The 71,423-nt window shown below is 31.5% G+C and overlaps 6 protein-coding genes across 6 annotated transcripts; 1 reads left to right on the forward strand and 5 right to left on the reverse strand.

Moving 5' to 3' along the window:
- Positions 1 to 3,375: 3,375 nt before the first annotated feature.
- On the reverse strand, positions 3,376 to 7,422 carry LOC139511769 (uncharacterized). The gene is made up of 3 exons (XM_071298821.1): positions 7,128 to 7,422; positions 6,129 to 6,243; positions 3,376 to 5,490 (listed from the first exon to the last, which is right to left on the reverse strand). The coding sequence occupies exons 1-3, from the start codon at positions 7,335 to 7,337 to the stop codon at positions 5,180 to 5,182; spliced, it is 636 nt and encodes a 211-aa protein (XP_071154922.1). The 5' UTR covers positions 7,338 to 7,422; the 3' UTR covers positions 3,376 to 5,179.
- Positions 7,423 to 15,368: 7,946 nt separating this feature from the next.
- On the reverse strand, positions 15,369 to 28,871 carry LOC139510521 (uncharacterized). Its single transcript, XM_071297092.1, has 3 exons — positions 28,572 to 28,871; positions 22,847 to 22,910; positions 15,369 to 16,817 (listed from the first exon to the last, which is right to left on the reverse strand). The coding sequence occupies exons 1-3, from the start codon at positions 28,869 to 28,871 to the stop codon at positions 16,558 to 16,560; spliced, it is 624 nt and encodes a 207-aa protein (XP_071153193.1). The 3' UTR covers positions 15,369 to 16,557.
- A 2,647-nt stretch (positions 28,872 to 31,518) lies between these two features.
- LOC139511770 (dentin sialophosphoprotein-like) lies at positions 31,519 to 36,978 on the reverse strand. Its single transcript, XM_071298822.1, has 3 exons — positions 36,178 to 36,978; positions 35,704 to 35,767; positions 31,519 to 34,453 (listed from the first exon to the last, which is right to left on the reverse strand). The coding sequence occupies exons 1-3, from the start codon at positions 36,838 to 36,840 to the stop codon at positions 34,161 to 34,163; spliced, it is 1,020 nt and encodes a 339-aa protein (XP_071154923.1). The 5' UTR covers positions 36,841 to 36,978; the 3' UTR covers positions 31,519 to 34,160.
- Positions 36,979 to 40,296: 3,318 nt separating this feature from the next.
- On the reverse strand, positions 40,297 to 44,579 carry LOC139511771 (uncharacterized). The gene is made up of 3 exons (XM_071298823.1): positions 43,987 to 44,579; positions 43,610 to 43,682; positions 40,297 to 41,365 (listed from the first exon to the last, which is right to left on the reverse strand). The coding sequence occupies exons 1-3, from the start codon at positions 44,245 to 44,247 to the stop codon at positions 41,037 to 41,039; spliced, it is 663 nt and encodes a 220-aa protein (XP_071154924.1). The 5' UTR covers positions 44,248 to 44,579; the 3' UTR covers positions 40,297 to 41,036.
- A 6,184-nt stretch (positions 44,580 to 50,763) lies between these two features.
- LOC139511782 (deoxynucleotidyltransferase terminal-interacting protein 2-like) lies at positions 50,764 to 58,202 on the reverse strand. The gene is made up of 6 exons (XM_071298840.1): positions 57,762 to 58,202; positions 55,394 to 55,511; positions 54,039 to 54,134; positions 51,979 to 52,143; positions 51,555 to 51,664; positions 50,764 to 50,870 (listed from the first exon to the last, which is right to left on the reverse strand). The coding sequence occupies exons 1-6, from the start codon at positions 58,127 to 58,129 to the stop codon at positions 50,774 to 50,776; spliced, it is 954 nt and encodes a 317-aa protein (XP_071154941.1). The 5' UTR covers positions 58,130 to 58,202; the 3' UTR covers positions 50,764 to 50,773.
- A 205-nt stretch (positions 58,203 to 58,407) lies between these two features.
- Positions 58,408 to 59,204, forward strand: LOC139511783 (TM2 domain-containing protein 1-like). The gene has a single exon (XM_071298841.1). It carries the CDS (start codon positions 58,515 to 58,517, stop codon positions 59,121 to 59,123), a length of 609 nt encoding a protein of 202 aa, XP_071154942.1. The 5' UTR covers positions 58,408 to 58,514; the 3' UTR covers positions 59,124 to 59,204.
- The last annotated feature ends 12,219 nt before the right edge of the window (positions 59,205 to 71,423 follow it).

Consider the following 71,423-nt stretch of genomic DNA (forward strand, 5'->3'; position numbering starts at 1 on the left):
AAGGAATTCAATTTTTCATTCTGGTGAAAAGATAGACAAAAAAGAGTTGTGATAACAAAACGACTTATATCTTTGAAATCATATTTTATATTGTTACCATATTATGTTTTTAAAAATGTTTATTAGAATATAATTAAAAAAAAATTTAAACAGCCATGATTTTGTTTTGCTATTATAATAACTATTATTATTTGTATTATTTGTATTATTATCATTATCATTTTTATTATTATTATTCTTTATTATTATTATTATTATTATTATTATTATTATTATTATTATTATTATTATTATTATTATTATTATTATTATTATTATTATTATTATTACAAGAATGACAAATATTTATTGTTCAGGTAAAGGCAACAGTAGTATACCGATGTTCAAAAGTCATAAATCGATTGAGAGAAAACAAATCCGGGTTACCAACTAAAACCGATGGAAACAACGAAACAACAGAAACACGCAAAATGCAACAAAAAACAAACAACATTGCAACACACACAGAAACGAACTATAAGATAACAACTGACTTGGTATAGAACATTTTAAGAAAAAATGATGGGTTGAACCTGGTTTTGCGGCTAGCCAAACCTCGCTCGAAGATTAAAGATCGTACGTTTGTTACTATGGAATTCTACAAATGTCTTGATATTTTGTTAAGATCGAGTTGCCGTTCCATTGACGTATACCCCTCTTCTCCCTCGTTTGACATTATTCGAACACATACACCAACTGCAACATTGGAATAAAGGTTAGATAAGTACCAATATTAAATATCTTAACAGTTGGAAAGCAGGTCACGGTTTGATCCCAAATCTATCAGCAACAATAGAGTCACGTGACCGTGAAAATTCAGTAAAACTACGGATGAGACAAACCTAATTTTTACTCACTAAATACCGCTGTCGTTATAAAAAAAACCTTATTGATCCAAATAATCTTCATAGTTTTAACTCGTCAAAACTTAGACATCAAATCAAAGTCCTTCATTCTTTATTTTGTCTTCAAACTTGAAGTTTGTGTGAAAATTGTCAGTCTTCTGATCGATAAATCTTAATATTTTTAAGGAAACTAAAAATGATGGGCTGAATTTAAATTTAATAAAGCATCTCATTAAGACAAACACTTGATATCAATATTTAGCCAATTGAATTTTGGATACGCAAACGTCAAGTTATTTTCGACACGAAGCGGTGGTTTTTTTTGCCGATTTGTGCAGGAAGTTACCTCACCTTGATACACAAGTCAAAAATAAAAACCCAGCAAAATGAATAAAAAGGAGTTTACTTTACCCCAAAAAAACGTGAAAAATAAATGAAATTCGATTTACAACATTGTTATTATAATATTAAGAAGAAATACTTCCCTGCTTTTCAGAGAAGGATTAAATGTAAAAATTAAAAGACAAAATATGAGTAAAAATTAAGAAATTTAAACATATTCATATTTTTTTTTTGTAGCTTTATATATATTAGTTCTGGCTTATGAAATTTACTATGCTATTTTTATAAAGGTTTATATATGGGATCACTTCTCGTAGAATTTCTTTTAAAACACTTCAAATAATGTTTAATGCAATAAAACATATTTTATACTATTTAAATAATTTTTCTGAAAATGAAAATAATAAATAATACTGATCATTAATATTTTATATTCTATAAAGTGGTACCAAGAGTCAAACAATAAGTTTCTTCAAAGTAAGAAAGCCTTAAAACTCAAGCATTTGTTTCTTAGTTAAACATTACAGTACTGCCTAGAAAATATCCTAATATTACAGAAAAAGGATAAGTCTATCAAAAATAATACTTTATGTGAAAGTGACATAATTTTGAATTTCAAAATCATTATTATTATAAAATTTAATTATTATGATAGCTAACACAGGTAGTAGCACTTGCCTCATTTCTCAGTGTATTTCATTTATGTTGAAAGTTAACTTTTTGAGAGAAAAATGGGGCTTCAGCTGCTTTACATATTTATAAACAAAGTGGTGTATATTTTAACTGAATAATTTGATATTAATCTCAGAAATGAAATGAAAGTTGTTGGGACAAATCTTGTGCATTTTACTTAATGATCAATGATAATTAAATTTGACAAGAATTTGCCATTTGAATAAATTCAATTTTGTTAGAACACATCTCTATGAAATTTAACACTGTAAGCTAGTTTTTGCTCTGGTTAATGTAGCATGCTTAGTAAAGAGATAATTTTAAAATAAGCAAGGTGTTTAACTTATAAAAATATAAATATAATTAACTGACCTTCATTTTCTTTTCTCATGTTTTTTCCTTAAGGAATTTTCTTTGCAATGCATTTCCTATTGCTATTTTTTGTGCTTTTGTTCATCCAAAGGCTATCATTAATTTATCATATTTGTTTTCAGTTAAATGAAATTTTCTAAGACGTAGTTAAAGTTTCAAACGTAATAAAGAATAACTCTGTTTGTGTTTCACTTTTACAATACTATGCACATGACCCTTACACATATTTTTTAGCGTTATATGACGTTATGTAAAAATAGAAAACAATGTCACCGTCAATTTGTGTATGGAATCAATTAGGGTTTTAATAACTTTAAAATGGAAGTATCGTATGGAATTGTGAAAAACAACAATTTTTAATCACAATTTCAAACATATCTATAATAAAATCAGTATTTAAGAGCACTTTGGAAACAGGTACAATGGAAAAAAGTTTTAATTTACTGTTTGAAGTAGAAACGCAGCCAAAACCAGTTACAAATTGACATGACTGGTGGTCACTAAAATTGATGTATAACAGTAAAAAATTATGGATTCAAAATTGTGTAGAACTATGTAATTGGAAACCCGAGATTATTACCGTTCTTTTCCGTATTTGGATACGCAAACGTCAAGTTATGGAAAATCGAAGTATTTGGCGAACAAAAAAGATGGCTGATTTTGTTTTGAACGGAAAGGATAAAGAAATAGCAATAACAGTGTATTTTTGATAATGTTTGTATGTAGTATTGAAACTATATTGGTCGAAAAACCTACAAATTTTAAAATTCAATTATAATAAAAGCATGACAAGTTGAAAAAATACTTTAAATAATAATCTTCTAACCGATTGATTTGGCGGACTTTGCAATCTTTGTAAATGAACAAAGACCATTAAGTATGCATTTACCATCGATATCAGTAAACATGCAATATGAAGAGAATGATAATAAAATACTACGTATCAGAGAAAACTGCAATTACAACTTATAATTCGTCTAAGAAAAACAATACGTTTAACATGATAGTATGAGAATATATAATGAATGTTTTTTTGAATTTAAGTACCGGTAATTCTTTTGGTTTCCATCGTCCCTCTTTTATTCTTTTTTTGTGGTTGTCATTCTTTTTCTCTCTTTTCTATAATATTGTGTTGACTTTGAAAATCTATTTCATAAGTGAAAATTTCCGTGAAAATTTCCTATTACATATCAGAGCTGAAATTTCCAAATATTCAATTATTGAGAGTTATTGTTCTTTGTTCATGCAGTACACCGTATCATCTCTGTAAAAATTTATATATGACAAATATTGAAAAAAATGTTGGACGATGATTTATGATACCAACAAAACAAACCCCCGTTTACAGGCATAAAGTCGTAAACAAAATAAGAAAGGTATACGATACACTAAACGTAGCTACATATATCACGGAAAAGCATATACAAAGGGGTGGAATGACTCTTACAAAAGACAACAAATTATTTTGTCTTCTCGTTTATCTTACTTATATATCAACTTTGAGCATAAGATTTTATTTTTATACGTTTTAAGTTAACTTCTATTTTAATGAAAATTTTTAAAACCTGATTCTTGTTGTGTGTTACTAATGTGAGTATTGCATATTAAGGTTATCATTTTATGAAGATTCAAACGACAAATTTCTATGGAAAGGGTTATAAAACTAATTTGTCTCTATTATATTTTTTTCATCAAATCATATGAAATCAATCTTATAGTCATTAAACAATTACAGTATGTTTGTGGCAATACAATTTAAAAAAACAACAATAAACATCAAAATAAAAACAAAACAGTTTGCAAAAAACGTAACTGATTAATTTCGGTTCAGTTCTGATGACCTTTTTTTTAACAAAAGCAAATAATTCTAACATGTCCAAAAGCATGAAAAGGAATCATGGTCAAATAAATATGATAACGTTTTTTCATCAGGGAAATGAATGAATGGTTCATATTATTTTTTTTATCAATAGATTTTGTCTGAAATTTTCGTTAATATTGCAATTCAGAAAAAAATGTAATTCATCTTCGATGACTTTGCAGGTATTACACAGTCTTTCATTCTCGGAATTTTATTGTAACACACATTTTTTTTATTTTGTGACCAAGGTCATGTATATGAAATTTAGTAAACATAGATAGAAAAATCATTTAGTTTTTTACAATGTTGAACTTTTACATGCAGTTTGCAAGTTTCCTCTCTTTTAATATAACTATACATGATATAAAACATTCGTCATTTTTGTAATCGGATGAGTCAACGCTTTCCAAGTCTTAAAATAACTAACTCCTCGTTTGGATAGATTTGTTGCAATATTGAACAATTAGATGGCAATCGAAAATTTGGGAACTCGCATCAACCTCTAAAGTCAAATTACCATCTCCTTTTATAATAATGATTTGAACTCAAAAATAATAAGGAGTTAATATCATCCAGGTGAAAAGTTATTCCAGGGTTTGTGTTTCCTTTCATGATTTCTTTATATTTCAAAGCATTAGTTACACCGGCAAGAATGCATCTTACAACGATATCAATAAGCAATAACAATAAAATAAAAAAGTGCGATTACAAACATTAAAAAAAAACCACTACATAAAAAAAACATTGCAAAATAATTTAAGTACAAGATAGTATATTACTAAAATATTTTTGGATTTGAAATATGCTTTCGGTAGACCTCTTCTTTTTCAAGATCAAATGCTATAAAATTCAAAATTCAAAAATGACATAAAATCAGTACATTCATTTTTTTCCTATCGCTTCACTGTATATCAGCACAATAAAAAGCAATTGATTATTCTTGATTTGTCAAATGATATGAAAACCATAATATTTCAAGATATTAAGATACTTAATGTTTAAATCAATCTATTGCAACTTAAATTTTGGGTTTTGTTGGCTTGTACTCTTACATTTGTGTTTGAATCCATTCAAGCACAGCTCTTCGATCAATGCATTTTGTAGGTATTTCATACATCAGCACTCGATAACCTGCTTCCTGAATAGTAGTTATAGTAGTATTGTCTTCACTTCTATGAATAACAGTGCAGTTATCGTTAAATGGTTTGTCACATGAAATATAGAAGTGATTTCTGTCCTTTTTACACAACGCAATTATTTCTTTTTCATCGTATGATGTTTGACGTAAAACAAAATTATTTTGAAGTCGCAATAATATTTTTAGCACATCTTCCCATAATTCGAGCTTTAAAATCATTCCTTAAACAAATAAAAACTTATTTTAGATGCAAGACTTATCCAATGTCACCATACATACATGTGAATAACTAAATTGCTGATATATCTCTGAGTAAAAATATCATTTTTTCAACAGAAATATTAAAATTACATACTCTACAATTCGTTTTTGGGTTTTATTACAGAAAGTAGAAAATAGTAGTTATTATATTTTTGTGTTTATCTAATTTATTTTTGATAGCAAAATTCCGTTAGATTTAACCTCGTTATATGAACATAAATATACGTAGAAGAGTATGGGAATTTTTCTATTTTCACTTTCGATTTAATATCTTTTTTTTATTAATTTATTTTGTATAATAAATGATATATGTTAAATAAAACAAGGAAAACAAATGTCTACTATGTTTCGTTTGCCTAGTTTTGTCATTTGGGTTTTTTGTTCATTGACGTTATACACAAATTTTAACGTTTAAGTCATAATGTAGGACATCTTTACTTTGTGTCATCTATACTAGGCCCTTTGGTGATTTTATACATCTTACATACGTTTGGTATAACGTGTCATGCGACTTTGATATTATCAATTTTACCAAACGTCTCTATCTTTGTGTATAATAAGTTCTGTTAGTGTGTCATGCTATTGATTCCTTACTCACCGATGTTTCTACTACAATTGTTTGTTTTTCTTGAGCAGTTGCTGTCATCCTGTACTTTGTGCATAGATAGGTTATTTATATGTTGACAGCTTTCATCATAAATGCAACTTTGTTTCTGTAAAAGTGTTCAAGATATACTGCAGTTTCAATTTTTCTATCAAATATTTTTTTCTAGGATTTAAAATTCGGTAAAAGTAGATTAAATTAAACAAGTGAAACTGCGAGCTACTGCTCACTGATGATACCCCCGCCGCAAGTGGATAATATTAATTGTGTAAAAATATGCAAGTGTTCGGTAAACAGGAAGTTGTCGAGTGATGAATCTGGAAACGCATCACATGGTATAGCTGACTTTCATTAACCCTTAAACCAAATTTCAGAAATCCTTGTATTGTAGTTCTTGAGAAAAATGTGACGAAAAATTTTCAACTTGGCTATCATGTGTAAAATCAAACAAGTGTTCGGTAAACAGGAAGTTGTTGAGTGATGAATCTGAAAACGCATCACACGGTATAGCTGACTTATATCAAGCCTGAAACCAAATTTAAGAAATCCAGGTAGTGTAGTTCCTGAGAAAAATGTGACGAAAAATATTCATGGGACGGACGGACTGACGGACTGATGGACTGACGGACTGACGGAAGGACAGACAGAGGTAAAACAGTATACCCCCCTTTTTTCAAAGCGGGGGTATAAATATCTTGTCATCTTAAATATCATTCATTGATTGGAAATTCATTTTTGTATGGATATTGTTCTGCAAAAATGTCCAACTTCTTTACTTAAGGTATGAATGTTTCTACTTTTATGAAAATGACTTATCCCCAATCACAGTCGTTTGAATTGAAACGATATATATCTAGCGACTTTTTTCTATATTTTTTGTTTATTTATCACTAAAATTCAAACGACTATTAAATATATATCTAGCGACTTTTTTCTATTTTTTTTGTTTATTTATCACTAAAATTCAAACGACTGTGCCCCAATAGGTCTTACCTCTTTGTAGCTGATGGCAATTGTTACGCAGACAGATATTATTAGCAATACAGATAAAGATACAACAGCACACAAGCAGCCAGGGCTTTCATTTTTGAATCGTTTCAAATCATCAAATCGTTTTTGAATTGAACCTATAAAAGTTTGTTCCCTGTTTTCCATTTGATCTGATTGACTTAGTTGTGCAAATTCTGTATCACTTCCTGTCATTTTTAGAATATTGTGTTCACTTGAAGACTAAAAGATTTATTAATGTTTTCCAAGTTTTGATTTATCTTATAGTTACAGACAGTGTGATTACCCTCAACTATTTTTAACCAATTTAAAAGTTTAAATGGAAATTCCCCTTCCAATTATAGATTTCTAAGTTATTTAAAACCAGTATGTATGACCAAATAAAATAACCAAAAACCAAACACTAAAACTAAAAGTAATTTCTATCATTATGTCATTTATTTACAGACAAATTATGTAACACATTGATGTATACTTTTTTGTTAAATTCTATTATTTTTATTTCGGTCTATAGAAAAACAATATTTCTCCTTTGGATAAATCCTGTTTTTTAGATATAAGCGTTCCCTTGAAGAAGAAAAAAATAGAATTGTTTTGTACACTTGTAGTAAAGAACTTTGCCAATAAAATTGCCTCTAGATAAGAATTAGGAAGATTTTCCATTTTCTGTTGCATTGCTACCCTGTCCTTTTGTGTGAAGGTCGATGTGTGGTTTAAAACCCATCTAACTTTCTTATATATATATATAAGCAAATTTACAGATCTGACATTGTTGGGTTGATGTTTAGACGAATTGTATATACCTAATGTACACAGCCATGTATCACCATCACTGCTAGTGATCCGATGGATAAATCTGTTGTAGAGTTGTCACTGGCTCAGACGTACTTATAAATATAATTATTTTCTGTGACTATATCTTACATTAATTTGTAGGATCCTTTACTATAGATAATTTAGCTGATCTGTAAAAATAACATCTCTATGCCTTATATATCATGTACTGTAGTACGACGCTAGATTAAAACTGACGTGGAAAGGTAACACTCGGCCACCGAAAGCTTCATTTTTATGAAGCCCAGGTGGTCGTGTGGTCTAGCGGGAGGGCTACAGTGGAGGCGTTTTGGTGTCACGATATCTCAGTAGCATAGGTTCGAATCCCGGCGAATAGAGGCAAAACGGATTTCTTTTGATACATTTTGCCATCTCCCTATTTCAATCTACCATTTTTTATAAGTTGTTCGAATCAAAATCGACAGAGAACAAGAACATCTTTAAAATATTAAATATAAAATGGTACTAAAATTCATAGTTTTTCTTTAAAATTTTGAAGGTAATAACTTTAACATGTTAAATTGAATTTTGGATTCGCAAATTCCAATTCTACTGGTCTAACAATTTTTGCTTAATAATAGTTGGTAACCAATCTATATTAAGGAAATTTTGTTTTTACTATATTTTATCATTAACAAGCGACACCTATTTAGATTACATGTTGTGGTGAGCGTTCTTATGGCGATAAAGTTGATATAATAGAAAGGGAAACTTTGCATGTTTGCGGGATAACCTCATTGGTTGATATCTTTGGCGGAAGTACATATGATACATCCTCATTCTTTCAATATCCAAGCTGTTGGAAGGTCGTGCTCCACGTGTTGTCGGCAAAGTCACTATATTTTTTAACTTTTACTTACATTTGCCTTGGAGGTAATATAGCCTTGGTGGCTTTAATTCCTTGGTGGTCATTCATATATGCCTTGGTGGCAATAGACCTAGGTAGTCATGAGGCTTAGCTGGCGTTAGGCACTTTAGGCACATGCCTACACATAATTTTTTCACAAATATGTTTTTTCATTAAAAAAAACCAAAAAAAAAACGTTATCTGTAGATGAACGCCAGTGAAGTTGTAAAAACTTTTTAATTATCGAATGTCATGTGTACTAATCTCTCGTCCTCAGTGAATAGAATATTGGATAGAATTGAATGTTTTATATGATTTTTACCTTATATAGAAACTATAAACTAGAACTTTGGTTCAGACCATTTCACTTCTATCAACAAAAACTTGAATGAACCTCAACTTAGACACATGCTTTTTTTTAATAAGTTGTTGTTAGTTTTCAACTAGCTTTCAACTTTGTCTTCACCCGACCTACAATAAAAACCCTTGCCAATGTTGGTCTTCCGTTTGGCTGTGCAGGATGTACAAATGCGCAGTCACGTCTGGTCAGAATGGAGACATTAAATCCGATGCCTAGTTGTAGAGAGAATGCCATTCTTTGAAGAGTTCGTAGTTGTTCTACTGAAAGGCAAAATTTCTGTTCCTATCCAATAATTCCTCATTTTCCAATGAATACCATTTTCAAATTTCAATACCTTTGTCCTGTACCACACCTTTTACAGGACCTAGCTCCCTGTTGTATTTATAGTAATTTGTTTTTTGTCCTGAACTTGCATAAATATTTGACACTGGATGTTTAACAATCAATCAACTAGCTTCCAGTAATTTTGAGTACTCTCAGATCTGCGTGTAATTACCACAATTATTCAAATTCCTAAGCTGGTATGGATTTTACAGTTGAGGATATATGAACAGAACAGAACTTTTGTATTAGGCATCGACTATGTGTGTATGTGTTTGTGTGGCTTTGGTGAAGTTTTAAGAATCAACAGATTGATGGTTGATGTTTAGCCAAAAGGATAGACTAGTTTTATTATATAGTAACATCAGTGTTTACGTGCCTATTTTTTTTAATGAAGGATCGTCAATATTTACTATTCATTAAGTCAAACGTATATATCATTCAGAACGGAATAGATATGAAAATACTAAACAGGGTGTACTGCTTAATTAAAGGAGTACGCCAATCTACGCTGGGCAATGCATATTGTAAATTGGTTTTTTTTCTATTATCGATTGTACTGCGTTATTTAATTCACCCCCCCCCCCTTTTCAATCCCCTACCAGGGCTCTGCCCAAGACCCCCTGCCGATTGGTGCCTACAGTTGACTGAGTACCTAGCTTCGCCCCTGTATTAAGTCATTTATATATGCATTGCTGGCATTTTTATATTTTTTTTACATTTGCCTTAAGAATACTACCCTTGGGGCGTTTAGACCTTGGTGGTCATTTACATTCGCCTTGTTGGCTTCTTGATAGAGCTAGATGGTAATGTTTGACCTTGGTGGGTAGTTATTATCAACCCAGGTGGTCAGATACTTGTTATGCCGTGCGACTGTTAAACACAGGGCAAAGTGCTATCGCTATATAATGTTTTAGGTGGAAGTGGGGGCTCTGGTCATTTTTGAGACCTTTGAAAGGAGAATTATAAATTGTATATAGGGTAAATAGTTTCTTTTGTTACTTGTGAGTGTTGTGGACTTATCATTGATTATTAAATCGTACATACTGATAGAAAATGCTCTTTAAAGACTTTGTGAGAACGTGGAATAATTTAGTGTGACATGTCACTTGATATAAATGTTGTTTACCGGAGTGATGTGTATTGAATTATCTTCGTCGAGGTCCGCGTTCAGCGGTCTGTTTGATTTCACATAGAATTGAATAGAATGTTTTTGTTTTCAGATGGTGTTACCTATAGCTTTGACAGACTGATAAATGAAGGAGAAGCAATATGACATTGCACGATGATTCATGTCAATAAGTTCGAACAACCTTAAAGGAAAGGATTTTTCTGATCAGAAAATGGTGAAAACAAATTGCAGTTTAAATAATGTTTTGATTTCAGAAAATAGGTAAATAATTATTAAAAAAAAAGGAATGGTAAAAATAGGGATATAATACTAAATTATGTTTGTCTGTGTTGAGAAATAAAGGCAACAGTAGTATACCGCTGTTCAAAACTCATAAATCCATGGACAAAAAACAAAATCGGGGTAACAAACTGAAATCGAGGGAAACGCATTAAATATAAGAGAACAACGACACAACACTAAAATGTAACACACACAGAAATGGACCAAGCATCAGACAATATCCCACGAGAATAACAAATATAACATTAAAACCAAATACATGAATTTGGGATAGACAAGTACCGTGACACGTGAGAAAGACAGAAGATGCCAATATGGCACGGTACTAAAAAAAACTGTGATGGAAGCAGCTTTATGTTCAAATGAACCTATTTAAAAGTAATTCTAATAATTTGTCCGTAACTTTATAATGTTTTTTATTGGATGTGTATACAATTTCCTTGCTGTGTTGAAATATGTCACAAATATGTTGAAGTATGGTTAATATTTTTAATTTAAATTTCTTTGTCTACAGTTCGAGGGACACTGATTCCTTAGTGGTTTTCCACGTGAATTGTAGGAAAAGTGATTTTTCCTGTTCAAAGTGTGAATAATGCTGTCTTAAGTACTAATAAACAAGTTGTTATTGGCTAATATATTTTCAGCATAGTTGTGAAGATTCAAGTGGAAATACAATTGTTAATGTTCCTGATAAGGAAGTATAGCGTGTGTCTGATTCAACAACAGTAAAGAAAGAGACAAGCCAACAGTTTACATTTGAAGGTGAAGTCCCTTTGCTTACAACGAGCTTTCCACATGCTGAAGATATTTTTCAAATAATGACAATGTTCATTTTGATATGATTCATTGTCTTAAAGCAACGTTTGAAAGTTTGTATGTTGTCAAATTACGATGATTTATTGAATTATGAAAGTATTTATAAAAAACTGTGTAAAAGTATCTTGAAATATTTAGTAGTGTTGTAAAGTAATTAAGGAATAATATCTAATAAAAATGTTGAAGATATTTTTTGATTGGAGTATTGGAGTATTTCTTAAGGAAATTAAGTTGAGAATGGAAATTGGGAATGTGCCAAAGAGACAACAACCCGACCATTGAAAAAAAAAAACAACAGCAGAAGGTCACCAACAGGTCTTCAATGTAGCGAGAAATTCCCGCACCCGGAGGCGTCCTTCAGCTGGCAAGCCTTGCTAGTGGTGTAATTTGAGATTGACCTGCAAATATCCTGTATGGACTATAGAGTTTTCTATGCCCATAATTTAACATGAACTGGATGCAAGATTATATCAATCACTGAGATTATGTGTTTAAGCTCATTGGTTGATATCTTTGGCTGAAGTGCATGTGATACACCTTCATTCTTTCAATATTCAAGTGGTGGTAGGTTTAAGGGTTATGTTTGGTCAGGCAATACATAGTGCCTGTTTGGGTTGATGATGTTCTTGATAAGTTCCCCCTCTCCCATCCATAAGTACCAAAATGTGGATATGTTTTTATATTTATATTTTAGTATTGATATTACATGTTTACATTTTGGGTTGATGAGCACGAAACAACATTAGAAAACACAAGAATTATCATGGGATCATGTTGACAAAACAAACCTTCGCTTTATCGATTTTCAAGGGAAAGGTCAATTAGAGCAAGTGGATTCGTATCTTTGTGCAGATGACAATAATGTTGATTAAAATGCTTCATTTTATGAGCTCCAGAGTAGTTATACAAGAAAAAACTGTGCACTATATCCAGTGTATACCATTGTGCATAGAAGTCCACATTTTGTTTTCTGAAACGTATAGATATTATCGTGTATTCGGTTCTTTCCTCAAGAGTTTCATTTTCCAATAACTTAACATGAACTGGATGCAAGATTATATCAAGCACTGAGGATATGTGTATATCAAATTTGCCCAACTAATGCTGCTCACACTTATATGTATGTCGATCGGATATCGAATAAAGGCAACAGTAGTATACCGCTGTTCAAAACTCATAAATCCAGGGACAAAAAACAAAATCGGGGTAACAAACTAAAACCGAGGGAAACGCATTAAATATGAGAGGAGAACAACGACATAACACCGAAACGTAACACACACATAAACGGACGAAGCATCAGACAAAACACCACGAGAATAACAAATATAACATGAAAACCAAATACATGAATTAGGGATAGACAAGTACCGTGCCACGTCTGATCTCAATATCTCAAAAATAAGAGAAAACACAAACGACTCAACGTTAAAATGCAACACACACAGAAACGAAATCGACCTAGTTCCCAGTAAACAATGTAATTTTTTATGAATCTTTTCAAATATATCTTATAACCAAAACTCCATACTTTGCACCCATACAACATAATTTGTTTGATAAAAAGAGAATAAACCGACCTTTATAAGAAAGAAGAAACATCCTTTCTTTTTTCTTGAATTCATACATGGTTTTTATTGCTTTATCGGATAAATATTTTTGTCATGATAAGATTTCTTTTAAACAATTCTCAAATATTTACACTGCTTTACTCTCTCAATGTTAATATGGTTTTGAGGAATTCTAAGATTTTTTGGCAATCTTTTATATTGTCGAAGTTTACTTCCCATTTCCAAGTTTGACACTAATCAGGGAAGACATCGAGATATGTCTTCAGATCATGTGCTGTCGGCAAACAACATCGTGTCATCTGCGTAAAATAAACTTAAAAACTTACGACATTTTTCTATTTCTCTTTCCAGATGTTCTGTTATATTTTTACTGACTTAGAATATAATTAGTTGTTTAAAAAAAAGGAAAGATGATAAGTTTCTCTTTATAGTCCAACATTCTCACAAGCAAAGTTTTCTGCATAACAATTATCATATAATATGCGTGATTTAATATCTGCACATATTAAACATAACCATTTCAGCCTTACCATTTATATTATTCAATATCATTTATTAAAACAAACCATATCGCCATATAGTTGAATGTCTTCTCCAAAACTATAGCATGTATAAAGGTATATTTTTTTTATATACTTGCATTATTCAAAATTAGAAATATTTTTGGGATAAGTTAAAGTCACCAATTATTCTTTTTATTTAACATTGCCATAAAAGCGCCAGGTTTGGCTACCTGCAAAACCAGGTTCAACCCACCATTTCTGTCATAAACTGTCCTGTACCAAGTCCACCATTGTTACATTATAGTTCGTTTCTGTGTTTGTTACATTTTAGTGTTGTGTTTCTGTTGTATCGTAGTTCTCCTATTATATTTGATGTGTTTTCCTTAGTTCGAGTTTGTAACCCAGATTTGTTTATTTTTTTCAATAGAATTATGAATTTCGAACAGCGGTATACTACTGTTGCCTTTATGTTTTTAGTACAAATAAGCCAACATTGTAGCATTCAATTAATTAAATAGTACTAGTTATATAGTGTAACATAGTGTGCTAGATAGAGACTTAATACGATAATCGAGACAAAAGCGCGACAATTCATCTTTAGGGATGAGTTTTATCAAAAAATAATGTTTAGTTCAAATTAATATGAGAAACAAAGATTGTTTCACGAGGGAAGTCAAGAAAAGATTTGTTACATTAGAATTCAACACTTAGCTTTCAAAAACATGTAAAGTTTTCTATATGGCATCCTAACAGAATAAACAGTAAAGTGCCATTTTATTCATTTATTTGATGAATCATATATTGAACTATTACCAAACTCTTTTTCTTTTTCCTGTATTTTATTGAATAATCGTTTGATCAAAGTCACATTTGAGTGTGTTTGATATAAATACAGTATACAATTATTCCAACATATCACAATGAAAACAATATTTGAATGGTCCCTGAATTAACCCTGATTCACAAAAAAGTGAGAAGAAATGTATTGTCAGAGAAAGCTGTCCTTGCTATGTATACATAATCTATCATCATTTTCAAATATATTGTAATATAACTTATTATCTCCCTAGCTCGTTAATATAGTTAATCCTAACTAGATTCCGTTCTGAAATGCCAAAGAATCGGCTGCAGAAAAATCATTTAAAGCTCTGAAGTTTATACCGCATAATTACCAACTTAAAAAAATCCTGTAATGGATGGGACAAAGGCAAGATCAGGGAACAAATCAGAACTCAAAACAGAATTGGTTTTCCATTCAGACAATAATTTTGGCAATATTAACAAGCAGTCGTTGCCTGCGATGGCGACACATCCATCGATAAGGGAAAATCCAGGGTTGTGCATACCGCATGAGTTGAACATAAGAAATGATATAATTAATTCAAATTTCGAACTGCTTACTTTTCTTTGACATACATCAGTTTCACAAAAATTGCATATTTGAAAATTGGAATTATAAAGAATAATCTAATGTTTTTAAAGTCGCTCGATATTTAAACATGTTAAAGAGAAAGTAATATTCATGAAGGTTATCTGGGTGTGTCGGTGACGAATAGTATACCAAACTACTGCTGTGCCCTTAATATCTTGTAACGAACGTCGCATTTGTCAATCGCGTCTTAAATTTTCTAAATTTACTGATCGATAAAATCGTGCATGCAATAATATATACAATGGGTATTACCCTATTATATTTATATATATAGAAAACTGTTAAATGTAAAACATAAGATCGTACTAGTAAAGAAATGTAGTAAATATGTTAAAGACAGTTACATAACACTGCGTGTAACTATATATCATAAAATCGGACGAACAATAATTGATTATAGTTTTGATTTTCTTTTGTGTAACAAATAATTATTTGGATTAAGATGTGGTTTTTCTATTTTTTTTAGCAATTTTCAATTTTGTACATGTACAATTTTAAAGACTGCTTCATAAAAAACATATTTCATTGCCTTGTACGGTTATGTGTATGTAATGAACAAGCTTTCGAATCTATGTAACGAATAATTTAAAACTTCTAGGCATTTATCAAAAACAGAAACCTGAACTTTGAAATTAGATATTTATAGAATGTTCGACCAACAATGTATAAAGAAATAGATTTATTTATCTTAATAGTATCTTATGTTTGTCGTCAAATATGCTAAAATTTACGATATTTTGTATTTCTAGAAGTTCTGTATAGCTAATAAGGAATTATACATAGCAAATAACCTGTGCGCGTCTGATTTTTTAAACAATTTTGCTTGTCTGAAATACCGAATAATTTTAGGAGAAATTAATATTCTTTTATAAGTTTGTGTTCGATATCATTTCTAAGAATCTATAGTGCTAAAAAAATTCATAATGAGTTTGAAAATCGCGGTATCCGGAGACAAAAGACAAACCTTAACAGGGGAAAATATACACATAGGTTCATGTCAATTATAAAATAACAAACAAAAAACTAACAAGTTGATTGATTTCCAGTATTTAACTCATTGGCAATAATGTTCTTGCCTATTATGCGACATTACTGACCAATTAATATTTACAATGCAATCATTCGTTAAATACTTCGATGAGTGTGCAATATCATGTATTATGTTATTATGTATTGGACTTCACAACCATTACATTGTTATTCAAATATAGAACGCTACGCGTGAGCAGACATTTCTTGTGAATTGATCATTGTAGAATTCCAAATTTCAATTCTTCCGTTTAAAGAGAGACAACTATAATCCAGGTCAATTCAGATCATGTGCATTTTCGAAAGACTAATTCTGAACTTGTTACATTCTCCACTACACTTAGAAGTATAACAACCTGTTTTGTGATCACTATTACAATATAACTTATAATGATGTGGTTTTTTCCTGTTGGACATATCTTTGTAACATTGCTACCTTTGTTTTCTCCCTCAAAAATGGTTTCAATGGTATAATCTCCTTTAAATGGTAGAAAACACTTTATATACAGAGGAGATCCCTTTTTAGGGAAAACTGTACCGAAAAATGCTGAAAAGAGATAAAAAAATAATTGCTAAAGATAGAAATATGATCGAAAGCGCATTAAAGCAGATCATGCTATTCCTCCATTACATTCACCTGTCACAGAAGAGGAGATATGATAAGAGCGATAATGAATTTCCAACAATATAGTAAAGATACGATTTTATGAATGCTTGGTTAATGAAATCTTCAGTTCATATAAAGATAATTTATTTTGTCATTAAAAAAATTGAAATAACATACGATTAACATGATTAAGCGCACCAAAAATATGTTAACTTATAGCAAATAAGCTTATTTATGTAAACAGCCTCTAAATTCTAAGCAAATGACTACCTGTTAATTTCCTATTCAGTACTAATTCCAATAAACGAAATGGATTTTCGAAACGTTGCGATTTTAAATTTTGAATAGCTTTTATATTCTCCGACTCAGTACCCGAAAGGAGAATAGGATTTACAGTATTTTTTTGGTTTTCACCTTTGTTTTTATTTGAAATAAAATAATGAATCCGTTACAAAATTAAAGTTAACTGTAAAATGCTAAAGTCAAGCTGAAATATTGTAACCAGATAGTCATGAAGGCATAGTTTTGCCTTAAATATTTCGAGATTGCATATCGAAGTTTTACTTTACTTCGTGTCAAAATTGTTCTGATGAAAGTCTGCTATTTAGTATTAGATTCTTATATATTGAAGCCTTTAAAAAATATATGTTACACAATTGATTTTACGAAGACTTCCGTTTACATGCAAAGCAAAGAACCAATAGCGTGAAGGTGTAAGAAATATAACCAGTTCCATTCACTGCTGCATTCGCATCACTACATTGTTTCAGTATCCATGAACAGTAGAAGATGCTACATGGGAAATAATTTTTCAAGGGCATACATAACTACTTTAAAACTAACTATCGGTGCTACATTTTGCTGACATTTGTCTTTAACACTAATCCACTTTACTCTTATAAGGATGTTCGCTCGTTAATGTATCTTTTTAATTATTTACATGGCTCAAAATATTATATACGGATTGAGTCGGCACTGTTTGTAAATTGTCGGATTCATTGTTAACGTCAATCTTTGGCATACATTTTATTCTAAAATGGTTCGTTTCTTCGCGGCTGTCATTCGGTATATTGAGAAAAAAAAAGAATTTATAAAGGTGAACAAGCATTGCGATTGGATTCTGAAAGATCTGGTAACGAATTGTGAAAGCAATTAAACACAATTCTACTGTAAAATATGTGAACATATTAGTTGTATTTTCAACAGCTGAACGAATAACAAGAAAAAGAAACATGTCTGTCAAAATGGTTCAATTTCCTAAATAATACAGTGCACTATTAGGTAGAGAAAAAATGCAGTACTTTTTAGTAAAATTGAGAATGAAAATGGGGAAAACAAAAAAGGCGACACATTACCTTGTGCGAATTATTAAAGAAACATCACTCTTTGAATCTACAATGGTCACATTACAATGAATCATGAAACATATTTGAAACTAGATCATGTGCTTGTCAGAATGTACATTAAAGTATTAGGTATTTCTTAAGTTTCATGTTAGGAGCATAATGCCCAAGAAAAGTTTTGGCGACGTCTATGGATGGGGTTATGTGGTACCGGTGCTATAAAAATTTGGGCATTTAAGAATATAATTAGGAATTGTGTTCCAATCCTACGTTTATCACATATATTTATATGTTTAGGTTGTCACATTACTTTCATAAAATTTGTAACATATGGATCTGTATGGGGTAGTAAATTTCCTATGGGGTTCATTTCTACTGGTAATGGTGACGTCATCTATTTATGATTTTTAATAACTATTTTTCTATAAAACGCGGCAGTAAATAAAGGCAACAGTAGTATACCGATGTTCAAACTCATAAATCCATGGACAAAGTCTCGCATGCTATAAATTTGTTTTACGGTTTACTACTGCCTCACCCCAAAAGATTTTACTACCCCCCCCCCCTTTTGGATCAGAACTAATATGTTAACGTCTATTTCATAACAATTTTGAGATTTATTTGAAACAATAATATAGAGCAGCATATTTCAGATAATAGAAATTGAGTCATTCATACAATGAAAAAAATCATAGATGTCTATAATTTATAGTCAAAGAAATGTTGAACAGAGATCTGCTTTTTGTAGTATTGTAAAAACGGTGTTATTCTAAACTCTAATTTCCTATGATACGGATCATAATGTTGAACCGTTTTGACGGATAGTTATATTCTTTTTCATAATTTAATGAATTATATTATCTATTTGATCTTTCGTGTGTCTTTTCGACAGGTTTTCCTTCGTGGAACCATTATGACAACAGTTCTGGTCGATTTTTGCATGAACCCCCTGAGGGGTTCATGCTTATATATTGGTGAGTTTTGGATGTGTCTATGGGCCACTCGATATCTCTCGGCCGGAAGTCGGAATTAAATTCTCGGAACGTCTCGAATGTTGTCGATTATTTATACAGGTATTAATCAATGCTTTGGCTACGCTAATCTGACTTAGATTGAATATATAAACTTATTTGCCTTTTCACAAAACATATAATAATAAGCGGTGTGAAAGTTTCTATAAAACAACAACGCTATTATATTGTTTTGAAGCGATCTCTGAATATTCTGTGTGTATCTAGGTCAATTATAACACGGCATTGTTCAGTGGCAGGATAACATACGTGAAGAATTAACCACGTAATATAGTGTATTAATAATTTTATCAATGACTTTGAAGATAACATTTTGGTTTAAATATTTTTAATTATTTAAATTGGAAAACAGAAAGATAATATGATTTTAAAAATTAAATTAGTTACAAAGCTGTTAAAGATATATATTGAAACTATAAACTGTATTTATGTTTTTATAGAAACTAACAATAATTGAAGTCAGAATATTTGCAATTATGAGAGGGGCGTAACGAGGGTATCTGCACGGAAGAACGCTAAATAAAATTGTTATTCACGATGAACGAATAAATAAAAATGTCTTGCACATTAATTGATCTCTTTTTCGATTTTACGAAAATGATGAATAACGGACCTTTTTCACGGTTGCATGTGAAATAAAAATGGCAAAACACGTTACGCGTAAATAACCCTTTAATTACCACACTCTTAAGAATTTGAAAGTATTTTCAATATTCATTTGTAATTGAAATAAATATTTAATACCTATAAGACTTATAAATTCTTGCATTTAAAAAAAATGTTGATCAACAATAATTATTTTTCTACGTTATATTTAATTCATACAGTTTTAGTAAGGTTTTAAAAGTAATTGTTATGTAATATATCCATAAAAAAGAAAGAAAGACTTGACGACAATTTAGATGAAATGATAGAGGAATTATTAAAAACTTGAATTTTGTTTTTGTTTATTGATGGTAGTTATTAGAAATTTCGAAAAAGAATTTTGAATATGAATTTATTTTTATTTAATTTCAATTATTTTTTATTTTTATTTTTAAATAACAGTTAAAGTCTAATCTTTAAATATTTGCATCTTTGAAATATGTTGCAATTATAAGAATAGTTTGCATTGTTTTTCTTCATAACAAACCGTTTAAGTGTAAAGTAAAAATCCATATGGAATCGAACTTTATTTAATTGAAAGAAAGATCGTAGAGAGCCGACCGGTCTTTTTTGAGTGCAAGTGTGAATATGAAAGCAAGATGTGTCAATATTGTATATTAATAAATAACCCTTTGAAGACATCGTCTTTGTTTATTGTATTGAAATAAAATTAGTGGATAATTATGGACGTGTACATCCCAGATACTTTGGTCACTTCTATAACATAAAATAAGGTTCCAAAAGGGAAATATTTATCGATGTGTTAATTCATCATTTTTTTTATTAAAACATTTTTATATCATAAACTCATATTTAAATTTCGTATTTGTGATGTTCTTTTGTCAGTTTTATATATTATATATATATATATATATATATTTGTATCATAATACGTTTATAAAACACGTGTAAATTATTATACCGATCTTTGCCAATAACTTTACTATATCTAATATCTGTTATATTTCGGAATACAATTTATCTTAACTAATTGGAGATAATGCAAATGAAAAAGAATATTTGTATTTCAAAATTTATATCATAAATTATCAAACATATCCCTGTCACATTCAGTAAGTATCTGCCTGTAATTCAATGGTTGTTGCTGTGTTGCATGATTGATTTTTCGTTTCTTTTTGGGTACATTAATCAGGTCGTTCCTTTTTTCGTTTGTATTGTGTACATTTCTTATTTCAAGGCCTATTGTAGCTGACTGTGGTAGGGGCTATGGTTTTTTTTATGAAGGCTGTTTGAAAATTTATAGCTGTTAATTTTTGTGTTATAAGGTCTCTTGTGAAAGAATCTCATTGAAAATCACACCAAACGTCTTTTCTATATTTATTTGGTTTACTTTTTTCTTGAGGGTATATCACAGAACAATTCTTATATAGTAGATATTATAAGTCATATATCAAGGTATTTTGACCAATAACCTAAACCATATTAAAATCTGAGGTCCAGAACTTTAACATTTATTTATCTTATATTTCCTCATTGATTACATTACAAATAAAGTGTGTATGATTGTCACAGACAGCCTCAAATAATTATGCAGGATAATTAAAAACTTCCAGGAAACAAATTAAATCGATATCAATTTTTAAAAGTCAAAATAATTTAACCACAAAAAAAGCAACCTGAGGATTAGACGTATGTTGCAGAGTCAATAAAATTTCCCTTAGTCACTTAGAGTTTGCAGAAATTGGGAATTGCAATAGATCAGCAATGTGTACATGAAACATAAAGTAAAAATTAAGTAAATTCATTCACATGTGCAATAATCTACCCACTATTACATATTTTCAATAATGATGTGACAACAAAACTCATTAATATTGATCAATATCTCATTCACAGTAAATTTGTTCAAATCAAAAGCAAATAAAATCAACTAATGTTGTTGACCGCAGTCTGCAGTTGTGGGTTCATGTATTGCTTTTCTTTTTTTAAAGAAAGCAACTTGTTTTCTGTTTCATTTCCAAGGCACACAATTCTAATAAGATAATTGATCGAAGCTGATTTTCAAACTTACCTGGGATACTAAGGATAACCATGATTGTATGTTAATAAATACGTTACAATCATAAATTCTTAGCACATCCATCAGCACAAGTCTGAAGGCGGATAACCCCAATAGAAACTTACCATCATGAATTGAAGGTCCCTCCCAACCTCCCCTTCATCCCCTGATTTTTTTCTTAGGGCTTTTTGTGTACTTTAGGAAATTAATTGGATGATATAAAGACTCGGACTTCTCTTGAACTGAATTTTAATGTGCGTATTGTTATTCTTTTACTTTTCTACATTGGCTAGAGGTATAGGGGGAGGGTTGAGATCTCATAAACATGTTTAACCCCGCCGCAATTTTGCGCCTGTCCCAAGTCAGGAGCCTCTGGCCTTTGTTAGTCTTGTATGATTTTAAATTTTAGTTTCTTGTGTATAATTCGGAGTTTAGTATGACGTCCATTATCACTGTACTATTATGCATATTTTAGGAGCCAGCTGAAGGACACCTACGGGTGCGGGAATTCTCGCTACATTGAAGACCCATTGGTTGCCTTCGGCTGTTGTTTGCTCTATGGTCGGGTGGTTGTCGCTTTGACATATTCACCATTTCCTTTCTCAATTTTATTATACGGGCACAGGTCATCCCTCTTCTCATTGGATGATATTTTTATTTGGGGTTTTTCGCCTGTCAGACTTGCGTAAATTGATGTCCTCAGAATTTTAAGATGGTAAGTATTTCTTTAATAAAATCTCATTTTATTTTCAAAATGTACAATTTTATCAAAATAAAAGCGATATCAGAATCAACAAATAATTTTAAAAAAAATGTAGAAACCATTTTCCAAACTACAATCAGAGAAAAATCCAAACTATTTATTATCTTGATTTTTTTCATATAAACTTTCTCAGAAATAATGTATCATTAATGTATGCTAGTACTTACGATCATTCTCATGACCACTGAAAAGTTCTCCATGGTTTAATTCGTTTAGCTTGCAATTATCATTCTGCAAAACAAAATATTAATAGAATGCAAAAAAGTGACAAAGACTTAGCGTTCATTGTTTGAAATGCTCATATTCGAGATTTAATTTAAGTTTGTATATATTTTTACAATATTGATATATTGAAAATAAAGTTGTAATTAAAAAGGAAATATTGTAGTTGTCAATGTAAAATGCATTAATTTTTTTACAATAAAGGATTACGATTTCATTTCATAGTTGATACTTTTCACTTCTAAATTTAAATAAATCAACTTGTTATCTATCGGTTTCAAGTTTAAGCTTGAAAAGTCAGAAATGTAACTTTTGAAATACAAAGTCAAGTTGAAACTGAGAAATCCCAGTGGCAATATAGAGTTCTTATAGTCTACTACATAAAAGAAAGTTACCATTCACTGATTTAAAGAAAGATCGCGGCAAATTCTTTATAATTTCATTAGACTATAATTATGTTTCCATCAAAATAGTTTATTATAAGTCATTTTCTTTTCTTTTTTCAAAGGCAAACGTCATTTCTTATTAATTTGTCATAACGACCAATTAATTTCACTGGCGACATCAATTAATAGATTTAAAGTCTTGTTATTAGGTTCAGCTATCATGGTGGGCTGTACCATATGTTTTTTTTTTTTAATATAAAGTTTTTTTGTTTTATATTTTATTCCAATTGTTTTCAACCTCCTCCTTGGATCCATATTAAAAAAAGGCTCGTTATGTAAGAATTCAAGGTTCAGTAACCACTAATTCATGAGATTATGGTATACTTAAACTTCCTAAAAACTAAACAAAAAAAATATACAGCTCACCTTGAAACTGAATTTAAGTACTTCTCGATTTATTTCACTTGACTGGGCGGAGTTTAACCAGTTCGCTCATAATAAACCAGTCCATCTATAGATAGGTGTTTTAGGACAAACTCATCGATGACGTGTCCAGTCATTGTTTTGTAAATTTCTTTGATGACATTGATAGGTGATTAGAAATCAGTAATAATTATAACGGCAATCATCCTTATCACAAACATCTTCAAATAGACTGTCCTATGCAAAATAAAATGTAAGCTCCGCCCGATCAGTTGAAATAACATTGGTAATACAAGAATCAAGTTCTATTGAATAAAAGCAATAATAGTATACGGCTGTTCAATAGTCATAAATCGATTTAACTAAAACAAATCTGGGTCACAAACCAAACCCGAGAAAAAAACATCAACTATAGGATGAGCACAATGGAACACATAAACCGGCACTAAATTACTACAAAAACAAATGCCAACAATTGTATATAAAGAAACGAAATATATGATAAAAAAATGCAATATTTTTGACTTAGTACAGGACATTTTAAGAATGGTTTAATTGATTGCCAAACTTCCTACTTATATGCAATGTTGAAAATACCGTACTAAGATGACATTATTACGTGACAGAAATATAGTACAAAGAAATGCAAAAACACTCAGGATAGAGAAATACACAAATAAACAACATACTATTATGTTTCAACATCTAAACCTCAGAATAACAACGCACACTTAACTTTAATTTACGACAGTACACATGTACATCAATATAGAATTATGATCTTTGAATGTATCAACGCCATTAAAATTGACGTCACAGGAACATTTCTAAAAATTGAATATACAATTGTGATTAAGTTTGTAATGGTGTAGATTGATGTGTTATAACCATTACAAGAATATCAAGATAGAATTGTGTGTGTAAAGCTTTAAATATTTTACTTTTTCTTCTTTTTGAGCTATAATAGTTTGTTAAAAAAAGTAGAAGAGGTGAAAATCTATAGATTCCACGTTATAATAATCTGAAAACTATCATTGATATTTAAGGAAATTCAGTTTTGTCGAAAACGTTCCCTTTTATTGTTATGGGATTAAAAAAAATATTTTTATTGCTTTTGAAACTTTTTTTTTTGCTCAGATAGAACTAATTATTGGTTACCGATTTTGTTTTTGTTTCATAAATCAATCATTGCATGTCGTCTTACAATATGAAAAACAAGATTCTCTCTAAATGATGCTGTCACGACATTATGCTGATATTTCCTTTACTTTGCGAATTTTCTCCGACTGTAAAAGATTTAATAGAGACATAACTGGATCAATCTCAGGGATCAATTCAACCATCTATCCGTGTACAAAACGTATGACATATTTTTTAAAGTTAATTGGTTTTTTTTTTTAATTCAATATCATTTTAACTCCGATTCACAGTCACATATCTCTGAACTTTTTTAACAAGTTTGATATACAAAAATAATCAAACATTTTATCTGTTTTATTTTTATCTTTGAAAAAAAACCACTCATATTAATTACCGGAATATAAGAACTATGCATTATCACTGTCTAATCTTTAACCTACAGCAGAGACTCATACGTTTGCATGTATTTATCTGTGGAATAGTTTTGTTGAAAAAAAAGGTCATAGTATATGTAGTAAGCAGTCACGTTTTATTTAGTATTTAAACTAAAACCCCAAATTAAGTAAATACACAACACAAGAGATAATTTAAGTGCCTCTGTAAAGTCTTTTAAAATGAAAACAATTGTTACGTAGGGAATGATATTCGGTTTGATTCGTAATAAAACATAGCAAAAAACATTTGGAAATAACCATACTTATTAATAGTACATGTACTGTTATTAATAAACATATAAAAACCAATATTACTATTTCAGTTTAAACATGAATAAATACAATGAAATAGGTCAAGTAAGATTAGATTCATTTTAATAACACAATTTCGTAATATTGTTCCTTTAAGATTTAAAAAAAAACCTAGCATCTTTTCAAATCATAATTAGAGATATAGATTTCAAATGATCATGATTCTAAATAAGAAAATGTATATCTTAATATGACATTCTAGAATTTTATGCATATGTAAAAAATGTTTTGATTTACAATTTTTCAACCGATAGTTTTAAAAATTATTTACATATTCATTTCAGCTGTCGTAGAAATTCAAGAACATTCTAAGTATTGTGTATGCAAGTTGCTAATTAATCTGTCTGATCAATAAACCCTGGATTTGCTATAGATAAGTAAATCTCTAAAATATTTCTCATTAAAAAAATCATAACGAGGAAGGGAAACTTTACCGGAGGAACATAACTCAGGTTATCGATGGCATAGATATATCGTAACGATTACACAGATATCCATCAATATTACACACATATCTTTTAACGATTACACAGGTACTTATAACACAGATCGTAACGATCCAAATATATATGAATGGTTGTTAGTGACTGGCTATACCAAATATCTAAACAAACTACAAAATCGTATAACTATATCAAAACTATAAACAAAGAAAAATGATATCTCGTGTTATAACGATTACACAGATTATACTCCTATAAGGGAATGGTCATTATTTATCAGCTGAGGGGGTCGGTGTAAATTTTTGATATAAAATTTTATGTTGGGAACCCCCCATTATTTTATAAAACCACATAATGACCCCCCCTAAGAACATAATTTCAAAAGTGTGACCCCCTCCCCCCCCAAAAAAAAGAATTCCCAGTTGTGTTGAGGAGATGATGACCAGCTACATAGTAACCGGCTTTGAGAAGCTCTGAGCATAACAAACAGCTTTTCTTCTTGTTTTTTTTTCAAAAAGGAATATCTGACACGTGCATGTAGAAAAATAGAAAAAAATATACAGAAAATTGAATGTTCCAATTTATCAATTTATTTTACTGCAACCTATAATTTTACAAATTTTATCAGTATACTGGTCAGTGGCGGATCCAGAAATTTTCATAAGTGGGGGCCCACTGACTGACCTAAGAGGGGGCCCGCTCCAGTCACGTTTCAGTGATTCCCTATATAAGCAACCAAATGTTTTCCCAAAAAGGGGGGGCCCGGGCCCCCTGGGCCCCCCTCTAAATCCGCCTCTGCTGGTAGATAAACTTTCAATACTGACTGTTATTTTAATCCCAATCACAGGCCCTTGTATCTTATATTTTTTAACCTTTGAACATTAAAATATCTAGTTATGAATGGGGGGATGTTCAGGATTCCAATGTACAAATGATTTAGGAAGTGCAAATAAAATAACACCGATTAAATGGTTCTTGTCCTTTCTTGATTAAATGTGTAAATGATTTATTTGAGAGAAAGAAATATACAACCAAGCCAAGAACCTCTGGCCTTTTTTTGTTTTGTACAGATGTATGTTTTAAGATTTTAGTGTGTTATCAATTTTCTCTGAACAAGTTCACATTTTTTTAGGGGCCCCAGCTGAATATATTTGTTCTTTTTCCAAATCATATAGTGTATTGTTTAGTGTGTGTGAATAACATTGTGCCCATCAAGTATTTTTTCTTTATTAAGGTCTGAAATCAGGATAGGAAAGAATATCGGAGAATGGATAAAATTTACAGAAAAATGGACCAAAATTTTTTTTTTAAAAAGAACAGAGAACACTGGGGTTCAAATATGAATAAAAGGAGAAAAGGGCAAAAAATACTAACGAATAGAAAAATATTACCTTAAAAATTAAAGAATACAGAAGGGATATACCTATAATATCGAGATCATTTTTTATTCTTATTCGATATCTTTGTAATAATTTCATAAAATAGGTATACCAATTACCATGTGACGGACATATAACTAACATGCATCCTTGCTTTCATCAAAATAATTATATATAAACACCCATTTCATCTCAAGAATCACATCAAAATGATTTAAACACTATCATGACTATAGAAAGTTAATTATGCATGTCCAGAAACCTTTCCAGCTCACTGTTTCCTGTGGTCAAAACTAGGGAGGTACGTTTCATAGAGTTGTTAATTGATTGATTGTAAATTTACACAACTGTGATAAGGAGTGATCAGATTCACTGCCATTGAGAAATTAGGCATATCCTGCTGCATGGTATTTTACAGTTTACACTATCAAAGATTTAATAAACAGACATTATTTCACAGATTGCACACTCACTTCAATTTTGCCAACAATTTATATACAAGTCAGACATAAAAACCTTTATTGTGTGACCCCCCCTAGTTAAAATAATTTTTTATGGTACCCCCCCCCCCAGTGGTATGATATTTTTGGCAATGACCCCCCCTAAAATGCACCGACCCCCTCAGCTGATAAATAATGACTGTTCCCTTAAAATAACACGGATTTTCTCTGAACGATCTAAATATATTTGAACGGCTATGAGTTACTGGCGATGCCAAATCTCTAAACAAACTATAAAGCAGTTTATATTACAAGATTCGAATGGTCAAACATGTTTTGTCAAATTTTTTTGCTAACGCCAGTGTCTTTGGTTACAAGGAAAACTTTATTGGTTTGATTCATGAAATTTTGCAATTATATTCAAAACAACTTTTAACTTAAATTAAATTTCTTTTAGAATTAAACAAAGACAAATGTATAGAATTGAGAAAAATCTTTATAGAACTCTAAAATTGAGAAAAGAATTGGGGAATGTGTCAAAGCGACAACAATCCGACCATAGAGCAGACAACAGCCGAAGCCCACCAATGGGTCTTTATTTTAGCGAGAAACTCCCGCACAGGCGTCCTTCATCTGGCCCCTTAAAAAATATGTATGCATTATTATTAGAAAATCATATTTTTGAGTATATCGATTAAGAAAGTGTAGCTTACCTTAGGATCCAACTCGATAGTCAAATACAAAATTCCGACTATCAACGATAAAAATATAACGGCTAGTATTGCTCCTGCTAAAAGTATATATTTTCTTTCTATTTCGCATACTGATTTACTTGGTCTATTTGAATCGATTTTAGCTGGTTTTGCTGGTGCCTTTTTATCATCCAATTCAAATGTATCTCTCATCTCAGCTACTGTTAGCTTCCGATTCTCATCATTTTCTTCATTAGTTTCATGTTCATCATCGTTAGCTTCAATAGTATGACATCCACAATGATTAGCATTATTTCCCATATCTCATTCGTAAATATAGCTCAACATGCAGACTTCTTATACGTTCAGGTATTTCACATCCAATTTTTTTATGGAAATATTCTTTATAAAGCACAAAGGTGTCAGTATTCACCTCAAAAACTAACAAAACCTTTGAATAGACTTATTAAGAAGGGATATAGTTACGATACTGTTGTCAGGTCATTAAAGATTGCATATTTTGGCGTTAATATTGATTCACTTATAGGATCTTTGCATCGGAACTAAACACATTTATTCAAAAACCAGCTGTTGGCATGACACGGGTTATGTTCTTCTCATATATGTTATGATGGTATGATACTAAACCCCTAACGGGAAGGATTGTGCCTGATGTTCATATGATGAAATCATAATCTTTCAGTCAGTTTAATTGAAGTCTGGAGCTGGCATGTCAGTTAACTGCTAGTAGTCTGTTGTTATTTATGTATTATTGTCATTTTGTTTATTTTCTTTGGTAACATCTTCTGACATCAGACTCGGACTTCTCTTGAACTGAATTTTAATGTGCGTATTGTTTTGTGTTTACTTTTCTACATTGGCTAGAGGTATAGGGGGAGGGTTGAGATCTCACAAACATGTTTAACCCCGCCGCATTTTTGCGCCTGTCCCAAGTCAGGAGCCTCTGGCCTTTGTTAGTCTTGTATTATTTTAATTTTAGTTTCTTGTGTACAATTTGGAAATTAGTATGGCGTTCATTATAACTGAACTAGTATATATTTGTTTAGTGGCCAGTTGAAGGACGCCTCCGGGTGCGGGAATTTCTCGCTACATTGAAGACCTGTTGGTGACCTTCTGCTGTTAAAAAAACGGAATGCATAATAACACTTTTCAGAAATTTGATGAATCATTATAAAATAGTATGTATTTTATAATATGAAAACATCCTTTAAAATATATTTAAGTCTTGTAAATTTCTGGTACTTGCTGGTTAAGCGTTGTAGTGACATTAATATAAACAGTTACATCCGCTGATAATTGATACTGTGACAGTTTCTATGTATCTATTATTTCGACCACAACCGGGTTCATTATCCGCACATAATTTAATAAGGCTTTTATTAGGATTATAATCATTCTGTAACTGTAGTTCGATCGTTTGAGTTGTATAATAAATATTAGTATTTACCATGTTTACTTGGATTCTACTTTAGCATAAGATACCACAAGCGTATAAATTGAAAATGCCCATTATAGTATGATGGATAGACGATTGTGATGATACTTAATACTGTTATCTAATTACTTAAAGTATTAACAGACAATAACAATCAAAACCAAGGATTAACAGGTAATTCTGTTCATCTATGAAGTTCTTTATTTAACGTATAAACATCAACATTAACAAAGTAAATTACTTATTTTTATTATATCACTATAACAATTTCAGATAATTATAAAATAAAAATTGTTTTACGCCACGGGCTACAGTAACCTAAAGAATGCATCAAATCAACACATGTTCCGATTTTCTTTTTAAAATTGCAAACGGAAAAAAAGTGGTATTTTATAAAATCTAGTTTTTATATTTATATACAAATACAAATATGAATATTTCATTAGCACAAACTCATCAACAATAAATGGTTCAGGCTCATGGCTTATTCATCATATTAATAAGGGTTGTAATCAATGACTTAATATATGATATTTTGATATTACAAACAATGACTATGAATCAAAGACACGTTGACAATTTTATAGTGTTATCTCCGTTTTACGCAGGTTCAAACTGTACGAAATGAAAGAGGAAGTCAGTTTTAGGATTGTAAATGAATTGTTATTTAATTACATGAATAAAAAGTTGACATTATCGTCATTTTTTTCAAATTCTAAAGGATCATCGATAATATTTTTAACTGTTTGGTAAAAATAGGATCCTTTTAGTTGCGTATTTTTCGCAATGTAAATGTCAACTTGATCAGATTTAAATACAGAGCAGTATCTCTCAGCTCTGTGAATATATAGATGTGTCTATCACTCTTTCAATTATCAGTTAATGAGCACTTACACAAATCTTACATATTGCAGCTTTGTTCTATATGGTGGTCTTTGCCCCATCATGTAGACGCGCTTGAAAAACTTCTTCGATCCAATAGATGTAAGAAGATGTGGTATAATTGCGAATGAGACAACTCTCAATCCTAGTCACAATTTGTAAAAGAAAAACCATTATAGGTCAAAGTACAGTCTTTAATACTGAGCCTTGGCTAACACAGAACAGTAAGCTATAAAGGGCTAAAAAATGGCAAGTGTAAAACCATTCAAACGGGAAAACCGACGGTCTTATCTATATAAAAAGCTTGAAACGAGAAACACTTCTGTACCACATTGACAAACGACAACTAATAAACATCAAATGGCTTAACTCCATCAAAACATCATATAAACATAAGTGAACATACATTGAACGCATAAATTTGATCTATGACACAATATGAATACAAACTCAATAAGATAAGGGGTGAATAATAAAGGCAACAGTAGTATACAGCGGTGAAATGTTAAATAATTATAGAAAGTAAACCATAACCTTGAACTAATAACCTTGACACCAAATAGAATAGTGTAAAACAGGTAAAAGGTAATTTTGTTGTAAGGTACACAGTATAAATGGAGAATGAATATATTGTTTTACAAAATTTGTTCATAGTTCGAGAGATAGAAGTGCAAAGTTATTGTCATACTTAACACATATCAAAGATGGTATATATTACAAATAGAGAAACATTAAATAACAAAAAACATTACAATTGTATCAACAGGTCAAATTAACAAGTATATTTGCATTTTGAACTTGCAAACATTTGTAATTAATTCTTAATTTAGTGGAATTCAATTGATGATCCAAAAACAAATAATATAAAAATAAATAGATATGGTACGATTGCTTATGAGATAAATATCCATCAAAGTTGATGCAACCCTCAGATGCAACCGTAAATTGTCTAATAGAATAGAACTTCCCAGGTTAAGAATGTCTCATAAGAAAGAATGTTCCCGGGCTAAGAACAATTCTGATTATTAGTGTATGACACACTTTTTTCGCATGATGTTACTTACTCATTGTTTCGGTTACTTAAAATGTCTGATAATTTTGTGCAGTAATGGTCCTTGGACTTCATAAATTTCACTCATAAAATCGGTTTTCCACACTGTTTTAGTCATGCTTGAAGATATTTACATGATATTTTCTGTTTGCCTAAACCAAGACAGGTTATAGAAGAAGTTAGCATTTTGTTCCAGTAAAATAATGTTTTACCCGGTAAGGGACAAACAGTACAAACATAAGCTCTAATGATTTTCACCGTATATAAAAACATATGGAATAACAAACAAAACAAAGGCATGCAGTGATGTCCACACCACGAGTAGTTTAATATTAATATGATAATTGCGTGCTGTGTGTAGAATGTCGCCCCTCCTCTAAAATGGAAGGTATTTCTTATATAAAATCTGTCAAACGATTGTTTTCCAATTAAAACACTCGTTACATTGTTCTTTTGTATATTTAGAATCCGAGATAAACCTAGATTTTCACGAAAAATGAGATAATTCATTATCTATTTTCTCGAGAAATGAGATAATTTATTATCTATTTTCTCGAGAAATGAGATAATTCATTATCTGAAATTGAGAAAAATAATTATCTGGAGATGAATTAGGATTATCTGAAAATCGCCATAAAAAATCTAAATTTTCTTAATTTTTTTAAAATAAACCGGGATTTTCCCAGATATAAATTTTCTGTATTTTTTTTTAGATAAACTAGGATATTCTCGAATTTGAATTAAGCTGAGATAATCTTAGTTTATCTGAGATAAACCGGGATTATCTGAGATACTCCTAGTTTATCTGAGATAAACCGGGATTATCTGAGATACTCCTAGTTTATCTGAGATAATCTAAGATTAATTAATTAAAGTGGTTCGGGCGTGCCATAAATATGGCACGCCTGAACCACTTTTATAGATAATCCTAGATTAACTCAGATAAACTACGATTTTTTCAGATAAACCCGATTTATCTCAGATGCCATGCAATAAATACTCTCAGAATGCATGTTAAAATAATATTTCGTGGTAATGTATACATGTCAAATCATTACGTACTGTAGATTCGTTTATTTTCGTTGGTACCAATTTTTGTGGATTAAGTAAAACTTACCTATTCGCGGGTATTTATCTTTCGTAGATTTCAGCCTTTGTCTGTATACATGCTATAGAAAATGTGTTATTTCGTGCTTCAACTGTACCCAAGAAATCCACAAAAACTGATATCAAACAAATAATCACGAATCCACAGTGTACTATTACATCTATAATTCTTGAAAATAAGAAAATCAGGAATATGACAGTTATTATCTATTTAATTGGTGTGTTTAAGCTTTTGATTTTCCCATTTGAGTAGGGACTTTCCGTTTTGAATTTTCCTTGGAGTTCAGTTTTTTTGTGATTTTACTTTTTCCTTATATTTTACTCTACATTATATTTTTTTATCAAGATAGACTTGACAATGAAATGATTACATGGTACCTTGAAAATTATAAATATCTACGAAAAACAACCGTTGTCTATTTGTCCTTTTCATTTTTAGCCATGGCGTTGTTAGTTTATTTTCGATTTATGAGTTTGACTGTCCCTCTGGTATCTTTTGTCCCTCTTTTGCAATCCTAAAATTGTGGAAATGCTATTTTCAACAGGAATTGATAGATTGCTTATTTTCTTGCTGTCATCTTTTAAAGCAATTGGGTTACATTTGTGACCAGGTAAACCGTTTTATGTGATGATTCAAATTGGAATAAATGTCAGAATTTTGAATGAAGTGAAATATGAAGAGAGAAACCCGTGAATTTAATCCTAGAATATTGCCAACGTTGTAACAAAAGGAAAATAACTCACGCTTTTGAATTACGTAGAAATTTCATTTTCTATTTCAAAATGTTAACATTGATTACGTATTCAATTAATATTTCACCTCACCGTATAACCTTTAACCTTGAACATACTTTTTAATTAGTAATGCCTGTACAGATTACAATAATTATTTGTTAAAAGTTACTTAATGATTGATTCCAGTTTTGAGATATTTTTCTTCAGGTTTTTTTTGTTATATAAATATACTACATGCTATATGATTTTTCTGATCATGACTTTGTACACGAAAAGTGATTATGTAATCCCAAATGTAGCAGCAGTCATACAAATGTCAACAAAGCAGCTTTTACTATCGCATTTTTTGCTATCGACCTGGTAAAATGTTGTTTTGTTTTTATGTTTTCCATCTTAATTCTGCCTTCTTTCCAATGCATTGCCTATCGATGACGTAGTTAAAATGTTTAGGAAATGTTTCCGGATTGTTTGGATATTCAGGGATGTGTACGCATGAATTAGTTTTCTCCTCACCGCACGAGATACTGAAGGCTGATTCTCCATGTTGACACACTACTATTTGGTTCCTGGCGCCATTTCCTTGATAGTCAATCTGGTAGAGTAATACATCTTTCTTTCCAAAAACACTTACATTCAACTTGTCCATGTTATCGTCCCAAATTGAAAAAAGAACTGTCAAACAGAAAATAAATTCATTTTGGTTTTTTTTACAGGCAGTTTAATAAAATTATGTGATGCAATAATAAAAAATGACAAAAACAGAAGCGCTTGTCAAACAAAAAATATATATACATATGAACTGTACACAATAAATAAGGAATGTGCGTAAACTGTATATAATAAACTACTGACCATATTTTTATGTATTTCACATTGAAAAAGTACTTGTAAACTTAAATCATAAAAACATACAAGTATTTTAACATCTGACATTGAAATATTCTAATTAATTAGTTCACACAGGTTTAAATAAATGGATATAAATGAATCAAAAATTAAAATAAAAAAAACGTACTGTAGTGTAAAAAGTCCCAAGTTCACATGCTTGTTTATAAGTTGTATCTTGGAAAATTTAGACATTATAAATAAAAATAAATCATAAGAAAATGTCTGTACCAAGTCAGGAATATGACAGTTGATATCCATTCGTTTGATGTGTTTGGTGTTTTGGTTTTGCCATTTGATTAGGGTTTTTCCGTTTTGAATTTTCCTCGGAGTTCAGTATTTTTGTGATTTTACTTTTCATTGATGTTATTTTTGTCTAAAGTGACATTCCTCTTTCATGTCTTTGTACCGCCGTATTACCCCAATGTACGATAACCGTGAGTTACTCAACAATATTGTTAATCATTATCAGAGTTAATGAGTTTGTAATTGACAAATGCGTTGTGATTTAATCAATTATATCCCCGATCACGTTTAACTAAAACAATGAATTGCAGTTTTATCATTAACAACATTCTTTTTTTTTTATCTTTTTGTCTTTAAGCTCTTAAAACATTCAAGTCGTTATACATGTCTCTACGGAATTTACTTGCTTTTGGTTATAGTGTTCCTGATGAGGGTAATCCAGAAAAGCAATTCGGACGCAGCAAATCTATAGTGTACTACTTTCGTTTATCTTGTAATTGTTTTTTTCCGCCAGCCATTAAATGCTCAAACATTAGTTTCGGAATGCAAATGACCACAAAAGATTCATTTCAACATTTTTTTGCATTCCTGATATTGTAAATATGAGTATATATAACAAGTGTTATCCATTCGTTTGATGTGTGTTGAGTTTTTAATTTTGCCATTTGATTATGGACTTTCCGTTTTGAATTTCCTCGGAATTCGGTATTTTTGTCATATTACTTTTCAATATGCATAAGCTTTTTACAATGACTTAATATATGCCATAGCATCTCTTTCTGTACACGTACTATATATGTCTTCGACAACTGGTCCTCCTCGATTCGCCTCAGCTAAGGGCCTTTCCTGGCAAGGCTGACAAAAAAGGAAATGCAAATCATCATATATACATACAAATGTTCCAATTAGATGGGGGAAAAACGGACAAGTAAAATACATGTATAAAACAAATCATAATGGAAGTAATAATACAAGTGATATTAAAAATGATAAAATTATAGAATAAAATGAAGCAAAATAGAAACAAAACCTCTGATTATCACAATATAATTAGAACTGAAAGTAGAAGCTATCTAAATGTTCCCTGTTTCAAATATATATGAGAAGGGAAGACCATTATAACAGATTTCTACATGTCGAAAGTTTTAATTATCTTATGTGTAACGGGATCAAAGTATCAATGAAAAAATGTATGACGATCTAACTGTCGCCATATCTTGGTAAGGAATAGAGTCTCAGTTTTTTAAATAAATGTAAAGTCCTACCTTTTTAACAATTGAAATTGTTATTAAGACCGTCGCTATCATCAATACCACAACTACACAGAAAACGATAAACAAGCATTTTATATATGGTGGTACTGCTGCAGGTCCACAATTCGCTAAAGCATTCTCAAGAGCAGTAAACGGACTGCTTTCGTTCCGCACATAATTGTTAGAAATATTTAAACCACTGCTCTTTTGATCGCTCCTGTTATCGTTTCGAGATAAAGTGTTAAAATTGTCTGGAGGGCTGCTGTTTTGAACTGTAGCCGAACTGTCTTCGATCCCATTATCGTTTCGCAAAGATTTGTTATCAATATCTGACTCAGTTCTGTTTTGAACAGTAACCGGACTGTCGTCGATCAAATTGTCGTTTCGAAAAGATTTGTCCGAAATATCTGACCGACTTCTGCTTTGAGAATATTCTGATTCTGATTCACTTGTTTCATTATGTAGTGTGTGCTTAGTGTTCGAATTCAAACTGTTCGAACTCTGTTTTCCATCTTCCAGTTCAGTGTGTGGTAGAAGTTTATCTTCTTCTGTCATATCACTAAATGATATGTTATCTCCTTCTTCTGACATAGGATTTTCAGATTCCGTCGTTTCATTGTGCAACGATTGCTTATCCACTTTCGTTTTATCTGACAAGTTCATAGAAGAGGCCATTTATCGAAAGTTAAAAGGTTCTTGTATAAATATAATCTTTGTCAGACGATCCTTATTATTTTTTAACTGATACGAAATGGATTTTAGAACATGTCTTTAAATTCAATTTCGTTATTATAAGGGCAATGTTCTTTATTCGTTAAATTCCCAGTGACATATTTAAATGAAAATTCATTTAAAAAAAAGCTATTTTTAGTCTTGGGGATTTAATGATTATCCCTTTAATATCTTATATGTTTATTTATATATTCATCATATTATAGATCATAGCAATACTTGACTATATATACTTTAAACCAGAATACGATACGAATTTTCGACAAGCATTAATTCTTAATACTGTAGTCATTTATTTGTTCATATATAAAATATATGTTGGAGACATTTGTAAAACATTTCAATCTTATCCAAAAAAAAATAACAAAACCCCGACTCGATTCAGAGAATAAAGTGATAATATTACAACACAAAAATTGAATCAAAATCAAAAACTTGCTCGACGGTCAAGTTTGCTTTACATACAAGGAATACTTGTCTGAGCATATTTCCCATCAAACTATGATATATTTTCCGTCAAACTTGGCCAAAAAAATAGGTTACCATAAATGTAATTAAAACCTAAAACTAGAGGCTCTAAAGAGCCTGTGTCGCTCACCTTGGTCTATGTGAATATTAAACAAAGGACACAGATGGATTCATGACAAAATTGTGTTTTGGTGATAGTGATGTGTTTGTAGATCTTAATTTACTAAACATTCTTGCTGCTTACAATAATCTCTAACTATAATGAACTTGGCCCAGTAGTTTCAGTGTTACTGAAAATCTACAAATTTTATAAAAATTGTTAAAAAATTGACTATAAAGGGCAATAACTCCTTAGGGGGTCAATTGACCATTTTGGTCATGTTGACTTATTTTAAGGTCTTACTTTGCTGTACATTATTGCTGTTTACAGTTTCTATTCAAGATAATAACAAAAAACAACAAAATTTCCTTGAAATTACCAATTCAGGGGCAGCAACCTAACAACCGCTTATCTGATTCATCTGAAAATTCCAGGCCAGATACATCTTAACCTGATCAACAATTTCACTACCTGTCAGATTTGCTAAAAATACATTGGTTTTTTAGTTATACGCCAAGAACTGCATTTTACCCCCATGTTCTATTTTTAGCCATGGCGGCCATCTTGGTTGGTTGGCCGAGTTATCGGACACATTTTTAAAACTAAATACCCTAATGATGATTGTGGCCAAGTTTGGTTAAATTTGGCCCAGTAGTTTCAAAGAAGAAGATTTTTGTAAAAGATTACTAAGATTTACGAAAAATGGTTAAAAATTTACTATAAAGGGCAATAACTCCTAAAGGGGTCAACTGGCCATTTAAGTCATTTGACTTATTTGTAAATCTTACTTTCTGAACATTATTGCTGTTTCAAGTTTACCTCTATTTATAATAATATTTAAGATAATAACCAAAAACAGCAAAATTCCTTAAAATTACCAATTCAGGTTCAGCAACCTAACAACGGGTAAAGTGTTGATAAATAAAGGCAACAGTAGTATACCGCTGTTCAAAACTCATAAATCCATGGACAAAACAAATTAAATGTTGACTTTGTTCTTCTGATCCTTTCAAAGGCAGCACAATTAATCTCTGCCAATTACTATCTTTAGTATTAAAATGTATATTTAAATTGTGTAAAACAAGTTATTTATTGCTAATAAGTTCGTCTTAAAATATTCCAACTAGACAATATTTCTTGTCTATTATTAATTAACAATTTTATCTAATAGCACAATTTACGATATATTAAAGTTGTTATCAGTTATATTTTAAAATTCCATTCACATTTTCGTTACTTTTTATCGGTGAATTTTATATTTTCAAACTGAGTACAACTTGTGTGAAAGTGTAAAGTGTAAATATACAAAACTAGATCTATATAACGAAATTATAATCATGAATTCACAATTTTTTTATATTATTGAAAATTCAAATGTTCTTGCTATTGTAATTGAAGTTAGATGTCTCCGCCAAGCATACATAATGGACTGCATTTGATAAGATTTCTTATTTTTTAAAGTACTACTAACCAGAAACTTTCATATTCAAACGTTTCGGCTCAAACGATAAATACATTTAACGTTAAAGAACTTAAGAGGTAAAGTCTTTTTTTTTCAATATAACCGAACGATTACAATATCAAATGTTCACTTTTAAACATGCATGTCAGGAACATCATCAATGATACGTGTTTAAAAACGTATCAACAATATAAGCTCATAACTTAGTGCGCTAGACACGCAGTTCGTTCGATTACAACTGATCAGTGGCACTGGATTCAAACCAGTTTATCCTCGAATAAAACCCAGTGTTGAAAAGACTTTTTATCCCTACGAATAAAAGTAGAAGATATGTTCATTTTCCTGATCTTTAGTATATTGTTTAACATTTTCATAAAGCGGGAGGTTTTGCATAATATTAAACCAGATTCCATTTACCATTTATTTCATAAAAGTCCTGTACCAAAGTCTGGAATATAGCAGTTACATTCAAATAGTTCGTTTCTATGTGTATTGGCATTTGTTTTTGTTGCACTTCGGTGTTCCTGTTGTTCTTTTGTTTGCCTCTTGAAATTGATGTGTTTCCTCGGTTTGTAACCAAGATTTGTTTTTTATCAATCGATTAATGACCTTTGAAAACCGGTAAACTTTTGTTGCGTTTGTTCCGCATATTTGAACTCCAATTATTCAAACGAAAAATGTTTAGCCAAACCATCAGACTGAGTTTTTGTACTTAATAATTATCTATTGGTAAAGCTCGACCGACCAAATTTAAATGTTTGAAAAGAATACACGGTTAAGTTTTAACACTGGTGATGTTTTTGCCTTTGAGAATATCACAAGCCCATGAAGTAGTCAGCACTTTTCTTTTGGCATGGAATATCACTGATTTAATCATTTTTGTAATATAACTATCATTTTTTCTAAATTTACAGGTTGAAAATTGTTGAATTATACAAAACTTTAGGTTTGTTCTACCGACATATAGAAATGGAATGCATTTGCGGTTTTTGATAGCAACTTTTTCGGGAATACAGTTTTAAATGCTCATCAAGTTTGTATTCATTTTGCCTTCGATCAAATGTTTTGATTTGAGCGCCATTTGTGTGACTAAACAAGACAACGTGTGCGTCTGTCATATCACATTATAAGCCTTGTACCTTGATAAGTTTAAATGATATTATTCCGTTTGCTTTTATATTTTGAGATGATGTATTGGACTAAACACACTAAAGTAAACCTTTTTCATCTAAGCAGTTGTCATATGAATTATAAACACGATATAGGTAATTTTTACTAGCTATTGAAACAACAAAACAAGATTAAGGCAAATTCGTTTATTATAGGTATGAATGGAAGATATTCAATCAAAAAAGAAATCAATACTGGATTGAAGTACCATTTATATTATTTTTATTTGTAAACGGTCACACAAACAGCAAAGCTACTAAAAACAACATCTCAAAGAAAATAAATAAGTACGATATTGAATTTCATGCGTATGACAATTTCTCAAATTACATCCGACATGTACGCTCGATGCAAAACATATTGATGAAATAAAACATTTCAGGACCAGGGACTAAACATTACAGCAAACATTTGATCTCTAGTTATATTAAAAATAATAGAATTCTAAATTATTTTTTTTAATAATAACTTCTGGAAATTACAGATATACCACCAGCTGCAGCTATTAACTGAGCAGTAGTATCAGATAGGATGTTTCCAATTGAAATATATATATATACTCTGAAATTTATCAAAAAACTATCCGAACGCCGAAAATATTTTATGAAAATATCTTCGTATAACTAACTAGACGCATGTATCTTTTTAAGGAATTCCTCCCCTCTTAATTGGTATTATTCGTCCACAAAGAGCAGATCAAACATGAGTATATGATAAAGTAATAAGTCCAGGAAAAGACAGACAAGTTTGGAGTGATCTACAAATTGGGATCCAACAACTGGATCGATATTGAGTGAAATAAATTTTCCGACAATGTTAACATCTTCATCTATTCATGAATCATGAAAAACTATTCCAAAGTAACATTGCAACAGACAAATCAGAGAGATGACGAAACCGTATAACGTGTTTTGAAATATAAAACATCTACAATACAGGCTACATATCCCATTTAATACCAAATTTTTGATCTATACATTTTGTCACAATATCAACTATGATCTGTTCGTCTTTTGTTTCAGTTTCATTTCTAATGGTTACTGATTTATTTACAGGAACATACGGACAATTATGTTTCTTTCGGGAGTCACAGAAGAGTTCATACGACGTTCTGTTATTTCTACATATCATCAGTGTTGTTTCTTCGTCATATTTACTGAGTACGAGAGATACCGGATTATGAGTTTGTATCATAAATGTCATCATTGGGCCCCAAAGCGTATACGTAACTTGAAGTTCTGTATTTTTTACTTCTTTGCTAGAAAAATCTGAAGAGGACAAAGATAGAACATATTTATGGAAAAAAAATGATTTATTAACTGATAACACATATATTCCAGATAAAAGAGAATTGGCATGAAAGACCGGGGGTTGATATTTTCATTGTGCGGCAAAAAAGTTGCAGTTATTCGTCAGCAATTAATAAAGGATAAATATAGTGTCGTAGACGTAAACGTACAACCAAAGGAACTTGCTAACTCAGAATATTTGCGTGCAATTATTATTGCATGTGGAGCAGGATCTGCTTACCCTTCCGGAGCACCCTAGATCACCCGAAGTTTTTGGTGGGGTTCGTGTTACTTAATAGTCTTTAGTTTTATATGTTGTGTCTTGTTTATTATTATTTTTCTGTTTGTCTTTTTTTCTTTTCTAGCAATGGCTTTGTTAGTTTATTTTCAATCTACGAGTTTCAATGTCCTTCTGTTATCTTTTGTCCCTCTTTTATTGCGAATTGTGAAAATTGGAAACAATTCGTAGATAAGATGTTGCAATTTAAGTAAATGAAGAACAAATAATTGTATCAAAGATTAAAATGCGAAATTACATTTTGACAATACCTATTACGTCACAATTTGTGCAAAAAATCAGTCTTTCTAATTCTGTCTAATTCTGTCTACATATTTATTTCGTCCCCGATCCAATATAATTTTTAAAAAAACGTGTTCGTAATTTGTCCTCCTCTACTTGCTACATTATATACATTACTGGAAATTTATTCTATTTAAAGTCACAGGATTAACCTTTTAATTTTTTGTCTTATGAAATGTTGGAATTTTAAAAATGATTTAAAAATAGATCTGGCCTTCATTGGTCTAAATCAACACTGAATTCATGCTTGGGTAAATAGTAAACTTTACCCTGTGTAACCATGGTTGATTTGTTAGGTGTAATTGGCTTTGAACTTGAATTCAGTAACTGCGAGGACACGTAAATCCGTGCTTTGTGTTTATCATGTTTATGGTAAAATTGATAAGTTAACAGTTCAAAAAACTTTGACATGGTTGAATACTTAATAGTTCACGTTAACCACAATAACTTAAACATTTCAGAATCCTGGTTTGCAATGCTCTTCAAAATTGTATACATAGATTTTGTCTTTTTTTTATTCGAACGTCACTCTTGAGTCTTTTGTAGACGAAACAAGCGTCTTAATTATAGTTTATAAATTCACCAATCTGATATCTTTGATATGTTTTATTGTTTCATTATACTAAAATGTAGAATGGAAATGGGGCATATGTCAAAGAGATAACAACCCGACCAAAGAGCAGAACAAAGCCGAGGGTCTCCTTCTAGTATATGGGTCTTCAACAAACAAAAAATTGTACTTCTTTAGTGAAAATGGATGTAATACTCAACTCCAAAACAAATAAATGAACTTAAATTAAATATCATACAATAACAACAAAGGCAAGAGACTCCAGGACCTGAATTTGGACAGGCGCAATAATGCGGCGGGATTAAACAAGTTTATTGAGTTAGTTTTTATGCATCAGACCGAACTTTTGATTTATTTGACACCAACCGAATTTGGATCTAAATTTCTACCGCTTTAGATTTGAAACCTTTAAATGTGGAAAATCGAAGGGAAATGACAAATTAACATGACATTGGGCTATGTCGGCTACTTTTGTCTTTAGCAGCATGCAATGTATAAATTTCAAAAATCCGAATGAAAATTAAAAATCCTTTAAAAAACAGAATTGTTTCTTATTAAATTGCGACTTGGTGACCGCTACAATTTGAGTAAACATGGTAAATGAAGAATAAAATAAGTGTATTAAAGTTAAAAATGCAAAATTAAATTTTGATAATTCAAATTCCGTCACAATAAGTGCAAAAAATAAGACATCAAAAATTTCTGAATTTACAGGTTACAAAAATCTAAGATCAAGCTGTAGATTGAAGTTTTCATAAGAATGTGTTTTTGTTGCATTTTTTTTATTTTGAAAAAAAATATTTTTTAATCGAATTTTAGGTTAAATCAAAGTACGCTCTGTATATCTTATATTCCTTGTTAATATGATTTTACACAAAGTGGAAACAAAACCCATACAATCTGATAAAAAAGAAAGTTATAAAACTAGTAAAAATAATTAAATGTTTGTATTTTCTTTTCCAAATACTTTGTTTTACCATGTCATGTTTATGCATCGATAATAAGCGGTGTAGACAATATACAGATTGGAAAATGGTGTAGTCGAGCTTTAATTTTTTTTTAATTCACATACCTTTTTCCTCGGTTTTATTTTCTTTCAAACAGTTAGCACAGTTTCCAGATACAGAAGAATATTCTCGTGTTGGCTGTAATGAGAAAACTAACATACAATTAAACGGATAGAATCATAAACTAACAACGTGTTAAATAGCGTTGTCAAATTTCAATTTAGTGTAAATAATAAGTATTGTTGATATACAGTACAAATGTCATATTATTAAATAATAATTTCCACGAATAGATTCATATAGGCAAAAAGTATCAAACAAAAAAGAATATTCTTATTCACCATGTTCACTTGAAGCAAATAAATATAACAATTGCTATAACCGTACAATTGAATTCAAAACCCAGGAATAAATTATCTGTATTGTAGTCAAGTATATATACCTCAGAACGATTGGAATATATGATGATGAAGAAGATGCACAGAAATACTATAAATACGACAGTAGCAATTAACAAACAACATTTGTGGTCTTTGAATGCATTACTCTTCTTTCCATCAGATTCGGGTTTAATCATAGAATCATGTTTCTCATCTAAAATAGCATCTGTGCTACTGTCAATTGGTATCAGTTCAACATGTTCAATTGAATCAATCGCTGATGTAAAACTCTCTATTGACGCTAAACTTGCAGACCTATTCATTTTTTCCTTTTCTTTCGAATGTTGGATAATAGCGTTCCTGTCAACTGTATATACACAAAAAATCTGTATATTGGGTTTTTTCCGCCCTTGTGTCGATCCTCTCTCTAACAAATATTTCTCTTCGCGTCAGAGTCGAACTTTTTTTGTTATGTTTTTACGCTTTTTCCTTTAGTATTAAATATTTGCACTGCACTGATTTTTCTCTATATCCCGTCCGTAGTCTCTTCCTTTTCTGAACAAAAATCTATCTGTCTGTGTTTTTCAACAGTTTTGTTTCGTCCCTTAGCCAGTATAATTACAACACGTTTTCTTGTTTTGTCCCCCTAATTGCTAAAATACATGCAATACACATTCATTTACTGGAAAATATCTTTCTATTTTTAGTACCGGGATTAACCCTTTAATTTTTGTCTGATGAAATGTTGGGACTTTAAAAATAGATTTAAAAATAAGCTGACCCATTGATCTAAATTAACACTACCTGTAACAGTTATATGCTTAAGTACATATTAAATTTGGGAGAACATTTATTTGTTAGGTGTAATTGACTTTGAACTAGATTTCAGTTACTGCGATGACTCTTATATCGTTTTCATTTTGTTTTGTTTACTGTTATGTCCATAAGTAAAGTGTTTACCCGACTTTAAATTGTTTGAATGCATAGGATTTTCTTGCCCAGGAATAGAATACCTCAGTTATATTTAGCTAAACATTTCGAAATCGTTAGAATGCAATGCTCCTTACTTTCGTATTTAATGAAACTGGTTTCCATGATGGGCTGTATTGTTTTTATGTTAGTTATTTGTGTTCTTTTGACCGATTTATTGAACTTAGCAATTTGCAACTGATATATTTTTATAAGTTGCTCTTATTTTGTTTTTGAACACCTCGCCCAAACTTATGTGAAGGGTTAAGTGCCCATAACATGGTACACCCCACTACAATTCCTTATTTCTCTTTCCCAAGTCAGGCGCATGTAAATCATTGTTTGTAGTTCATGAATATAGTTATCAAAGGTACCAGGATTATAATGTAGTACGCCAGACGCGCGTTTCGTCTACATAAGACTCATCAGTGACGCTCAAATAAAAATATTTATTAAGCAAAACAATTAAAAGTTGAGGAGCATATGAATGTTTGTCCTTTTTGGTGTCTTTATTATGAATTTCTTTAAATTAGGCAAATTGTTTTCTCGATTGAATTGTTTCACATTTTAAATGTTACGGTCGTTTATAGTTATATGGAACGGATTTTACACATTGGTGACCTTACATTTATTTGTTCTATATTCCCACTCTGTAATGTTGTCATTTTTAAATTAGTGGTTTTTTTTTAGAATTGTCATAAGGCGCGTAGGTTTGGCTAGCAATTAAACAAGGATCAATCCTACAATTTTTTCTTTCTTAAAATGTCCTGTGCCAAGTCAGGAATATGGCAGTTGTTATCTTATAGTTTGTTTCTATGTATGTTGCATTGTCGTTTGTTTTTTGTTACACTTCAGTGTTTTATTGTTTCGTTGTTTTTTGTTACACTTCAGTGTTTTATTGTTTCGTTGTTTTTTGTTACACTTCAGTGTTTTATTGTTTCGTTGTTTTTTTGTTAAACTTCAGTGTTCTATTGTTTCGTTGTTTTCCTGTTTCCCTCGGTTTTAGTTTGTAGACCAGATTTTTTTTATCTCAATCGATTTTTTTACTTTTGAACAGCGGTTTAGTACTGTTGCCTTTATCTGTAATTGTTTTCATCATGTCCATTTGAACTCTGGTGGATAGTTATCTCATTGGCAATAAACCCAAACCTCCTTATTTTTATAATGATAAGTTATTTCGTCTTGTCAGTTTTGAATGCTCCCTTGGTATATTCTGTTACTTTTTTCCTTATGAAAACTGCTTAAATTTTGCTTATACGTGTGTTATTATATTGTTCAATTTTATATCTTATAGTGAACACCTGCTTACACGACTATGCAAATATGTATTGATCTTGGCTAGATCTGATGTCGATTTGTGTTTTCATCATGCTACACACTCCTAGTGCTGAGGGGACTAGTTTAAATTTGTTCTTGTCTTGTCTGTCTTTCATTCTTTCTTAAAAGAGAGGCAAAAGATACTAGACGGACATTCAAACGCACAAGTCAAAATTAACTGACATCGCAATGGCTCAAAAAGAAAAAAAGACAATCAATAGTACACAAAACACAACAGGGAAAACTAAAGACTAAGCAACACAAACCCCACCAAAAACTTGGGTGATCGTAGGCACTCCAGAAAAGTGTAAGCAGATCCCGCTCCATTTATTATATTTTAAACCGACATTAGGAACATATCCGCTATCATAAGGTCTTTTTGTTTTGATCAACTCTTCAGCGTTTGTATTCGGAATTGACCTTTCATATAATATATCGGGTAATACTTAATTTCAATCTTGTTGTGTCGTTGTTCTCCTCTTATATTTAATGCGTTTCCCTCAGTTTTAGTTTGTTACCCCGATTTTGTTTTTTGTCCATGGATTTATGAGTTTGAACATCGGTATACTACTGTTGCCTTTATTTATATATGATGAGTCTATTTGGCATAAAACATCAGATAGGACATTGATAGTCGAAATGCGCAACTGATGCATGAAAATGTGTACAGTGGATTTTATTTGCAGTTATATTGCCTCTGGCCAATTGTATTGTGTAAGAATATTTCAATATATGTGACGCTCGTATATGTTCACACTAAATGAACTAAATTCACAGGGGTATTCTCCTTAACAAAATCGTTATGAGGAAAAGTTGAAATCGATACTACATCAGTAAAGTTTGGGATGACAGATACGACGTATCCGTGTCTCAACTCATTAGCAACATGTGTTCGCAATCTTTAATTTTATCAAAAGTGCCATATAAAATAAACTCATCATAGATATCAGGAATAAATTTTTAATTACGCCAGACGCGCGTTTCGTCTATAAAAGATTCATTAGTGACGTTCGAATCCAAAAAATTGAGGACAAATAGTTATCAAAGGTACCAGGATTATAATTTAATACGCCGACGCGTGTTTCGTCTACAAAAGACTCATCAGTAACGCTCAGATCAAAATAGTTATAATGCCAAACAAGTACAAAGTTGAAGACCAAAATTCCCAAAAGTTGTGCCAAATACGGCTAAGATAATCTATTCTTTAGATAAGAAAATCTTTAGTTTTTCGAAAAGTTTTTTTACAGGAAACCACTGCAGGAAACTTAGAAATAAAATTTGTGAAGCTTTGGTTGAACAGTTCATGCGTAAATGAACGGACACGACTGGAAATGCCATTTTTCAATCTTTCAAGAACCCCAACTCCTGAACGGTAAAAGTCAAAATCGTCATTATTGAACTTGACCTTCATTTTGTTGTCAGTAACAACATATTAATATTTTAAAAGCTTTGGTTTACCGGTTCATGAGTAAATGCACGGACAATATTTGGTTGCCGCCCGCCCGACTGCCCGCCGTACATCCTTAAATCAATAACCGACATTTTTGTCACAAAAATCCGGTTAAAAATGACCATATAATTGATATTCATGTCAACACCGAAGTGCTGACTACTGGGCTGGTGATACCCAAATTACTAAAAGTTTTGCCAAATACAGCTTAGGTAATCTATTCCTGAGGTAGAAAAGCCTTAGTATTTCAAAAATTCAAAAGTTTTGTAAACCGTTAATTTATAAATATCACCAAATCATGATAATTCATGTCAGCACAGAAGTGCTGACTACTGGGCTGGTGATACCCTCTAGGAATTAAAACTCAACCCGTTTTCCTCTTTCTATGTGGGTAATAGTATTTGTGTATGTAATTTTGAGTAGTGTCTGTAAATAACGGCAACAGTAGTATACCACTGTTCGAAAGTCATATATCGATTGAGAGAAAACAAATCCCGGTTACAAACTAAAACTGATGGAAGCACATCAAGGAGGAAAACAACGAAACAACAGAAACACTAAAGGGCCACAAAAAAAAAAACAATGCAACACAAACAGAAACGAACTATTAGACAACAATTGTCATTTTCCTGACTTGGTACAGGACACTTTAAGAAAATAAAATGGTGGGTTGAACCTGGTTTGTGCCTAGCCAAACCTCACGCCTTTATGGCAATGTTAAATATAACACTATAAGGACACCATTACATGACAGGAGTACAATACAAATAAATGGAAGAACATTCAGGACAGAGATTTAATGTTTATGAAATTTTTAATTATTGGAAACTTTTTTGTTGTTCTACCTTAAAGTTAAAGGGCCATTGGTGGATCTAATGTAAATGAAACGACCTGAGTATACGATAGGTATGATTGAAGAGTTTAATCTAAAGGTTTTGTTTTTATTCTATATGTATATTGAATCTTCCAAATTCAAACGAAAATGTTCTGTATTTCCTCAATATTGATTCATAGCTTGACCATAAACAAGAAAACAAATAAAGAACTGTATTAATTCATATTTTATTCTCTCATTTATTATTCAGTCAACATAAAAAAAATAAAACAAAAGAAATACAAAGAATTGTTCCAACCAATGCACATGCATGTTCTCCTTGTCTTGATATAAATCATGATTTTAGACATCAATATTGTCTCATACAATCTATTTTGATATTGAAAATCAACAGGTAGATTCATATTCCTCCTTTAATTTCTACGGTATATGTGTAAGGTTGCGACTTCATATTATCATCCCAAATCCACTTTTTTTTTAGGATTGTTTATCATCTTTGACTTAACCATAACCTACATCATATCAATAAAATCCATATCCATATAAAAGACAAGAGTGCACACACTGAAATGTCTCGCCTTCTATACTAATCATTGATATTATGTTGATAGTCCTAAGTATAAAACTAAGCTTTATTCCAACTGTCACATAAACTTAACATTAACCAAGATTAACTAAACAAAGACCAATGAACCTTGAAAATGAGGTCCAGGTCAGATGAACCATGCCAGGCAGACATGTACAGCTAACAATGCTTCTATACAACATATATAGTTGACCCATTACTTATAGTTTAAGAAAAATAGACCAAAACACATTAACTTAACACTGTGCAATGAACCGTGAAAATGAGGTCAAGGTCAAATAAAACCTGGGCAACTGACATAAAGATCATAAAATATTTCCATACACCAAATATAGTTGACCTATGGCATATAGTATTAGATATAAAGACCAAAACTCAAAAACTTAACTTTGACCACTGAACCATGAAAATGAGGTCAAAGTCACATGACATCTGCCCGCTAGACATGTACACCTTACAATCATTCCATACAACAAATATAGTAGACCTATTGCATATAGTATGAGAAAAACAGACCAAAACACAAAAATTTAACTATAACCACTGAATTATGAAAATGAGGTCAAGGTCAGATGACACCTGCCAGTTGGACATGTACACCTTACAGTCCTTCCATACACCGAATATACTAGCCCTATTGCTTATAGTATCTGAGATATGGACTTGACCACCAAAACTTAACCTTGTTCACTGATCCATGAAATGAGGTCGAGGTCAATTCAAAACTGTCTGACAGACATGAGGACCTTGCAAGGTACGCACATATCAAATATAGTTATCCTATTACTTATAATAAGAGAGAATTCAACATTACAAAAAATTTGAACTTTTTTTTCAAGTGGTCACTGAACCATGAAAATGAGGTCAAGGACATTGGACATGTGACTGACGGAAACTTCGTAACATGAAGCATCTATATACAAAGTATGAAGCATCCAGGTCTTCCAATTTCTAAAATATAAAGCTTTTAAGAAGTGAGCTAACGCCGCCGCCGGATCACTATCCCTATGTCGAGCTTTCTGCAACAAAAGTTGCAGGCTCGACAAAAATCAATTACCATGGTTAATGTGTAAGGTTGCAATCCTAAATAATACATCCCGAATCAACTTTCTTTATGATTGTTTAATATATTTGACTTCATCATAATATACATCTTAAAGGACCATAGGAATTTTTCTTTCTTTATCTGTGACAACATATCCAAGCTAGGCCAAATGTATTATGACTGAGCATCCAGAAACTACATTTTCAATACTTTCAGTCTATTTTTAGTAACTAAGACCTTGACCTGTGACACGGTTACAAAAAATAATAAGGATATTCTTCCTATCATGTGTTTCAAAACATTCAAATAAGATTCCAATCTTAAATAATTATTGGAGTTGGCATCCAGAATCGAAAATAACTGACTGAAACAAAAACTAAATATTCCCTGCTGCTTATCATCGAGGGTTCATAGGCACAGAGGGAAAACATTAAACCTCCTCCTTCAGACAGGGGTATAAAAGTCAAGATGTTGGTTTTCTCTTTTAAATTGTTACATTGCATCATACTGTGATATTTTATAGCTTATTATATAGTGTAGGTTTTGCACATTGTTGAAGGCAGTAGGATTAACTATGCTCATTTTCATTTATGTTCTATCTTTAGTCACTCAAGATATAAAAAATCAAACTATAATATATAAAATGATCATCTTTTATTTTTCTTGAGTCTTTTCATGTGTTTGTAAGGACCTTGTGCTTTCCTTTTCTGTTCCTGTATTTCAACATACTTCCTTTTGTTGTACCTGTAAGGAAAACAAATATGTAATCAGTGAAAAGTAATGTTAATTATACTGATAAAATTGTATTTTCATTCACCCATAAATGTCTGTGCTTCGTTTATTATGTTTTATATGTTTTGTTTACAGTACAACTATAGGATGAGGATTTCATCTTAGTTTGAATACACAATATCCCTATTTGTAATCCATTACTGGACATTCAGAGGTTCTCAGAAAATTTTTATAAAAATAAAAAAATTATATTATTAATGCCATACAGATAAGTAATTGTATTATGACTTTAATGGGTCAAGTCTCGCAAATTTGAATGTCAAGTGTAGCAGATTCCAAAATAGCTATAAAGCCTTTTCTAAGTATTCAAAAAATGAAGTGTAGATAACCAATTTAGCAAACACATTGCATCAAAAAATATGCCATGTTATTCTCTATTCTGAAATGAAGGTCGGATAAAATAAGTGATCATTGTGGTCAAAAATATTCAAAATTATGCAATCAACCCAAAAGTCAAACAATATACATTCTTTCTATACAGGCAGTAAAAACCATATAGTAAGGGTTAGGGAGAAGCTTGTTTTTTTTCTGTTAAATAAAAGTACTTTTGCTGTTATCTGCTCTTTGGTCTGTTTGTTGTCTCTTTGACACATTCCCCATTTCCATTCTTTATTTGACTTTAAAATCAACACTTACTTTCTAAATTCAGCATCAGCTAGAAGTTCTTCTACCATATTAGATTTCCTCTGTTTCTTAGGAACCCTCGAATGGTAGAAATCTGCAGAACTTTCTACCACTGTTCCAAGCTGAAAATATAAATTGTATTAATAAACTATGCTGAGCATTTCCTGTTTACAATTAAGAACATGATAAATATATAAGAATATGAATGATAGTAGATGCAGTGCATATTTTAATAAAGATAACACCCTAATAACACAAACAAAAACAGAGGTTTTGAAGAAAACAGGATAATACATCGTCCCTAAAAGCAGACACACATTAAAAAATATCCACCAAGCTCCAATTCATCCAAAGCCCCAGAAAGCAGCAAATTCAATGAAAAGTTTAATACAAAAATTTAAACTTGAAACTAATGAATGAATTGTGTCACACTTACTTGGAAAAACTTAGGTAATGACACTGTATCATTATTTTTATAAAATCGTTTAGGATCCACTGCTTTCCTCATATGGAGAACCATCAAATCATTTTTCTTTTCTTCAGTCATTTCAGGTGCTTCCATGTTATACCAGCCATTTCCCTTAGTCTTGGCTTTCTCCTTCTGAAAATTAATTTTGTTTTAAATTTATTTAAATTTTTTTCTAAAGGTTACAGGGTATAAAAAACTCACATATTAATTTAACATAATGTGTATAGGTTGTGTTTGGAAATCATGCAACCATGATATCATTTTTAAGATATATAATCTTGAGAAATAATATCGATTTGTTAGTTTTCATATTTTAATAAATAAATTTGGTGTATTAACTGTCTTCTGATTGGTTAAAATTATTAGTTTTATTTTCAATGTTGTCAATTTTTATGGCGACACGCCCACTCTGACGTTGTGTATTCATACGCCAACATGTGTGTACGTTGTTATTGTTAATAAAAATAATAATATAAAAAGTTCTTTGAGTCTTATTTTTGATGAAAATTTATTTATAATGAATGGCAATAATTTATTTCGATTTTATTGAACCATAAAACTAATTTTTGACTCTTCACATTTAAAATAATCAGCTTTGCAGATTATTCAATGTGAAGAGTCAACCAGGTGCTCCGCAGGGAGCAGCTTTATACGACCCCAGTGGTTGAACCCTGAACAGTTGGGGCAAATTTGGTCACAATATTCAAGCTTGATTCTGTGTGAATTTGGATTGTGATCAAATTTTTGACATAATATAGGTTTTTGTTACAAAATTAATGTGGTCAAAGATCTAACAAATCTATTACACAATACTGTGCAAATGAAGATTTCTTCTTGAAACTTTTCAAAATTTCGAAATTTGAAAAATTTTGAAAAAAAAGGAAGCCCTTCAAAAAATGGTAAACAAAAAAATCCCCCACCCCAACTTTTTGAAACCCCCTTGGAGCAATAACCCTTAAACTCAATCCCATGCTTTCCATTGCAGTATTGAACCTTGTAGTACAATTTCAGAGAGATCCATACACTTAAACACAAGTTATTGTCATGATTGTTTGAAAACTAGAAACATGCTTCTTTTTGGCCCTTTTTTGGCCCCTAATTCCTACATATTTTGGGCAATTAACCCAAAACTTAATCCCAGCCTCCCCTTTGTTATATGGTACATTGTGGTAAAATTTCAGAGAGATCCATACAATTACACATAAGTTATTGTCTTGAAATTAGAAAAATGCTTTTTTTGACCCCTTTTTGGCCCTAAACTTTGGCCCCATAACCCCTAAAATGAATCCAAACCTTCTACTTGTGGTTTTAAAACATTGCGGTATGATTTCAGAGCAATTGAAATACTTCAACACAAGTTATTATCCTGAAACTAGAAAAATGCTTGTTTTGGGCCCCTTTTGGGCCCCTAATTCCTAATCAGTTGGGACCATCATCCCCAAAATCAATCCCAACCTTCCTTTTGTGGTATTGAACCTTCTAAAAAAAATTCATGAAGATCTATTCACTTAAACTAAAGTTATTATCCGGAAACCAATGTGTCTTCGGACGACGACGCAGACGACGACATCATACCATTATACGATCCAAAATTTTTTTTGGGGTCGTATAAAAATTAGTTTTATGGTTCAATAGATCAAAATAGATAAAAGCCATTCATTAAATGTTTCACATCATTGAAGACCTTGACCTTAGTATTATGGTCATAAAGTAAGGACCTCAAATCTAAAGACCCTAGGTCTCTTTTTTATATGGTTAATGAATTATATCACTTCATTGAAGATTAACATTTATACTTTAAAAGTTGCCTGAATGCAACAAACAGAAATTCACATCAATTGAATATTTTACACTAGTACTGCTCAAAATTGAATATGCTCTTCTTTTCATTCATCCTCATGTGGGAATGGTCATAGGGTAAAGGAAGCTGTTACTTATAGACTTTATCAATCACTACATGTTCAATGGATAAAAACTGTGGTCACAACTTGACACAAGTCATTGCAATATATATAAGACAAACTGACCCGTCTTTGTTTTTTCTGTTGTCTTACACTTTCTTCATAAGGTGTCTGTGAAAACTGTTTTTCAAAATCTGGGGTTATTACACTTTTCTTCATCACCTACAAAAACAAAGAAAAGAACTACAAAATCAAATTTAGGTAAAACATTACTTTAAATTTAGAAATTATTGCATGCATTTATTATACAATTTTGGACTAAAATGCTATTTCAATTTTTGTGATAATCTGATATTGAGAAAAATCCTGTTAAATTCACATAAAAAATGTCAAAATGCAAGTTTAAATCATTACGATTGTAACCCTGTCACATTTTTCGCAAAAATAAAAATATCGAAATAATTTCTGAATTAACAGTATTACAATTCTTCTTATGTAACAAAGTAAGTATGAAAAAAGTTTTCCCAAACCCCAAAAGGGGTGTAAAAACTAATAGTGTTTTAGGAACATTGATACCAACCTGAGATCATTACAAGGTTTTTTGTTGCTTAGACTTTAGTTTTCTATTTTGTGTTTTGTGTGCTGTTGTTTGTCTCTGATTTATTTTGCCATGGCATTGCCAGTTTGTTTTGACCATACCTTTATAATCTTTAGCTTTTCTTTCCTTGACGCTAAATGACAAAGGGTTACTATCATTTTAAAGAAAGCAATACTGTACATTTGATCGCTTAACATGCTTAAATTACCAGGATGTCAGAATGAACTTTCATTAGTGTGAGATAAACTTTGGAATTATCAATAAACTGTGGAAACAGTATATTTTTATTTTTTGGAAACCTATTTCATCACAGTCATGACAGTATTTTGCAATATTATATTTATACAATCATTGCAAAAAAAATTTAATGAACATTAATTTGCAAATTTGTTATTCACAAAACGTTATTAAAAGCTTTTGCTAAAATCTTAATCAGTTATGAAATTTCCTGACACAATAGATAGACCCTCCTTTATATATGACGAGTGACCACTGTGTGCAGTACTTAATGACATAACATGGGGTCTATCATTTAAGCATAACATTTGTAATTAACAGGTGCTGTGTTCAACTTCAATTCATTCATAGGCTGCATAATGGAAATATAATTTATGAATATATGGTTTAATCAAATAAATTATTTTAACATAAATACAAAAATATATGTTTTGACCCTTATACATGTAATGATAAAACTAAAGAAAGCAATAGAAATGAAAAAAACAGATTGTTTACTCTGATTATCAGGTAAGCAAGCTTCTGGTCTAATATGACCAATAGAGGATGGCATAGTTGAAGAGAATAGTTATCGTCATCATCATCAATACAGTTACACCATTAACATTGTCTGTCAACTACACATAAATGTTTCTTAAATACATACCTCGTCTAAATCTGCTACATTAGATTTAGTTTTCTTATTTGATTTTTTATCAGATGTGGTGTTGAAATAATTATCTGATATCTGTATTTTTGTCTGCAAACTTGATGATAAACTTCCCCTAAAATTTAAATTTAACTGATCATATACATGTACATGTATATGTACCATTTGTACTTATAGTATTCAATCATGACAATTTTACTGTGAGAACTCTTATATCAGTACTTAGTGATTTTTGTTGTTGGGATATACAAGTACCACCACCTTCCCTCTGTGTTTTTGTTAGAATTATTTATATTTGTATCCATCTGACGAGTTAAGCCTATTTCAACTGATTTTTATAGTTCTTTCTAATGTTGTACTTTTATAATCAAGTTAGGGGAGGGTTGGGATCCCACTAACATGTTTAACCCCACCACATTATGTATGCATGTGCCTGTCCCAATACAGGAAGCTGTAATTCAGTGGTTGCTGTATGTTGCACCAATCTTGTGAAAATCTATGGATAAAACCAGTGGGATTTGAAGCCTTAATCTCCTGATCTAAAGGCAGTGCTCTAACCTTATGTGTACTTTTATATCTCCAGGTCTACAGCACTATACATTCTAATGTGCATCTAGGACATGTAGGATGACAATGAAATAAAATTAAATTTAATGGTGCTTAAGGTAGAAAGCATCCGTTTCCAATATATATCATCTTCATCTTCTTCTTCTTTCTTTAATCAGCAATGGAAAATATACAATCAAGCTGATGCTGTGTCATCAAGTGCAGGCGCTGTACAAGTTGTGATCAACAACACCAAAAAACAATTAACTATATACAAGTTTAAAATTGTGGTTGGTGCAGGATAAAAACAAGGATGATCTTTACAGCATCACTGTGTCTCTGGTCTCAGGATGGAAGTATGACCAGAGGTTTTCCTTGAAAGTGTCAAAGTCGAGTGTTTTCATATTTGCACCCTACATGTTCACACCTCAAATTTTTATTCGAAATGCAGTTGTATTATCAAATATATTCTATAAATATGTTTGTACCAAAATATTTGTATTTTCGTGAATAAAAATTGGGTCATTATCATATTATCATTTTTTTTATTTACACATGTATATTAATCATTTGTTAATGATTGTTTTTTTATTGAGAACATCTGCACATGTACATGTATAACATGGTATAACTTGTATTTCTTTTAAAATGCAACCTAATCTTTGTTTGTGTTCTTATTTTATTTGTTCATAAACATGATAAACATTAATAATATGTTAACTGTCCAAATTTATAGGGTTCTTTTTCCTCGCTGTGAATACCACTGTCACTATTACATTTTGTACATGTATATTATTTTAACCAATTAACTATTGTCAGTTTATTGTCTTAATTTTGTATGCCATAACCATTTAATGTAAATGTGTTTGTTCTAATAAATATTGTCTATTGTCTATTGTATTACCTGATTACATGTATTACATGTATAATTACATGAACTAATTTGATGATTAATCAAAGGATTTTTATATAGGACAAATCCTTGATTTGATCATTCTAAATTCTTATAACATGTATGAATGATTACTGCTAATTGGTATTTACACAGCTATTATAAAATATGGTATAATCATTGTTGTTTCTTTGAAAATCATGATTATTGTTACAAATTGCTTTGATAAAATTGAGAAAGGAAATGGGGAATGTGTCAAAGCCACAACAACCCGAAACAAAGAGCAGACAACAGCCGAAGGCCACCAATGGGTCTTCGACATGTTCAATGCAGCGAGAAACTCCAGCTGGCCCCTTAAAAAATATGTATACTAGTTCAGTGATAATGGACATCATACTAAACTCTGAATTATACACAAGAAACTAAAATTAAATATATACAAGACTAACAAAGGCCAGAGGTTCCTTACTTGGTACAGGCACAAAATTGCGGTGGGGTTAAACATGTACATTTTGTAAATACTGCATGTATTTAGCTTGGTATGAGTACAAAGAATTAAAATTTTAAAAGAAAAACATGCAAGAAAATTGTTTTTAACAGCCTGACAACAAAATTATTAGACAAAAAAGCAATTAAAAGGATGCAAACATGTAGGATGCAAAGGGACTTTGGGTCTGAATTAGTTCAAGATTACACTGACATCCAACATTGTCCAATGGCTGTTTTTCCAGACAAGCTGAGGCCGTCCAATGGCCTTACCTTGTCTGGCAAAACAGCTGTTGGACTGCCTAACCTTGGACTTCAGAGTAATCTCAGACTAGATCTGAATGTGTAGTGTGCCAAAAGAGAAACAGGGCAAACTTGCTTTGGGGTGGACATGTTTTTGGGCAAACACAGCCTGATTCCTTAAGGTAACTAATGTCTTACACTTTCTTTTTTGCTTTGTTTGAATTAAGACTTGGATTATCTTCAGCTTTGTCATCAGTCTCTGGTATTCCAGTCCCCAACTCTGTAGCATGTTGTGATGTTTTGGTGTCTTCGTCATTCCCAAACCTTAGAGGTGTTTTATCAATAACAAAGTCAAAAGTGTTTGGACTAGATTGTGCTTCCTCACTTTCATTTATAGTGTCACATTTCATTTTCCTATTACCAGTCCGGGACATTTGTCTCTTTTTCCCAGTGTTATTTGATTTTTCTAACAACTTCTTCATCTTATTACAAGCTTCTGTAGCTAGTATTTCAATTTCAGAATCATTATCTGAAGAAATACCTTCACTTGAACTTGAAGACATCATTTGTTTGCTTTTCAAATAAAAATTTTGGTAATGCACGTTTTAGGAAGGTGACCAACAACACCTGCGTATGTATATCCGGTTTAATAATAATGAAAATATATTCTTTAGCAAAAATAGGCACTGTTTGACAAAAAAATATATATATATATTTTCAAATATACTTTTTATATCTTTTGATTCAAAACAAAACAAAAATGCATATAATATCAACTTTTTAGGACGAAAACCCACGGGATTATTTTGCGTAATATTTTTCTATGTTAGACAACTCAGTATCATTTCCGGTTAATTGTCAACAAACAACAACTGAACGAAATTGAAAGTACTTTCTCATAATGATAAGGTGATATCTTATAGTTTATACTAGTTATGAGACTAAACAAAGATGAACTTCTTAAAATATATCAAAAATTACTTGATAAGTGTATTGACAATTCACATATTGACTCTATTCTATACAAATGTGATAGTGTATGCAATATCTTTTGAGGAAGCTGTGCCTTGTGAAAATTTGCAACTGGGTCAGTATATATGCAAAGAGCCAATTGTAGATGTAGAAACTCAAAGTGAGGAGAATTGTGATAAACACACAAAAACTGTTCCAGTGGAGTGCATGCCGGCAGCTAATGTGACATGCAAATCTTCAAAATATGGTGGGGCTGAAGTGACTTTTAATGGAACAACTCCAGGATTTAACAAGAATGTCTCGTGTCGATGGACGAATGGACATTCTTTTGAAACAGCACTTCTGTTGTCTGTCTTTTTAGGAATGTTTGGAATAGACAGATTTTATCTTGGATATCCAGCGATAGGACTTCTGAAATTTTCAACACTTGGATTTTTTTTTCTTGGACAGCTAGTAGACATATTGCTAATTGCGGCTCAAGTAGTTATGCCTTCAGATGGCTCAGACTATATCATTGACTATTATGGCGCAAGAGTGACTAGAATAAGTATGAATGAAGAGACATATATTCAGCCTTCTGATAGTTAATTCTGTACAAAAACGTAACCATCTGCCACATCTCAAGAGTTTATTCCTGAACTGAGTAAACCTCAATTCATGGTATAAAATACTATTCAGTATTGTGACCAGACTTGGGGTAATTGTAATTGTAATCGTTAATCAGCTGTAATTGATTACAATTTTTCAAGTAATCATTGTAATCATTAATCAGCCAAAAATCTGATTACATGTAATTTAATTTAATCAATTACTTTTCAAAATGCCCTGTAATCCTGATTACCATGATTACATTTTGATTACATTCTGATTACAATGAAAAAAATCTTGAATTGTTTTTATGGTCAATAAATAAACCTTTTTGTTATTCTTATTTAATAGATATTTAACAAGTTAAGATAGTTTAGTTTACTTTATCAAGCATGTTAATTGATTTGCATACTTCAGTAAAATATAAACTGTTATAATACTAAAAAAGTCATCATTAGCCTAAGAAGGCCTTAGTAAAAGATATTGTACATATATTCACAATTAAAAGATGTGCATATATATTTTTGATAAAAAAAACTGTTATATTTAAGCAATATCATATTTTTCTTTAACCCTAAATTATAATCTTTTGTTAATATTGTGATTATTGTAAACTTTAAATTGACAGGTAGGAAACCAATTAAGGTTTGTTTTTATTGCAATTTCCAATTGAGTATAGCTGTAGGACAATATATATGATAAAAGATTAATCAGATATGTGAAAATTTATCTAATTAGCACAAACTAAATTAAAAGTTGGACAAATATCTTGTTTAATATAAGCAAATTTTTGTATGAACTTGAACTGGACATGTAAATTGCATTGACTTATAGTACTTGTATTTTGTTTTACAATTTGTTTAAACAATTCTATTAATTTGTTTTCATAATCTTTATCTGTTATCTTTATTTCATCCATATTTTAACTTCCAAAAACTGCACCTTGAAATACATATAAAGTCTGGAAGAGGTCAGAAGACAAACAGCAAACTCTTTATAAAGCCATATTCAATTGAAGTCAAAATGATTCAGATATCAATGATGATAAAGTGTAGTGAACTTTTGTGGTTTATCAAATAGATGTAGTTTGAAGTTATCATTTTAAAATATATAAAACAAAATTCTTTACAAAAAGAACTAACGTTATATATTAAACATTAATTCATTCTCATCATTCAAAAATGTTGGTTTTTTTAATTCATTGTAATCAGATGTAATCATGATTACTTTGCCATTGTAATCATTAATTTAATCAGACACTTTCAGAAATGAAGTAATCATTAATTTAATTTAATCGTACAAATGACAAAGTAATTGTAATTTAATCAATTACATTGATAGTAATCGGACCCATCTCTGATTGTGACTCACATTTCTTGTGTAATGTTAACTTGAACCAGCTTTTAATTGTCCTGATAGTGACATACAGTATACATGGTTTATATGCATCATGTACATGTACGTGTATCAAATAAGAATTTCACTGAACACCTACATGTATAACTCTGTCTCATCAAATGCCAATCTTGAACTTATTTTGAATAAATTGATAACTGACACCAAATGTTGACAGTTTCTTGAATTCTTATGAATTCTGTTCCAAACTTCAAAATTAAATTATTGAAATAATCCATGCTAATTACATTTTTCTTTGTGAACTTTATATAAATATATATATATGTGTATCATTATAAAATGTATCTGTTTAAACACATCAAGTTGCTCCAAGGATTTTTCCTGGCCTTCTCTCACATGTCTCTCAATCACTTATCTCTGAAAAATATATGTACACATCTGAGACTACTATAATATAGTTATAGTAGTCTTAGGTACACATGTACCTTAAGAAAACTTGTTTTTTTATATTGTCGGAATGTCGGTTGATTGGTGTTCAATGCCACTGTATAAAGCACTAATGTGCTATTTCCTGGCAGTCTTTTTTTATCATTGGTGGAGGAAGTAGAAGTGCCTAGAGAGAAGCAACGACTTCTGTTGGATAACTGAAAATCCGAGTCAATTTTTGTTTAATTCTCCTGGCGGTGTACATCTATGATATTGAATTCATCAGTTAATATATATATCAATCACATTGAACCATGATCAATCAAAACATTAATTTGAAGATATTTCTATGTATGCTTGTACATGTACATGTATAATATATATTAATACAAAATATATAATACGCAAAACAATTTGCGTTCGTATATTGGTATCATGTAATTGTCGTCATCTGAACACATTTGGCCTCCGGACAATAACTTTGGTATAAGTTTACAGACATTTATAAAATTTAAACACAAGGTTTATAAGGCAGCAACCATTTGATTTTCTGGGGGGGGCTATGGTTTTTTTTCGAAAAAAAAGTTTGTTTCCAGGTTTTGGTGAAAAAAATAATTTGTTTTGGACCCTGAGTAAAAAAAATTGTTTGTTTCACCCTCAGCTGCCACTATATGTAATGCTAAAATTGAAAGAAAAAAATTGTCTTCGGTTTGTCGCTAAAAAAATAGATTGTTCTTCGCCGAAGGCGAAAAAAAAAGTTTGCACAGAAAAAAAAACCATAGCCCCCCCCAGAAAATCAAATGGTTGCTGCCTAACCACAAAAAGGAAGGTTGGGATTGATTTTGGGGGTTATGGTCCTAACAGATTAGAAGGGTCCAAAAAAGGGCCCAAATAAGCATTTTTCTAGTCTCAAGACAATAACTTATGGAACTTTGTATGAATTATCGAATCTCTCTGAAATTATGCAACAAGGCTTGGATGAATTTTGAGTATAAAAAAAAGGCAGGACAGGATTTTGAGTTAAAAAAAAAGAGGCAGGATGAGCTAAGAAAAAAAAAGCAGGACCGAATAGCCCATTAAAATCAAATGGACCTCATTTTGTGTGTCGCTTCTCTTCCTTCCACGATAAATTAATCACCATGTCTCTGTGTTCTATAGGTAACATGCATAGTCGCATTTGTCATCCATTCTTATGATTATTCAGATTGAGTTATTTTAGGAGAAAAACGAGAAAAACGAGTCCTGATATTAATTTCGTCATCAGACTGACTTTAAGTCAAAGATAAGACTTCCGGTTTGAAACATGCACAAATACAACCAATCGTATAATAGATAACAAAAATGAAAAATAAATAAGCCAATCAGCGCGTTCTCCATATTATGGTGTTTAGGTCGAAAGAACCACAAGTTAACTATTATACCTCCTTAGAGAGGACAATTATTTTTCGCGTTTATCTACATATGCCTTAGAGAGGACAATTATATTTCGCGTTTATCTACATATGCATGTTAACTACGATTATACTACTTTTATATATAGAGACGTTCTGTATTCTGTCTACTGTTTTCTTTGAAATATTTACTATTTAAGGGGCCATACCAGTTGCATATATATATTAAAATAAGTAAAACATGTGGAAACAATTAAGAATGTGTCCATAGTACACGGATGCCACATCGGCATTATATTTACTAAGTTTCGAATTGATTGGACTTCAACTTCACCAAAAACTACCTCAACCAAAAACTTTAACCTGAAGCGGGACAGACGGACGAACGAACGAACGAACGAACGCACGCACAGACTAGAAAACATAATGCCCATAAATGGGAGGGGCATAGCAATTTATTGTTGAAAGTGAAAGTAGTGATTTGGCAAAAATAAAAGTAGGGTAGAGATTAGAGGGAGGCAGGACCTTTTTCGGGACGTCGGGATCTGGTATTTTTAACGCACGGATGCACAGACTAGAAAACATAATGCCCATAAATGGGGCATAAAAATTTATTGTTGAAAGTTGCGATTTGGCAAAAATGAAGTAGGGTAGAGATAAGAGAGAGACAGGACCTTTTTCGGGGCGTCGGGATCGGGTATTTTTAAGCTCGGGATTTGGGGATTGATACTTACGGGATCCGGGAATATATTTTCAATTTCGGGATTTCGCGATATGAATTTCTTTTAATTCTGCATCTCAGGATTTCATGTTTTTAAGTCCGGGATTTCGGGATCAGGACCCCTCCGACCACCCCTCAAATAAGCCTGAGTCGGTCTTAGTCATTAATACAAGATTAATATCTTACCAATGGCATGTTAATAAGGCTCTCAAAAGAAAAGGCACTGATGGATTGTCCTAAAACCATTTTTTATTATACTAATAATGGTCTACAGATAAGCAGTTACATTTATTTCATGTTTGAAGCGGTGCGGCAAATTTTTAATTTAAATTGACTTTTAACAAAAGTTGCATTGTAGCAAAGAAGAAGAATAATTGTGGTTCTAGGCCAGAAACACGAAAATAGTTGAATTTAACAGAAAGGAAACACATATTTGACTTTGGAAAAAGGGAGAGGGCTTTTGATACCTTTTATGAAATTCCCCATACATAATGTCTATTACCAAAAATTCATCCTACAACAGTTCACAAGATGTTTATGCCCGCGATTTAGCGGGTGTGTTCTAGTGTGAGTAGAAAATAGATATAATAAGATGGGATATGAGTGCCAATGAAACAACTCTCCATCCAAGTCACGATTTTTAAAAGAAAAACCATTATAGGTCAAAGTATGGTCTTCAACACAGAGGCTGAGCCTTGGCGCACATCGGACAGCAAACTTAGAATAAAGCTTTAAGGGCCCCTGTTATTTCAATCAGTTAAAACAGACCAAAATGCAATTTTAAAAGGCCGAGTTATGGAGTACTGTCGAAATGATGTGTATTTGGAATGATAGACCATAAAAAAATAAACAATGCCCTGGGATGTGTCGTTTCATTGTACAATATACACCTAGTCAATCTTTATAAATTTGTTGCAAAATAAATACACTGTATGTATAAATTGAGATATGTGAGAAAAACGACAATGAGACAACCTAACGACACTAATAACTAAAATGCATGTGATCTTCAACAACCAACAGGTACAATATGCTAAGCTTAAAATCGCACCGATTCTATGTTGGAGTATAGAATAAAAATACTTGGAGAAAGTTGATATTAATTCAGCTCTTACGTTAGTTAATGAACAGTATGTTGCGGTTAAAAACAGAAACACCATCAGTTCTTGACTGTGCAAGGGATATTCTCAGAGGTGTCGTTGAGTGTTTTAAGAGAGTATCGCTTTGTGAATATCATTATTTCACATCAAAGAAAACGTCAGGGCATGAGAGTACAAAACAGTATCTATCCCTTGAACAGTTCCCAAAGTTTCAACGTGTCTGCACCACGCATCAGTTCGATAATACACCAGATGGTGGTATGTACTGTATATGGAAGAAGAAGAAGAAGACAAGCCGTCCAGTGTCTCTATAAAAGAAGACGTGAAGCTATTGTTTGAATTTATGGAGAGATATGGAAAAGAAGTACGACAGCGAAGCGTAAGAGCCGATACAACGAAGTTTAATGCAGGTACGCTGCCTCTCAACATATACACCAAAACAATATCCCACCTAAATATACATTGATAGATCTGTCTGTAACCGACATTAGAACCAACGAAACAGCTGAAAACCCGTCACTTACAGAACCACGCACAATTAATCAACTGCAAAGTTCAAATGAACCCGCCGGACCAGTGTTAGACTCTATTTATTATGAAAATGATTTGGTGGCGGTCATGTTGGATGACCAAGTTGTCTCTCGGAAGTCTCACCATAGGCGGATCCAGGGGGACCCCCCCCCCTTTTCGTGGGAAAAATTTTGTTGATTATATAGGAAATCATTGAAGCATGACTGGAGCGGGCCCTCCTTAGGTCAGTCAGCGCCCCCCCCCCCCCCTTTTAGGAAAAGTTCCGGATCCGCCACTGCTCACTGAACGTGTTTTTGAAACTGACAAAGTGTGCAAAGCGATTCCAGGGGCGTAGCTGCCGTTAGGCACTTTAGGCACGTGCCTACACATAATTTTTCACAAATAATTTTTTTTTTATTAAAAAAAGTAATAAACAACGTTATCTGTAGATGAAGTTGTCAAAACTCTTAAATTATCGAATGTCATGTGTACACTAGTCTCTCGTCCTTAGTGAATGGAATATTGGATAGAATTGAATGTTTTTACGATTTTACCTTATATAGAAACTATAAACTAGAACTTAATTTGGTTTAGAACAATTCACTTCCAGACTATCAACAAAAACTTGAATGAACCTCAACCTAGACACATGAGTTTTATAATTAGTTGTTGTTGGTTTTCAGCTATCTTTCCACTTTGTCTTCACCCGACTCGTCCGTTTGGCTGTGCAGGATGTATAAATTCGCAGTCACGTCTGGTCAGAATGGGGACATTAACTTCGATGCCTAGTTGTAGAGAGAATGCAACTCTTTGAGGAGTTCGTAGTTGGTCTACTGAAAGGCAAAATTCCTGCTCCTATCCAATAATCCCTCATTTTTCAATGCATGGCATTTTTAAATTTCCAGACCTTCGTCCTGGACAACACCTATCACAGGACCTAGCTCCAAGTTGTATTTATTGTAATTTTGTAAATATTTGACACTGGATGTAAAAATATCAATCAATCAAATGGCTTCCAGTAATTTTGAGTACTTTCAAATCTGCGTGCAATGGCCACAATTATTCAAAATTCCTAAGCAGGTAGGGATTTTACAGTCTGAGGATATAAAGAAATACGAATTTCTTGAATTTTGTTAGGCATCGACTATGTCTGTATACATGTTTGTGTGGCTAGGGTGAAGGTTTAAGATTCAAAAGAGTGATGGTTGATGTCTAGCCAAAAGGATAGTTCTATTATATAGTAGTGTTTACGTACCTATTTTTTTTATGAAGGATCGTCAATATGTACGTACTATTAATTAAGTTAAACGTATATATCAATCAGAACGGAATAGGATATGATAATACCAAACAGCGTGTACTGCTTAATTAAAGGGATACGCTGATCTACACTGGGCAATGCATATTGTAAATTTTTTTTTATATCACGAATTATACTGCGTTATTTAATTCATCAGTCAGGTGTTATGGTACATTATTCATAATTCTTCGAACTTTTCATCATGTATATTATAATTATCATGATTAAATAACCAGTAAATTAAATATTTTTGTACATAAAATTTTGCAGCTCAAAAGCTGAAAACCGTTTTCAGTCGGGGGGTTTCGCCCTTCTGAACCCCTACCAGAGCCATGCCCTGGACCTGCTGGGGGCCTAGACCCCCCTACCGATTGGTGCCTACACTTGACTGAATACCTAGCTACGCCCCTGGATTCTGTATAAAGAGAATGATGGCCTTGAATTTCATAAAGACACGCAAAGAGATATACCACTTAATTGTATATTACTCACAGTGTACAAGCGGACAGTGACACAAAACGGAAGTTGCTGATCTGTCCGACGGCGATCGGCTCGTTGTTTTTCAAAAAAATATAGAATATCAACACAAAGTGTCCCATAATGGATTGTTCAGCAGCTCAAGGTAAGTGAATAACTACAATGATGTATTTTTGACCATTTAAAGCTTATTTTATGCTTTTAGCATCAACCGTCTTTTTAAAATAACTCCTGATCATGAAGAGGGGTCAAAATTTTGCGATTTTTCGAGTCATAAATCTTAACAAAACTCCGAAAATTCAAACATTTTCAAGATTTTTAATCGATACATAGTTGAATAATCATATTCCGCATACACACACAAAAGTTTGGTTCATTTTTTTTTATTATATTGTCACAATTGAATCTTTTCTATTCAAAGTGTACTGTCCGCCTCGTTGCCACCGTATGTTTTCATACTGTCCGATTCGTTGGTCATATTCATGATCGATATCTTAAGCAAAAGTAAGATTGAAACATGCAATTTATCCACATTTAAACTTTATTCAACACAGATACTGTCTATGATTATATATGGAAAATATTTATAGATTATATATTCAGCTTGGATCTCGTGTCAATTAAAGGGGGACATTGGTCACTCTTCCAGAACCTTTACTCATGTCTGCTGCTCGTATTCATCGTTTGCGGACCTTGTTGTTAGATTCTAACTAGGGTTCCCAACCCCGGACCCCCGACCGCCTGGATCCGCAACTGCCTAAGCGATTACAAATACATGTATTAAGTAACGTGAATGTATTCATATTAATTTATTTAATCGATGATTTGTACATATAAGAACTGAATAATAACTCATACAGAATAAATGCAAGTTATGATAAAAAATTTAACAAGAAAGGCTTCACCGCATACTTCATGTTAAATGTGTGTATATAAGTATTCTTACCTCTACTAAGGCAATAGGAAAACAAACTCATGGACCATTCAAGTACACCGTAACTTTTCAATTGATTCTTTTTGACTTGAATTCCAAGCCATGAGATTTGTTTGATTATTGGTGAAATAAGACGCAAACTGGGTGTAAGAAACTATTGTTTTGATTTTCTGTGTCAAACGTTTATAAATATAAAAAAGAAGATTTGGTGTAATTGCCAATGAGACAACTCTAAACAAGAGAACAAATTAAATGACACAGAAATGAACAACTATAGGTCACCGTACGGCCTTCAACAATGAGCAAAGCCCATACCGCATAGTCAGCTATAAAAGGCCTAGAAATAACTTTTGTTGCATGGTTGTATTTTTCATGAAAAGTTATTACCCCTATTTATGTTTTTGAGTGATAAAAATAACAATGTTCCACATGAATGTATGAATAAATATACCATAAAAATCACCTACGTGCCCCATTTTCCTAAAACAAACTAGAGAAACGTATATTAAATTTTCATGTGCATGCATTAACAATGCTTTTTATATGTAATAATCAGTAACATTTTATAAATGTTGATATTTCCTAGGAAATCGGTCATGAATGTGGATAAATTGCATGTTTCAATCTTACTTTTGCTTAAGATATCGATCATGAATATGACCAACGAATCGGACAGTATGAAAACATACGGTGGCAACGAGGCGGACAGTACACTTTGAATAGAAAAGATTCAATTGTGACAATATAATAAAAAAAAATGAACCAAACTTTTGTGTGTGTATGCGGAATATGATTATTCAACTATGTATCGATTAAAAATCTTGAAAATGTTTGAATTTTCGGAGTTTTGTTAAGATTTATGACTCGAAAAATCGCAAAATTTTGACCCCTCTTCATGATCAGGAGTTATTTTAAAAAGACGGTTGATGCTAAAAGCATAAAATAAGCTTTAAATGGTCAAAAATACATCATTGTAGTTATTCACTTACCTTGAGCTGCTGAACAATCCATTATGGGACACTTTGTGTTGATATTCTATATTTTTTTGAAAAACAACGAGCCGATCGCCGTCGGACAGATCAGCAACTTCCGTTTTGTGTCACTGTCCGCTTGTACACTGTGTTACTTAGAGAGTGTAATACCCCTTTGTTACCTGGTCAGGTTGTATATACATTAGATGAGGAGATTTACAATTATAGACTGACCAGCTCTCTTCAGACTGATGCAATTGCGATCAATGAAAAACTTAGCGAGACGATTGGGAAAGAGGAAATTGTCCTGAGCTGTGAAAGGACGAGACGTGGGAGAACTGTTAAAAAACCGAGACACTTGATGGATTTCAATTAATTATGTACATATTATATTATAATTTATAGCAAAACTTAGACAAATATTTAAGGCCAGATATATGTACACAGGTTCATTAGTTTTCTTGTCTTATGCCTTCACATGTGGGTATCTGTTACCTCTAAGTATTTGGCGATCTTCAACAAATTTAAAAAGAAGGGATGCTGACAATGTCAGAGAGATACACTCCCTCCTCTAAACAATATTACATGTACCTAACGTGTTTTCCAGGTCACCTTGGAATATTTACGTTATCCACTTGACCATACAAAGTAAGGTGTTCTCGAGGACAGGGAAAAATAGAGATGACACAATAAAAAAAACTATGTCTAATTTCATGATCCTCATGCATGACGGCCATACATATCAAAATGAGTTTCTTGACATTGGGACATGCACAATGCACCGTTGACAACATTCCAGCATTGTGTATTTATTTGCGTACGAGTCGGAGGCAGGCCGTGTTCGTAAAATCAGTATATGCTTTGATAAATACCTGTGCCACCTATATATGGTAATATATTGATTCAAATTTGTATTAAAATCGATTAATCTGAAAAAAGACGGTTGTTAAGGTGGGAGATGGAAACAGGAGCGGGAGAAAGGAGAAAGGTACCCCTTTCTACCCCTCCTTGATAATGTCAGTTTTAGAGAATTTTGTTTGAATCAGAGTGATCCTTTAAAAAATAAGATTTATCCCTCCCTGAGACTAGATACTTGTATCTACGTTGGCCATTCTTTTTTTTATGAAATAAAGCAATACCAACTTTTTCAATTTGTCTTTTAGTTTGGAATGTGGAATACTTGTGTAAAGTGTAGAAAAGTCAAATGTTTTAATACTATTTATTGCAAGATGAAATCGAGTTAGATTGTATACATGTACTCTAAAAGATATTTGGATTGTTTTAGTATCCACATCTGATTCACGCCACCTCTAGAATAGGCAGTTTCGCAAAAACTTTGAAGCCCGGCTTTGATTGCTGATAAAATAGATGTTAATAATTAAGAAAGAGCACTTGGAACATGTGGAAGCAAATGACGCAGGTTAGTGAGACATGCCTAGTTTGCTGGTTTATGGCGTGTTCCTTTCTGTAGATTGGACGAACAAATACGTGTCTCCAGTCTATTTGTGTTTTCCCTAGAAACATAGATTTATTAAACAAGAAAGTGGCTATTGGAGCTAGTTCGTGATGGAGTTCTTTCAGTATTCTTGGGGTGAGTTGATCTGGCCCACTTGCTTTGTTAGGGTTGAGTTCTGTCAGCAGCTTTTCTACCCCATCTATAATAGTGATGTTGATGTTATTCATGGTGTTGAAGTTTTTATTTCGTATATCTGGCATTTCAGTATTGTTGTTTTTAGTAAACACTGATCGGAACTGATGGTTTAGTGTGTTTGCTTAGTCAACTGTGTCATTTGATGTTAGCCCTTGGTGATTCAATGGTGTTTCTTTCCTCATGCATTTCAAAAACGAGAAACATTTCTTTGGATTTGATTCATAAACTTTATATCGTTCGGTGCTACAATGTTTTATAGTTCCAGTAGCATTTGCGTGTTTCTTTTTGTTCTAGATGGTTCAGGTTTTGTCTGTTTTATGGTCGGGTTGTTGTCTCTTTGACACATTCCCCTTTTCCATACTCAATTTTATGTTCTCATTTTCCCGTTATCTACTGTTGTTTTTTTTTAAATTTGTTGTATTGTCTGTCCCTTTCCATCTTCGCTAGCCAAGGGTTACGATCCACTCCCGCTCTCTTTTTGAAGAGAGCGGGAGTGGATCGTAACCCTTGGCTAGCGAAGATGGTCCCTTTCCTTATCATCCTATGCAGTTCTATGGTTATATCAAAGGGTATCCATGTTGATGTTTTTGTTCTCTATGGTATGTGCTTGTTAGTAAGTTAATATATTTCATCTTTAAATTCCTACTCATATTTTGTTTATATAGCTGTACTATTTGATGCTTTATAATAAAGTCTTGCCAAGATTGAACCTACAAATAGTTTATTATCCTGTCATCGGATTGAATTTGTAGAGATATTGAAAGTTTTTAACTTGAAATATCGTTTTGAATAGTCTTACCTTCTTTTTCTTTCCTTCAAGATAAGGAACCTTATAAGTGTTACATTCGTAATTAAACAGGTCCTTACCCAACCATGCATTCCGGTATTTAGTCTCCAATGTAACAATAATATTTTTATTATTGTTACATTTCCATGTAACCGTAGCCAGTGCCTTGAATAAAAGTCAAACTGTATACCACTAATGATCGGCGATTGAGGTCAAATTTTCTAGCTAAATGCTATGAAATACCTCCCCCCCCCCCTAAAACTTTTTAACGACAATCTTAAATTCAAGTTAAATGGGGTTTTTTTTTCAGTAGAACTGTGCAAATATTTAGCCGTGTAATATGAAGAAGTGAAATTAAACTCTAGCTTTTTGATATTCGACCTTTTCATCATATTCGCTAGCCGAGTGTTACGATGCACTGTCCTCCTCTCTTCGCAGATTCTTCGCAACCATATATATAAAAAATGTAAAAAATTGAAACTAAAAAAAATTGTAAATTTCATAAATAAATAAAAGTAATAAAAAAAAAAAAAATGAAATTAACTTAAAGCGACCTCATACAGGCATGCGCCGGAAAGTAATCCTCAAAAAGTTGATGGTATTCCGTAACTAAAGAAGAAGAAGAACCAAAGGCGGTGCACCAATATTGGAGGATACATTCAAATCAATTTGTCAC

The sequence above is a fragment of the Mytilus edulis genome, chromosome 2 (genome assembly GCF_963676685.1).
Source record: "Mytilus edulis chromosome 2, xbMytEdul2.2, whole genome shotgun sequence".
Classification (NCBI taxonomy): Eukaryota; Metazoa; Mollusca; class Bivalvia; order Mytilida; family Mytilidae; genus Mytilus; species Mytilus edulis.

Bases quoted from the DNA above. Each gene is read 5' to 3' on its own strand.
- LOC139511769 (XM_071298821.1), bottom strand. From the start codon at position 7,337: ATGACAGGAAGTGATACAGAATTTGCACAACTAAGTCAATCAGATCAA. The intron at 6,244-7,127 runs GTAAGACCTATT...ACACTTTTACAG, and splicing joins TTGCCATCAGCTACAAAGAG to AAACAAAGTTGCATTTATGA. The intron at 5,491-6,128 runs GTGAGTAAGGAA...TATTTGTTTAAG, and splicing joins CAATTGTAGTAGAAACATCG to GAATGATTTTAAAGCTCGAA.
- LOC139510521 (XM_071297092.1), bottom strand. From the start codon at position 28,871: ATGGGAAATAATGCTAATCATTGTGGATGTCATACTATTGAAGCTAAC. The intron at 22,911-28,571 runs GTAAGCTACACT...TTTGTTTTGCAG, and splicing joins CTATCGAGTTGGATCCTAAG to AATGATAATTGCAAGCTAAA. The intron at 16,818-22,846 runs GTAAGTACTAGC...ATCTCTTTTCAG, and splicing joins CAGTGGTCATGAGAATGATC to CATTTTTCGGTACAGTTTTC.
- LOC139511770 (XM_071298822.1), bottom strand. From the start codon at position 36,840: ATGGCCTCTTCTATGAACTTGTCAGATAAAACGAAAGTGGATAAGCAA. The intron at 35,768-36,177 runs GTAGGACTTTAC...CTTTTTTGTCAG, and splicing joins CAATTTCAATTGTTAAAAAG to CCTTGCCAGGAAAGGCCCTT. The intron at 34,454-35,703 runs GTACGTGTACAG...TCTGTTTGACAG, and splicing joins AGTTGTCGAAGACATATATA to TTCTTTTTTCAATTTGGGAC.
- LOC139511771 (XM_071298823.1), bottom strand. From the start codon at position 44,247: ATGAATAGGTCTGCAAGTTTAGCGTCAATAGAGAGTTTTACATCAGCG. The intron at 43,683-43,986 runs GTATATATACTT...TTCTCATTACAG, and splicing joins TATATTCCAATCGTTCTGAG to CCAACACGAGAATATTCTTC. The intron at 41,366-43,609 runs GTATGTGAATTA...TGTCCTCTTCAG, and splicing joins AAATAAAACCGAGGAAAAAG to ATTTTTCTAGCAAAGAAGTA.
- LOC139511782 (XM_071298840.1), bottom strand. From the start codon at position 58,129: ATGATGTCTTCAAGTTCAAGTGAAGGTATTTCTTCAGATAATGATTCT. The intron at 54,135-55,393 runs GTATGTATTTAA...TTGTTTTTGTAG, and splicing joins ATGTAGCAGATTTAGACGAG to GTGATGAAGAAAAGTGTAAT. The intron at 51,665-51,978 runs GTAAGTGTGACA...TTATATTTTCAG, and splicing joins CATTACCTAAGTTTTTCCAA to CTTGGAACAGTGGTAGAAAG.
- LOC139511783 (XM_071298841.1), top strand. From the start codon at position 58,515: ATGAACTTCTTAAAATATATCAAAAATTACTTGATAAGTGTATTGACA.